The 71,140-nt window shown below is 40.3% G+C and overlaps 4 protein-coding genes and 2 long non-coding RNA genes across 8 annotated transcripts; 3 read left to right on the top strand and 3 right to left on the bottom strand.

The window, feature by feature from the left end:
- The first annotated feature begins 8,895 nt into the window (after positions 1-8,895).
- LOC143418477 (uncharacterized) lies at positions 8,896-9,766 on the top strand. The gene is made up of 3 exons (XR_013098469.1): positions 8,896-9,076; positions 9,233-9,496; positions 9,606-9,766. It is a non-coding gene; the product is annotated as an uncharacterized LOC143418477 (long non-coding RNA).
- A 14,833-nt stretch (positions 9,767-24,599) lies between these two features.
- LOC112430573 (uncharacterized) lies at positions 24,600-30,114 on the bottom strand. Of its 2 annotated transcripts, none has more exons than XM_076882999.1 (6): positions 29,815-30,114; positions 28,862-28,922; positions 28,702-28,750; positions 26,966-27,121; positions 26,670-26,762; positions 24,600-25,727 (listed from the first exon to the last, which is right to left on the bottom strand). In XM_076882999.1, exons 4-6 carry the CDS (start codon positions 27,035-27,037, stop codon positions 25,413-25,415), a joined length of 480 nt encoding a protein of 159 aa, XP_076739114.1. In that variant the 5' UTR covers positions 27,038-27,121; positions 28,702-28,750; positions 28,862-28,922; positions 29,815-30,114; the 3' UTR covers positions 24,600-25,412. The 2 variants fall into 2 exon arrangements, with proteins under 2 accessions (XP_076739114.1, XP_076739115.1); XM_076883000.1 differs by having other exon boundaries at positions 28,706-28,750.
- A 9,251-nt stretch (positions 30,115-39,365) lies between these two features.
- Positions 39,366-45,067, bottom strand: znhit1 (zinc finger, HIT-type containing 1). Its single transcript, XM_004575506.5, has 7 exons — positions 45,005-45,067; positions 44,601-44,663; positions 41,647-41,744; positions 41,039-41,114; positions 40,428-40,507; positions 40,172-40,341; positions 39,366-39,782 (listed from the first exon to the last, which is right to left on the bottom strand). Exons 2-7 carry the CDS (start codon positions 44,623-44,625, stop codon positions 39,761-39,763), a joined length of 471 nt encoding a protein of 156 aa, XP_004575563.1. The 5' UTR covers positions 44,626-44,663; positions 45,005-45,067; the 3' UTR covers positions 39,366-39,760.
- Positions 44,638-46,721, top strand: LOC143418337 (uncharacterized). The gene is made up of 3 exons (XR_013098293.1): positions 44,638-44,720; positions 44,823-44,933; positions 46,474-46,721. It is a non-coding gene; the product is annotated as an uncharacterized LOC143418337 (long non-coding RNA).
- Positions 46,722-50,320: 3,599 nt separating this feature from the next.
- Positions 50,321-57,910, top strand: tob2 (transducer of ERBB2, 2). Its single transcript, XM_004575504.5, has 2 exons — positions 50,321-50,538; positions 52,867-57,910. Exon 2 carries the CDS (start codon positions 53,069-53,071, stop codon positions 54,278-54,280), a length of 1,212 nt encoding a protein of 403 aa, XP_004575561.1. The 5' UTR covers positions 50,321-50,538; positions 52,867-53,068; the 3' UTR covers positions 54,281-57,910.
- An 849-nt stretch (positions 57,911-58,759) lies between these two features.
- Positions 58,760-70,403, bottom strand: tefb (TEF transcription factor, PAR bZIP family member b). Of its 2 annotated transcripts, none has more exons than XM_004575502.4 (4): positions 70,186-70,403; positions 64,545-65,114; positions 63,463-63,665; positions 58,760-63,113 (listed from the first exon to the last, which is right to left on the bottom strand). In XM_004575502.4, exons 1-4 carry the CDS (start codon positions 70,367-70,369, stop codon positions 62,898-62,900), a joined length of 1,173 nt encoding a protein of 390 aa, XP_004575559.1. In that variant the 5' UTR covers positions 70,370-70,403; the 3' UTR covers positions 58,760-62,897. The 2 variants fall into 2 exon arrangements, with proteins under 2 accessions (XP_004575559.1, XP_004575560.1); XM_004575503.6 differs by lacking the exon at positions 70,186-70,403 and adding an exon at positions 66,116-66,491.
- Between the last annotated feature and the right edge of the window lie 737 nt (positions 70,404-71,140).

Below are 71,140 nucleotides of genomic sequence, written 5' to 3'. Positions count from 1 at the left end.
AGTGTGCGCCTTTCTACTGAACATTCATGAGCAATTGTAGTCCATATCTTCTATATTTCCACCTTTTACACAAGCCAGCATTCTCTTTCTGGCTCGAGCCTTCAGTCTCTGGTGTAATGTGCGCTTAATTGAGCATCACCCCAAAGCATGCGCACCACAAAGCGCCACACTCAGGCCCACCAGTAGGTGGCGACAACACAACATGAATCCAGATTAAACACCAAATTTTGAACATTGCAATCACATAATAACTACATTTCAATGCGACGGCTACAGTGGAATTGACATTTAAAAGAAAATGTTCATTATTTCAGTCTCACATCAATTTCTATCTCCTTTACAGCCACCGTATGAAGACATACCTGGAGAAAAGTGGCCTTGAAGGTCAGTCAGTGACTTCTTTTACAGAGACTGCCTCTCTGGCTGATCAGTTCAAAGATGACTTGGTCCCAGATACAGGCTCAAATATTGAGAACAACCTGAGCAAGGTGAGCTCAAACACTTCATGAAGTAGCATGACAAGAAGATTAGGAATCAGAAGACTACTCAGTTTTGTTTGTATGTATCGTAAAGAAAGAACTGTTAAAATAACTGTATCAAAGATCTCATAGTCAAGCACACTCAGGGTGTGGCTGTTCAACACATTTATAGGTTTGTAGTTGATGATGCACATGTGCAGTTATAATAGATCTATGACGGCAAATAAAAACACTATCTTTAAAAAGCCCTACTTGTGCCTGACCTTCCTTTATTTTGCCTCTGTGATATAAAAGCTGAAGCCCCACATAAACAGACCGTACATACCCAACCTGGCCCATCCTGTGTCTGAGATCGGAGCCATAGCTACTGTACAAAATTCTTTACACAATAACACATCACCAAGATCATTCATGTGATACTCCCCAAACACCTGTGGAAAAAAGATTCTCCATACAGGGAGTGCAGAATTATTAGGCAAATGAGTATTTTGTCCACATCATCCTCTTCATGCATGTTGTCTTACTCCAAGCTGTATAGGCTCGAAAGCCTACTACCAATTAAGCATATTAGGTGATGTGCATCTCTGTAATGAGAAGGGGTGTGGTCTAATGACATCAACACCCTATATCAGGTGTGCATAATTATTAGGCAACGTCCTTTCCTTTGGCAAAATGGGTCAAAAGAAGGACATGACAGGCTCAGAAAAGTCAAAAATAGTGAGATATCTTGCAGAGGGATGCAGCAGTCTCAAAATTGCAAAGCTTTGAAGCGTGATCATCGAACAATCAAGCGTTTCATTCAAAATAGTCAACAGGGTCGCAAGAAGCGTGTGGAAAAACCAAGGCGCAAAATAACTGCCCATGAACTGAGAAAAGTCAAGCGTGCAGCTGCCAAGATGCCACTTGCCACCAGTTTGGCCATATTTCAGAGCTGCAACATCACTGGAGTGCCCAAAAGCACAAGGTGTGCAATACTCAGAGACATGGCCAAGGTAAGAAAGGCTGAAAGACGACCACCACTGAACAAGACACACAAGCTGAAACGTCAAGACTGGGCCAAGAAATATCTTGAGACTGATTTTTCTAAGGTTTTATGGACTGATGAAATGAGAGTGAGTCTTGATGGGCCGGATGGATGGGCCCGTGGCTGGATTGGTAAAGGGCAGAGAGCTCCAGTCCGACTCAGACGCCAGCAAGGTGGAGGTGGAGTACTGGTTTGGGCTGGTATCATCAAAGATGAGCTTGTGGGGCCTTTTCAGGTTGAGGATGGAGTCAAGCTCAACTCCCAGTCCTACTGCCAGTTTCTGGAAGACACCTTCTTCAAGCAGTGGTACAGGAAGAAGTCTGCATCCTTCAAGAAAAACATGATTTTCATGCAGGACAATGCTCCATCACACGCGTCCAAGTACTCCACAGCGTGGCTGACAAGAAAGGGTATAAAAGAAGAAAAACTAATGACATGGCCACCTTGTTCACCTGATCTGAACCCATTGAGAACCTGTGGTCCATCATCAAATGCGAGATTTACAAGGAGGGAAAACAGTACACCTCTCTGAACAGTGTCTGGGAGGCTGTGGTTGCTGCTGCACGCAATGTTGATGGTGAACAGATCAAAACACTGACAGAATCCATGGATGGCAGGCTTTTGAGTGTCCTTGCAAAGAAAGGTGGCTATACTGGTCGCTGATTTGTTTTTGTATGTCAGAAATGTATATAAGGTCTTTACAAGCTAACAGATAACAGTTAAGCTAACGGATAACAGACGTCTCTGAAAACATCGGAGCACTTTTGCAAATATGTGATAACTTGATAAAGCTTATGTTGCGGCTACTCCAACCAATGGCCGCGGCAGGCTAAACATGAGGACCCTGATGACGCGCAACAATAAACGCATACCATACACTTCTGTATCATTTGCTTCTTTATTTCCACATGCAACCGTCCAATATCGGCACATAGGATTAACTACTAAACAAACGCACAGATTGCACAAACAAATAACTGCAACTTATCAATAACTGCACTAACTATTATGTCAAATTACAACCTGGTCTATGGCATCAATTAGTACTCAAATATACAAACACCATTAGGGCTGCCACGATTAGTCGACTAGTCACGATTATGTCGACTATTAAAATCGTCGACGACTAATTTAATAGTCGACGCATCGTTTGAAGCTTTGTAAGATCACAAAGGACGCAGGAATGAGTAGTAGGATTTAAGGGTGTAATAACGGACTGAAACAGAAGATGGCAGCACTGCATGTACAAGGATGCCAGCTGCCGTTAAACCCCGAAGAAGAAGAAGCTGTGTCCCAGAATTCATAGCGCAGCCCAGCGCAGTTGTCAACAATGGCGGCAGCTAGTTAGTTTTAACTTTACTCTTATTATTCTTTCTGGGTCACAAAATAAACGTTTAACATATTTTCAGGCGAGAATGTAGCTGTGTAAACCTCAAATATATGCTCAGTTTATCAAGACACCACATATTTTCAAAAGCTCTCCGACGTTTTCGGAGACGTCTGTTACCCACTAGCTCGTTAGCTAGGCGGGGGCAAGGCTAACTAGAGCCGTGAGAACACCGGACTCCCGGCAAATCGTTTTCAAACCCACCACTGTCTTTCGCTACTCAGGTTAAACATATATATAAGTCACTTAGATAACTTAAAATGTTATTGTTTGGCTTTCTTTAGTATTTTATTTGTTCCTGAGTAAATCGGTTTGGCTAAGATTAAAGTTATAGTTTTTGCACAGCTAAATAAACTTCAAGCAGACAGCTGATCATCAGAAGTTTGAGACGCTGGATAATATACTCCGGTGTCCTGTTATATTTTAGAAAGCAAGGAGTTTATTAAACTTCACCGAAACAATCTGCAAATTTCATTAAAAATTAATAAACTACCATCTTGTCTTTATTTTTAGTTAGCACAAACACTTCAAGCTGTAAGCTAATGATAGTTATATAAGACCAGATGCTGCTGGTGCAATAAGCTGTATGCTGTACGTCCAATGGATGATGATCTGATTAGTCGACTAATCGCAAAAATAATCGGTGACTAGTCGACTATCAAAATAATCGTTTGTGGCAGCCCTAAACACCATCAAGTTACAGTCAAATATATCAAATCATTCAAGTTGCGCTCAAGTTGCGATCACGTTGTGTTCAATTTGCATTTATATTGCGATAATATTACGAACATGTTGCGGTCAACAGAAAGTTTTGCCTCGTGCTCACCCTACCTTCTGCTCATCACATCAGGTGCTGTGAACTAGTGAGTGCAACCACATTTATCTTATACCACACCCATGAGACACGCCCCACACCCATGCACCAATACAGTGAGTCCATTTAAACCAACCCACTTAGTCAGACGGAAACAACTCATATGGCTCCTACATACCGGCCCCTAATTATTTTAGAGCAATAATTACATCATACTTACCATGGTAGGAGACATATTGATAAACATGATCTATCCTTTATCACAACATTCAAAGATACAAATTCAAAATAAACAAATACACATTAATACAAATAGACATTTGGAAAAAGTCAATCTTCATGACTCTTCTGCTTCCTGTAGAAGACACACTTTAGTGATCGGCCTGTCCAAATAACCAGTCTTTGTTTTAACACGAACCCGACGTACAAGTCCTTTACTGTCAGAAATTGCTTCCACAATCCTTCCAGTCACCCAAGAGTTACGAGGCGCAGAATCATCGACAACAATAACCACATCCCCAGGAATGAAGTTCCGTCCGATTCTCTGCCACTTCTGACGCTCTTGAAACTGGGGCAGGTACTCCTTAACCCAGCGCTTCCAGAAGAGGTCAGACATGTACTGAACTTGCCTCCATCGACGTCGTCCATACACGTCCCCCTTCTGAAACACTCCTGGTGGTATCAATGGCTTGGTCTTAAGCAGCAACAGATGGTTAGGAGTCAAGGCCTCCAAATCATTAGGATCAGTAGAGGCTTTAGTTATTGGTCTACTGTTCACAATAGCCTCTGCCTCACAAAGAACTGTACAAAGGCCTTCTTCGTCCAAATCCTGCACTTTCAAGATGGAATTTAACACCTTCCTGACAGACCTTATGAGACGTTCCCAAACACCGCCATGATGGGAACCAGCAGGAGGATTAAAAATCCACTTTATGCCCTTTTGCAGCAGCATCTCATGAATCTGTGCCTGATTCCATCCTTCCACTGCCTCTCTCAACTCGCGTTCACCACCCACAAAGTTTGTACCATTATCCGATCGTATCTCCAATACCTGACCTCACCTTGATATAAATCGACGAAGCGCATTGATAAAAGAGTCTGTGCTCAAAGATGACAACACCTCTAAATGCACAGCTCTCACTGCCAGGCATGTAAAGATAATTCCATATCTCTTTACTTCACACCTTCCACGCTTAACTTGAAAGGGTCCGAAACAATCCACTCCAACCCGAGAAAATGGAGGTTCATCGGGTGAGATGCGATCTTGTGGAAGGTCTGCCATCATCTGACATCCTGATGCCGCATGAAGTCTGCGACACACTATGCATTTAGCCAAAATCCTCCTTATGGCAATGCTTGCACCTGGAACCCAATACCTTTGCCGCAATTCGGACAGCATGTGGTTACGTCCACCATGCCCTATTTTCTGATGTACATGTTGAAGTATTAGGTCAGAAATATGCAGATCCCTGGCTATAATTGCGGGATGCCTTGCATCTTCAGGCATAGCTGCTCTACTAAGCCTACCTCCCACTCTCAACACACCATTCTCAAGCTTAGGATTAAGCCGATAGAGCTCACTACTCACTACATATCAAACTGTAGCACGTCCTAGTGTTACAGTACTTGATGACGCTGCTATAATAATGCAGTAATAACAGAATGTGGCTAAACATTTACACTTCCTTTCAAAGATTTAAGTTCATTCTAGTTAATTCTCTGAATCGAGCACATCCTAATACAGTAGACAGCTCCAAAACAAAAGGGAGTACATTTTTGAGTCAGTCAGCCAGTTTTGAAAGAACAGTAAATCGAAATTGTAACTATGTAACAAGAAGTAGACAAATAGCCTTCTAACTAGTGGTGGTTTCTGCACATTTTTTGTATGCAACTCAATTAAAACTAAATAAATTATAAATATTGAATTATTCCGTTAATTTTAGCAGTAATAAGACTTACAGTAAAAGTAAACACCAATATATGTGATTTAAGTATAATAAAACTATTATAAGGTCACAAAAAAATAAATGAATAAATAAAATGATGTATAAATGGGTCAAATCTGTCACTGGATCACTGTACAGTGATATGCAAAGTTCTGGCAACATCAAATATCCTGTTTACCTATGTTCTATGTTTATTTATTTATTTATTTATTTATTTATTAGGAGGTTTTTTTGTTTTTTTGTTTGTTTTTTTTGTTTGTTTTTTTTGTTTTGTTTTAAAGATATCATGGCTCCTTAGATCTGTCTGGTCAATGTCTAATACCTGCTGCTAATTTTAAGTAAACAGGTCACCGTCTTTATACTACACATTTCACTAATTTCTAAAAGTTAAACAATCTTTTAAATTTTTCTAATGCAAGGGTTTCATTAAGTTACCCCTGTTTGATGTTATGATGACCAGTGTTGGTCAAGTTACTTGAAAAAAAATAATTAGTAACTAATTACTGATTACTTCTCCAAAAAAACATAATCCCGTTAATTTACTGACTGCTTATCTTCAAAAGTAGTTAGTTACTCAGTTACTTTTTTAAAACATGATACACAACCTGAATAGGCAATAAAGCAATAGACCTTTCAGCCCAATTCTACTTTTTCTGCATAATCCATCATACAAAATGTAATCAAATAAAAAAGTCAAAACTATGTCACAAATGTCAGCAGTGCAATGATTTGATTTGTGGCCTCTCAGCAACTAAAATAAAATAATATTTAAAAAATCCCTGTTTCAGACCCCCTGATGAGCTGGGGTTTGTGTTCTCATTTTCTTTCCTCCCACAATCTGAAATAAACTCAGATGTATAAACCAAAAAAATAAACCAAAAAAAAGTTCTTTTAGTGATGCAACAACAAAGCAGATACTGTATGCCATAAACAGTATAGAGTGAGAATGCATGTCAATGTTATTTAAAAAACACTATAAAAGGGTATGAATGTGTGTGTCAATGGGTGAATGAGGCATGTTTCATAAAGTGCTCTGAGTGTGCAAGTGGAGCAGAAAAGTGCTGTATAAAAAACAGACAATTTACATTTATGTATTATTATGTATTATATAATTGTCCCTTTTTGTTTTATTTAAAATCTTCTTTCAGATGTAACTGTTTTCTGTTTTGAAGACCGCAACAAAATGAATGTCAAAAACTGACCACAGGGCGATATATCAAACTAAAACGTCTTAAATCCATTTCTGAGGCTGGGACAGACTCATGAGCATGAGCCAACAAAAATGTCACCACAGACTAAGGCACTGCAAACTAACAGAGCATAACAGAGATTTTTATACAGACACCTTTTGGAAAGAAGTTATTACTGCAACAGATCTCTCTAGCGATTGACTTTGGAGCTGTACATAGCTGGTTCCACGGTAAAAGGGTGACACCTATTGGTGAAAGTGGGTAGTGCAGCGGGTTCAGTACAGTGAGTAGAAAGAGAGAATTTGCTACTCTCCGGGCCATTTATAAAATAAGCACAATTTATGAAATCCAGTAGTTTTCAAATACAATGAGCTGCTGTGATATGCTGTGGCAAATAAAACCACTTTTGCTCTGTTTTGACGTATTTTCGTATGATCATTACGCACCACTTTGATGGAGTAATTATGTGGATGCCTAAATATTAAAAAAGCCGCCATAAGTGAGGTTGAACTGAGGGAAAAACTCACTAAAAACAATTGTTACAGTGATTTTTAACAGTAGGTACAAAAATGCGTGATTTAACATGACAGGTTGCGTGGTTGCTATGCGTCTCCAGGTTCTATTTGCATTGCATCTTTTGGTATAGTTCAGACAGATTTCACTCGGCGTGTTGTGCAAAGCTACAAGGGATTTCTGCAAATTTCTGCAAAAGTAAGACAACTTTCTGCTCAAGACTTCTTGCAGCCTTACAAGTGTCCAACTCCCATGTCACGGAGGAAAGCGACCCAGCAACCATCATCCATCATGGAAAAATGTGAGATTTTATGACCATTTTCAATAAGTTTTGAATATTTACTCGACGGCCAGAAAGAGTTCACTTTGCAACAGGGCAACATGAAAATATAGACGACACAAATGTGGATAAAAAGCATTAAAAACTTAGGCCTGTGCACGTGGGAGTTATACTTGCATGTTAGACTGTTGCACTGTAGCTGTAAACGGGTAAACTGTGCATAAAGTCATTTAAACTAGTATGTTACCTATAATAACGTTTTCTTTTGCGTGTATTAAATGATCTTGTGGCAGACATGTCACCAAAGATTGCAGCTGGGATAAAAATGTTCAGTTTTTGCTAATAAGTAGAGTATCTTACATCTCGAATTAACTCAAGTGCATAATGATCACCAGGCCTGTTTCTAGCTTTTTTTGGGGGGGTGGGCTGTGCATGTTCCTGATTGGGGGCCTTTATTTTGTATTTAAAACTAAAATCAGGGAATAAAACAAGTAAACACTGAGACTTTATTCACTGTAGAAAAGCTAATCCCCAAAATGTTTATTTACAAATATGCAAGCCATGTTCTGCAGCATCATCTGAATTCTCAAATGTACACACTGTCACATGTTTACAGGAGCCACATGTAACTGTGATCATCTTTAAAATCCTCAAAGCTTCTGCTTTTGGGCTTTTTAAACTAAAGTTTTAATCTCCTTCTTCATTGTGGCTTATGCTACAATTATTCACCTGACAAGACAGTCACCTCTGGGTAGAGGTCCCTCATTACACCACAGCCTAATGATGATCTTGAACTCATTACCCCCCACACACAAGGCAGGGCTCTCCTATTATTGTAGCTTGCTTTTCTTTATATCCTACATGTCATTTTAAACCATATAAGTGCCACACGTGACCAAGCATGGCCAGTTACAAAGGTATTTTGTGCATCTGCATTGTTCAAAAACGGCAATAAGCAGCAATGATTATAACAGAAATTAGAGTTTAATACAACATGGACTTTGGTGTTTGTTTAGCTTATGCAAATTATTATTTGACATGTCATTTGGGGGTATGCAGCAGTGAAGCTCTAACACGACGAGCCCATAAGTTGACACGTCTTTTATTACACTGACCTTGATGCATTGTCCTGGTTTTAGTTCTTATGATTTTATGTGAACATGTTGGATATTTTTTGTCATTACAATCACTGTGGACAAGTTATTCAACCGTGCGAGTGGTTTAAGTAGTTTATGGACATATGAAAGGGTTTGTTATTTTTTAAATGTTTCATGAGCTACTAACTGATGTCTGCATTACTGTCATTTTTGTGTATACCTGCAGCTTACTGTGCCCGATCACCTCAAAGACCATAATTATTGTAAGAGAAACACTGCATGCCAGGCCCGTGATGCAAAGAAACCCAGAGCCAGCAGGAAACAACCGTGCTGCAGCAAGGACCAGGTTGGATGTGTAAAATTTCAGGAACAGAATCATTTGAGGGTTTTGGAGTTTGGACTTCATTGTGGTTCATCAAATTTAGATTTTTGTCTTGTTTGAAAAAAATGAGGTCGCTATTAACTACTGACATTCCCTTGTGTGCTTCTGACCTTTCCCCAGGTTGTTAATTCAACCCAGAGGCCCCGGCACCGTGACAGAACAGTCAGTCAGCCCCGGAAAAGGAAGCGAAGCCCAGCATCCAGTGCCTCCCTCTGCAATCTCACATGATGACCTGCCAGTGGCAAAAAAATTGCCCCCCAGACCCGAGCCATGCAGTACCGACCACCAGCCAACCAGCTCCAGTGACAGCCCTTTAAAAATCCACAACCTCTCAGTGGAAGATTATCAGCGAGTCTACCATGAGGTGGTAGATAGCATGCTGACGTACGTTTGTCTCCAAATGTCCTGTCACTTTTTTAAATCGCCAGCTCTAAAATGGTTACAGTATGGTTTTTGACCACATGCATCATTTTGATTGAATTTCTTCTTGCAGGTCCAAGAATGGCCGCAAACGTCCCTACAGTTTAGAGCTGGGGAGAAGCACTAAAAAAAAGCTGTGGGAGAGACTGAATCGTCCTATGGTGGAGACATCAACCAACGAAGACGGACTTGAAAAAATTGACATTGCGTATGGGCAAAAAGTCAAAATCCCACAATATGATTTTCTGTAAATAGTTCACATGTGACTTTGATGATTAAAATGTAATTTCTGCACAAGTTTGTGTTTCTGTGTATTATAGATATATTCCACTGTGTGTTTGGACAACTGTTTAAGGTCACTGAGAAAATTCATAAAACCTTCATAGGACTTTTATTTTGAAAAATCACTACTTATATTATTATTTATCTGACTCAAAAGGGCTCATTTGAAGTCCTTCTTGACCATGATATATATTCAGGCACTGTGAACAAAACATAACATCCAACTTTAATTCACTCGCGCCTTTGTCTTTTTAAAGACAACACATTACTTAACTTCCTTGAATAAAGTGCAGAATGCTAGAGATTTATGTCATTCTGTTTGCATACTAAATATTCAATAATCATTCATGTTCTCTAATGACCGGTGCCCAGTGTTGTGCCAAAAAGTGATCGTTTGCCAAAGTGATTTCTGGTATTTGCCAAAAAATAATTGACGGTAACAGATGTAAATGACTTGCTGTCATATAATCTGTCAAACGTTTCTCTCATGAATGAGATCAATTCATTTTGATCCAAAAAGAAACTTCCTTTCATCAGATGTGACTTTTATTCAGCTTTCATTTATTCAGGTAAAAAGTGTCGCGGACATTAAAAATGTCGTTTGAGTTTTGAAATTTACATTTATGTATGTGGAATTTCCCTAATAAGATGGAGCGGCCGAAGAGTGAACTGTCAAAAGTACTGAATATGACGTCACTTATTTATGTGCGAATGTGTAATAATTAAAGTCAGTCATATATCCACAAACACAACAAGCTGAAAGTCAGTGATATATGTATATGTATATATATATATATCGTAATAATCTGACAATACTATAATATTGGCCATATTATATTTACATTGCCACAGTGAGATGACTTTAGTCTCATGAACAACATTAACTAATTGTTATTTACTAACTAATCTTAAATGACTGTTCAGCACAGGAATGAAGCCCAACAATCATGTTTTACAGTCCCGTGGTCTCAGCCTCAGATACTCAACTAAAGTGATGTCATGACAAAAATGAATGACCAACAGAACATTTTTCTCCTTCATTTCTGTCAAACAAAGCTGTATGTTCGCTCGGGCCCCTTTGGAGGTGGGGTGCCCCCGGCCTCTCGGCCTGGGGCTCGGTCACTCAGGCACAGCTGGGGGCCGGCGGAGCTCATGGGCGCGTCACTGCAACTCCCCCTGACTTCTGCTCCGCGGCTGCTGGGCGAGCCCTCATCTGGGACTCTCCTCAGCTCTTACTGGAACAGTGGCGCGGCTGCCCCTCTGTTGGTCTTCCATGGTCTCTTGTGTTCTGGGGGCCTCTGGATGTCTGGAGTTTTGATCTCCTCCATACCCGCTTCACACCCTGGAGGACGGGGCTGTGGCCCCCCCACACTCCCTAGCAGATCATTACATGGAGAAACCTTTGGAATGCAAGCATGCTGATCCACACAGGTATGCACACATGGGTATTCACAGACGCGGACTAAAGCTTTCTTGGCTGCTGCCTCAAAGCACACTGTGCGCTGTCTATCTTGCGTGCTGCACAATATCGTTTATTATTTAGTAAATATTGATATCTATGACTAGCTAGTTTATTGTGATGGTGCTTTGTTTTCTCTATTATTATGTTGCTCTTTGTTGTTTGCTGTCTCCTCTGTTTGTTTTTTTTGTTTGTTTTTTTTTTTTCTCCATACAGGTGACCCAGGAGTTCTTTTTTTTTTTCTCTCTCTTCCCCCCCCTTCTCACCGTCTCTTCTCCCCTTTGGTTTTCTTTCTTTCTCTCCCCCTCTTTCTCTCATTCATTCCCCCTGTCCTATTTATTAAAAAAAAAAAAAAAAAAAAAAAAAAAAAAAAATGACAAAGGATGAACTGAAGCTCTGCCATCACGTAATGTCGCATACTGCTGTTTCTGATGTCATTTAGAAAAAAAAAAAAAAAAAACAAAAAAAAAAAAAACAAAGCTGTATGTAACGTGTCTCGCGGTTAGTATCATGGTTGCTAGGCAACCTGAACAGCGCGACGAAGCGTATACCGTCCCATTTCACAAGCCTCTCACTTCCGCACTTCTCGTACTTATAGTACGCACCGTACGTAGTACGTGTAGTGCGCGTACTTCAAGCGTGCAGTCTCTTAATTGGGACACAGCCACTGACTAGAGAAAAATCAACCGAGCGTGACTGAAGGTTACCGAAGAGAAAACAGATGATGGTTCCAATGCCGGAGAGATTGTCGAACGGAAAAGCCATAGAAGTTCCGTAGTGTGAAGGTATTTCGGCTATTTCAAGTCTGACAGAAACAGAGTAGCGCGCACTGTAAATTGTGCCGAAAGCAAGTCTGGAAATACAATAAAGCGGTGCATGCTCAATCTCTGACTGGAAGCCCTAATTCGTCATTCGCCTTTTGTCAGACTAAAGTAACTGTTAAAACTGTTTGAAAAGCTCAGCTATACAACAAGGAGAGATTGAGAATTTCCTTTTAGTTCTCAGTTTATTTGATATTGACAAAAGTTAGTCAATTTTGTCTGATCTTCTGTAAAACAAACTAAGATTTATTTTTAGAATTAATATTTTGTTTCTAAGTGGAATTGACAATTTAGTAGTCTGTTTCGTTTGTTCTATTTTGAAACTTAAACGCTTTAGCGGCTGCTTTTGTGTAGTTTGCAATATTTGCCTTTATTTATCTGAAAAAGTCTCATGTTCCTTAAGTACATCTACCCTGTTGAACTTATTATGGGAAATAAATATTTAAATCAAAACAAGCTGATTATTTCACATTTTACTTGTGAGCAACGGCACATTTAAATCTTACAAATATAGTTATTTGGCTTATATCGTGATAGATATCGTTATCGCCTGAAATGAAAAAAACATATCGTGATATGAAAAAATCTTATATCGCCCAGCTCTATGATAAATATAAATATATTATATAAAGACGGTGATGTTGATATCTTGGGGAAAAAAAAAAAAAAAGGTTAACCGTTTAAAAGGCAAAAGTCAAAAAGAAAAAGAAACATATGCCAGCCAGTTCAACCAAAGACTCCATTCAATGATTGATGAAGTTGAAAAGCTTAAAACAGAACTTGAATACTACAACAAAAACAACATACAATCAATAAGAAACGGATCACGCTTCTATGGACCAACGATGCAGCCAAATTGTTGACTTACTATTGAAACGCCACAAAGAGGAGAAAAATCAGATGCAGCAGTTTTATGATGAAAATACAAAAAAAACTCGAAAACAAAGCTTATGCTGCAGAAACAAAGTTAAAAACAGTCATAGGAATTTATGATAATTATATAGAAAAGCTAGAGAATGAAATAAAAATTGGTAAAAGTGTTACCATGAATGCAGTTAAAAAACGCAAGGAGGAACATTAATCCTCACAGCATTGGATTGAGGGCCTATTGACATATAATATATAGCTAAAGGACCAAAATAAATTTAAGGATAAAACTGTGAAAGAGTTAACAGATGAGAAATATCAAATGTGCAAAGTAATAGAAGATCAAAAGGCCCAGTATATGTGTTGTGTGACGGCTGTGTGCGGACAGGGATAGGACCCAAGATGCAGACTCCAGAGACAAACTTAAACCAAAACAGCTTTAATGCTGAACGCAAACATAACATAACTGGGAAAAACTCAAAATAAACTAACACCGGTGGACTGGCAAAACACACAGCAAAATAAACGGTAGATCGCAACATGGACACAGAGAAACACAGGGCTTAAATACAGAGGGAGCAATCAGGGAATGAGTAAGAGGAGGGAAAAACAGCTGGGGCAAATCAGGCCTAACGAGACCAGGGGAAGCAAAACCAGACACATTAACATCAGACATGGACTTCCAAAGTAAAACAGGAAACATAACACAGACTCACAGGCAAGCACTAAAACAAAGGGAACAGAGACGTGGGACCAGGGCAGACACCGACACTGACTGGACGTGGAAATACAGCAGACAGGGAAGACAGCAACAAAGGAACACAGACAGAAAACCAAAACACTAAAACTCTAACCAAACCCCACCCAGAGGACCTTAACTTAAGAAAAACCCGTAAAGCAAAGCTAGAATATAAAGAGATAACAAAATCAAATAACCAAAAACACAAAACACTGGGTCACCGACCCAGGAACCCTAACAATATGGAGATCAAACGCAAATGTCAGAGAAACATTAGGGCTCTGGCATTTGAAAGGAAAATAAAGGCTATGGTCGAAGATGAACTTGTTTCTTTGAAAAAGAAAAATGCAATAATAATAATAATAATAATGGATTGGATTTATATAGCGCTTTTCAAGGCACCCAAAGCGCTTTACAATGCCACTATTCATTCACTCTCACATTCACACACTGGTGGAGGCAGCTACGGTTGTAGCCACAGCTGCCCTGGGACAGACTGACAGAAGCGAGGCTGCCATATCGCGCAATGACCTAATAAAGGCCCTATGCACAGAAAAGGAAAAACACAGAAAGACAGCAGTGGACAGGCATAAGGTAAAAACGGCACACAATCAGGCACTGGCTGAAAAGGTGGGTCTCGAAGAGAAACTGTGCTCCACAATAAAGCAAAGAGAAAAATTTATACACAACGCTAATTGGCTGGAGAAGAAAGAGCACTACTTCCAAGAAGAACTGTACAGTGCATTTTGTCCTTTGGAAAGGCATTTCCAAATGCAGTTCACTTCCGGGAAAAGAAAAGGTGAAATTTACAGATATGTTCCTCAACTTGAAAAAGAAATGCGTAGACGGTGTGGAAGGCATCCCCTTTGTTGGAATAACAAAGGAGTTTCTTGAAAAACAGCTGAACTGTCTATGTACCAGATGCAAATATCTAGAGACAGCTTTACTAGATAAAAAAACAGGAGCTTGAATAGTTTCAAAAGAAGTACAATGGTATGGTATGGTAAAGTCTTTCACTTTATTCAAACAAAGACAGGAGCTCATTGGACCAGTGAACCAAATTATTGAAAAGGCTGGCAATGAAGTATAAGAGATAGGTCATCTAAAATCTAGAGTGAAAGATATTCAACTCAAGCTTAAATTAGAAAAACAGAAAAGACATAATTTCCTTTACATTGCTTCACCCATCAAAAGGTCACGGGAGCGAATATATCGCCTATTATCCTTTTTTGGACTGACGAATGTCGGCTGGAAATTTTTTACATATTGCCAAACATAAATATGGATAGAAAAAAAGTCCCTACCCCTAAGGGCTGCACCTTCCGAAAAAGTTTTGTCCTCTAATACAGCGGTCCCCAACCTTTTTCGCGCCACGGACCGGTTATGCCCGACAATATTTTCACGGACCGGCCTTTAAGGTGTCGCAGATAAATACAACAAAATAAAACTAGTACCGGTACCGAAAAAAAGAAGATTTATTCATAACACATGTGAAAAGACCAAGGAAAGCCGAGTAAACGATAAAAACGATAACAAAATAACACTGAAAACCGATAAAAACCCTGAAAACTATACATTTCACACCTGAGCCTAAACTCTCGCGGCCCGGTACCAAACGACTCACGGACCGCTACCGGTCCGAGGCCCGGGGGTTGGGGACCGCTGCTCTAATAGCTGCTCACTTTTCAATTTCAAACAATCAACAGAAAATGTCACTGAGCAATTTTTAAATGAATTTTAAAGTTGTGGGGTTAATTTTCTAAGTAACATGAGCTGAGAAGCAGCAGCAACGCTAGGCTAATGCTAGGCTAACAAGCTGGCTAGCTAGCAAGTTCAAAACCTGGTTTTAAACTGAAAGAAGGTACAAAAACAGTTTACTTCCAAGCCAGAGTATCACGCAAAAAATCACAGAAATTATCTCTTGAGCTCAAGCTGCTCCATCTGAACCCAGTAGTGATGGGTCGTTCGCGAACGAAATGGCTCTTAGAGCCGACTCTTTGACATGAACGACGCGAGCCGGTTCCTTATCGCGAGCCGTCACGTGGTTTTTTTTTCTTTCTTTCTTTCTCTCAGCCTCTCGCACTTTTTTTCCCCGCTTCACTCTGCACGCGAGCCTTGTGCTTTACGCTGGGTAGAGGGGGGAGGGGCGGTAGTTACACTCAGTAGCACAGGAACAGAGCCAGAGGGAGAGAGAGAGAAAGAGAGCCAGGGGCAACAACGTCACATTAGAAAGGTATCCGATTGTTCAGTCTGACGTCACTAGCCGTGTCTGGGTCTAAACTCCGCTGCAGGTCCATATATCAAACGATCACTATGGCATTACTGAGAGTTGAAAAACTCTTTCGTCTTTAATAAAATGATCAGCGTTCTGCTCTACCAGGTGTAACAATTGAGTTTAACATCCAGGCATCCATGAAAACGGAATTTATGACATTTAACAGAGTTAGAAGTTAGCAGGGAGTTAGCTCGCTAGCTTCTATCTAAATACAATATAGCATGTCCTGACTGCGGGGTTTTGGAAACAAATTAAAACGTACAGCTCTGCTATCACTTCCAGCATAAATGAAGACAGAAAACTAAACAGCAGTGACGTTTGTAGGGTTACTGAAGTTGGGCTAGCTGGTATATAATGATGTGCTACGTGACCGCTACCGACACAGCTATGTTAGCATAATATAAACAAGCTAACTTTTTTTTGCAAATCTCCTGCAAAATGCAGCACAGGAATGGGGGATTGCCGACAAAAATCTGGTGGTTGTCACCGACAATGCTTCTAATATGACAATTGCCACTCAGCTAGCGGGATACCTGCATGTGAAGTGTTTCGCCCATACGCTCAATCTGGCATCACAACGAGCCTTAAACCTGCCTGCAGTAGCCAGGGTCTTGGGAAGAGTGCGGCACATAACTGGGTTTTTCAATAGAAGCACAGTGGCAAACCACGCTCTGGAGCAAAAACAGAAAATGTTACAGCTCCCGACTCACAAGCTCAAGACCGATGTCTGCACGAGATGGAACAGTGCTTATGACATGCTCCAGCGTTTCCTTGAACAACAACCTGCGATTTGTGCAGCGCTGCTGTCTCCCGAAGTCAGAAAGAGTAGCACAGATATCTTTACTCTAAACGAGACGGATATTGGGAACACTGAAGAAATTGTCCGGGCCTTGAAGTCAATGCAAGTCGCGACTACTGTGATGTCTGAGGAAAAGAATCCTACTCTGTCTCTCGTAGCACCGCTGCTAGCACAGCTGTTGCACGACACCCAAGACAACATTGGTGACACAGCGCTGGTCAGAAACATCAAGCAAAGTATCAGTCAAGATCTTAAGAAGAGATATGCCAGCACAGTCGAGAGGAACACCCTCTACACAGCATCAGCTATAAACGCATAAAAGAGATAACGTTGGTGTTTCTGTCATGTAGTAACTGCTGGCTTTAACTGTACAAAGGTTGTTCGACACTATGAAACACATACAGACTTCATGATGTTCGGCTAATATTTTTATTGTGAATATTAATCATGCTGACCTCGCTCTGTACACCACGCAGCGAGGTCAGCATATCCACGATATCCACGATATCCTCAGCTCCATGAGTTAACACAAAGTTTCCCAGCTGACTATCTAACTTCCAACTATTCCAGAGACGTGAAAATATACAGCATAAAGAAAAGTGTAAGAGACTCAGCAGCAGTTTAGAATAACAGTTATACATTTAATAAATCACCAAATGAATCCAAGAAACGAGCAAACCTGTTCCGACAATTTGAGTTTGTATTCCCTCAGCTGCAGACTCGCTGCTGTTTAAATGTTTGAAAAGGAAGATTAGATATAAACAAACGTCAAACATAGACTCAGTCTGCCTTCACATTTGATATGAGGCCAGCACGTATAGTGGCTGTGTCCTGTTTTAAGATCATACATGTAAAATTGAAGTCTGCATGATGTGTTTCATAGTTTGTAACAAGCCTTTGACAGGTAAACATAACATGACCGAAAAAGCAAAAAAAAAAAAAAAAAAGAGAGAGAGAGAGTGTTGACATAAGAAGAGAAAATGCTCTCAATTATGGAGACAGGCAAATGGTTCATTTATGTTTGATGTGTGTTTATTCCTCCCTAAATATCGTCGGTGAAGTTTGTCATGCATGTCAGATTTTCCTGCGCATTTTTATACCTCTGCCAACAGAGAGAGAAAAAAAAATCACATTCTAACAGACAGCTGGTGCTTAGAATACAGTTGAATAACTATTAAAAAACAGATGATATTTAGATGATAGTTCAGTCTAACACATGTGCCAGTGAACCGTTAAACGTCTGTGAAACTATGCAGTTATGAAACGTAACTTTAACCTCAGCCAAACCGATTTGCTCAGTTGTAAATAAAACAGCGAAGTAAACGTGACCCGACAGACAGAACCTGAGTGAATGAAGTCCAGCGTTTAACCACTGAGAGCTAAAACTCAGCTGAGGTTTCAAAGCTGTGTGCCGGTGATTGGACATCAGTCGCTGATGAAGCTGGTTCGCCTATAAAGTGCTCTGTAAGGAAACAAGCTCCAGCAGCTCTGCGCTCGGGGAAAACACTATATTTACTTATCTTGTGCAGAAAAATGCGCTGACATTGCTTTATATCGAGCACCGGCTGCCCAGTTAAACTGTGACTATCACCAGGTAACGTAGGCGTGTTTCTTGAATTAGCAGCAGGTGTTAAACAGCTGACAGATGAGGAGGAGGATGCATGCAGGTAAACTGAGGATCTGTTGAGCTGATCGCTGGTTTCGTGAGAAAAATGTCAGCTCGTTCTTTATGTTACAGAAACACAGAGACACAAAACCAGGCGGAAAGAGACGATCGTTCGGTGAAAATGAGAATCTGCGAATGCAACATGTGGAACACGGAGAGTGGAATATGTAAACAAACCGGTTAACGTAACCCCCTGGGTGCACTCTGCATGCTAATTGTTAGCAGAGCTAGTGAAATCTCTGAAAACATCTGAGCACTTTTGCAAATATGTTCTATGTTGACAACCTGACCAGACATACGTCGCGACATTCGCGGCTAAAACACTGTTAAAAGTGTAGTTGGTGACAGAAAAACAGGGTATTTTAAAACTACACCACCACCATTGCTGCCTGTGATTTGATCTGCATTCTGGGATACCTGGCTGCCCCAAGTCTACACAAGCAATCGATTATCTAGGATCGACCTGTTTTGACTTACTTTGCACGGCAACCAATCAAATGTTAGAGAAGCTGCATGGGCAGCGTTAACCCCGCCCCCTGAGTTTGATGGGTGAGGCTGACAGATAAAATTATTTCATGATGAGAGCCAGGCACCAGGACTGCCAAAATGAAATAAATAAATATATCATTAAATAATTAATTAAATGTGTCAATAATTAATTAAAATGTGAAATACATAAATAATTAATTAAATGTGTCAATAATTAATTAATTAAATGTGTCAATAATTAATTAAAATGTGAAATACATAAATAATTAATTAAATGTGTCAATAATTAATTAATTACATGTGTCATAACTATTTATTTAATTAATTAATTCCAATTTTAATTAATTATTGACACATTTAATTAATTATTTAATGGTGTATTTAATTAATTCATTATGGCAGTCCTGGCACTCCATACACATGCTTTCAATTGTGTAATTTAAGTGATCTAGTAGCTCTGCTTTGGAAGTTCAGTTCATGCTAGAAATGTGTGTTGGAGTTTGTACGTGTTTTGTCTCTAGGGGCCACCGCATATATTTATATATAAACATATATAAATAAAACTTTTTTTAACATTAGTAATTCCTTTTGTGCATAATTTTATATTATTGTTAATAATAAATTAATTAAAGCAACAAAACAACCTGAAGAGCCGGTTCGGAGCCGAACCGAAAGAGCCGGATCTCTAAAAAGAGCCGGAAATCCCATCACTAGAACCCAGGTTTGCTCAAACTAATCCAATAAAAAAAATGTGGGTGCCATGAACATGCAGACTAATCTGTGCAAAGCGAGGAGGATAGCAGTGACATGGCATTTTCAAACCATATCTTTTAAAAGCCTGCACTGAGAAGCAAAATTTCTAGCTTACTTAGTTTTTCCAATTCAAGACAACTCAAATAAACTGGGTTGATCAGCTTTTTGAATAAAAACTACTGGTAACTTATTTAAACAAACTGAAAAAAATTGAGTTTAGTATATCCTTACATTTTTTAATTAAACACAATGTTAGATTTTACAGTGTACATGATAATGGAGTGCTGGTGGAATAAAAGAAGAAAATCTTTATGTTTCTTGGGGATTAAATTCCAAAATGTGAACAAATGCCTAAAAACGTTCCAGAAGCTCATCGTCCAAACTGCAGTGTAATTATAAAACAGAAAACCTCTATTAATTAACAGAAAATGCCCTATTTAATTATTTTGTGTGGACATATTCTCAACAAAAACATTTTTATATTTCATAACACTTTACAGATATTTTTTTAAACTTTATTAATCCAGAAGGAAACTTGTGTGGTCAGCATTTACTTTATAAAACTAAATACTAAATACAAAATGTATTGATAAATAATCATTACATTGAAATTTTCTTCAGGAAATGCATTGTCTAGTTCTATAAAATCGTGGGGTTTTTTTAGGTTTAAGGCTGGCAGTTTGCTAGCACACACAACACTGAATAATAATTAAATACGTGTTTTTAAATAACACAAAATTCAAGTCCTTCTTCATGTTTCAGAAAAAATAATAATAATTTATTTAGATTAAATAAAATTAATTTTTTTTTCTAGCTTCTTTTCTCCACTATAACTGTGTTTACAAGATGTTCCAGTGTTTATGTGGCTTAAACAACAAATACAAAAGTAAATGCAGCCAAAAGGACACAGCTAGGGCATATAGTCAGCATCACACAATGACACGCAGCACACAAAAGAGCTGGAAGATATACAGAAGACACCACTAGACTTATTTATACACCTACAATTTCTGCAGTTTGTCCCTTTGCAACAAAATACAAAAGTAAACAAAAAGCTATTTATTTATTTTCACTTGCTAGATATGGGACTGACTTGAATGAGGAAAAGAAAAGGGAGAAAGGAAGAGGGGGGTGAAACAGTGGAGAAGAGGGACGGGGATAAAGGGCAAAAAAAACCTCCTCGCGTTCTTTCACTGCATTGGCAGTCACACCTGTACTAATTTTTACTCTTCTCTCAAGCTTTTCTATTTGGTTATCATACATTTCTATGACCTTTTCTAACTTTGTTTTTTCAGCATTAGCTTTGTCTTCGAGTTTTTTAGTATTTTCGTCGTAAAATTGCTGCATCTTATTTTTTTTCCCTCTTTGTGGCGTTTCAATAACAATTCAACAACTTGGCTGTTGTGAAATTCCTGACGTGCAACCTTTTCTTTTTCTGTTTCCAGCGGTCCTTGCAGGACTTCGACTTCTTCCTCATGTTTTTCTTTAAGTTCAGCCAGAGTTTTCTCCGTCTCTTTTAGCTTTGAATGTTTTAACTTAAATGCATTAACAACTTGTGTAATAATTCTAACAAAAGGTTTCTACTTTTATCTGTTTGTAACCCTGGGCTACACAACATCCATAAACAACATGTATCCATTCAATATCAATCCAACCAACAAACCTGCATTAACCCAACCATCCATAAAGCCAGCAACCATCCCGCCAACATGCATCAACCCAAAACTCCAACCAGACAGCATGCATCATAGTAAGACTAGGTGGACTGCTGTGGATTCATTTGGATCTTACTCTGCACAGCTGCAGAACACTGTTGATGTAGCTCTCGTCCTTTTCCACCTTATTCCTGAAAAGGCTTGTTTGTTCCTTGTCAGCAGGGTCGATGTCAGCCGGCGATTTAGATCATGACAATTTCCGTTTGATCTCCATATTCTGGGCCTTTTGGTCGTCTATTACTTTGCCCATTTGATCTTTCTCATCTGTTAATTCTTTCACAGTTTTATCCTTAAATTTATTTTGATCCTTTAGCTATGTATTATATGTCAATAGGCCCTCAATCCAATACTGCAAGGATTGATGTTGTTCCTCGCGTTGATTTTTTTTTTTTTTTTTTTGCCTGTCCCGTTTGGTTCTTTTGCCGTCAGAATTATTGTCTAAAGGCGAGAAAAGATGCCCAACAGATTTACTTTACCAAATTGACCATCCCAGCCTTGCCGTAATGGTCTATTTGATTCATATTTTATTGTTTATTTTATTTATTTATTTTTTATTTTCACTTGCTAGATACGGGACGGACTTAAATGAGGAAAAGAAAAGGGAGAAAGGAAGAGGGGGGTGAAAGACGGGGGTGAAACATGATGCACAACTAATCAACGTCATTGACAGGCTATGACAGCGTCCTTATGTGCCAACACCGGTATTTTAGCTAGCAAAGCGGCATAGCTCACTAACTATTCACTTTAGCTAAAGTTATTAAGTTAGCTAAAGAGTTGGGATGCTGTGTAAGACATAAATAAAACTAAAATGGTTTGGGCACCGTTTTGCATGTTTCCCTACTGTAGGGGTCTCTGCAAGCATACAGAGGGGGTACTCTGAGAGGGTACAAGATGACAACTTTGGAATTCTACTAGAAACAGTCGATCATATTTGTTTGTCAAAGCTGAATTCAGGGCAAACTACGCTAAATTAGCGTTTTTAGCTAACAGCTACAATAAGCATAAAAGTTACTGTACGGCTATCTTTTGTTAACATGACGCTTGTTCTTATACATGTAATACATTTATTACCAACCTGAGAGTTTATCCGCTGGTCATTCGACATGACGAATGACTTCTGAAGTCTTAATTCAGCTCAAGACGCTGTAGATTCCCGTCGGTAACACTTTCGGTCCGCTAGTAAAACGTAGTTCTATTAATCTGCGCTTGAACCGGAACCGGATGTAAGTTCCAAAAAACTGAATTTTGGAACTGAAATTGAATTGTAGAACTGAAACTGAATGGTGAGAAATGAAACTGAAATTATTCGAGAGCTGAATTTTTAAAGGATAAAATGCAGTTTCAAAGCAAATCAATTCATTTTCAAAATATAAAATTCAATTTCAATTTAGTGATGATCATTTTCAAACCATAAATTCAATTTCAAATTAGACTAATTCAAATTCAGTTTTCAAAAGCATTTATTCAAGTTACAATTCAGATTAAATCTGAGCAATTCAAATTCAAATTGAACTTATTCAAATTCAGTTTCTGATGGCACAGATTTCTGCCCATAAATGTCGACTAATCAAAAAATGATATGGCAACATGGCATTTAGTTGTTTAGGAAGTTAGTTAATGAGTCAGTTAAAAAGAGGGGAAAAAACAAAACAAATTTTCGGTCTTTTTATGTTCTCATTTGTGCATTTTCTCTGCTTTACTGCATATAGCTCCATACAAACAATAAAAATGTGTGATAGTCTCAATAAATTGTCCTCCGTCCTGCATTTTTTATTTTTTTTTTAAACGCTTATTATGTCCACTTTGATCTTAAACGTAACAAATATGTGATTTAACCCTCCTCTGTTAGTGAACGGGACTTGAAAATGGCAGGGCTTGTGGTGTCTTACATAAACTCAAGCTTTCTGGCTTTAGATGATAAATTGGTACTCCATGCTCTTGTCTAATTATGATCACTTCTTGATCCAAAAAAATCAACATGGTGGTGTCCATCACCAATGGCATGTCCAGCGGGGTGGCCTGTGCCCCCCCAGGCCACCCCAAAGGTAAAACAATAAAATGCAATCAAATATCAAATGTACGATTTTCACGGTGAAGCTCAGATATCCGAGTGTAAGTGAATGCAGCATCGGCTTCTGCACTATGTGCATGACGTTAGCAAAGGTAGGAGAGCCAAGCACGAAAGATGGCACCGCATGAGGCAATTTTTCGGTGAAAGAAAATGAGGACAGAATAAATGTCCCGGTAAGTAATATTAAGTTTGTTGAGTTTAGTAAACTTCGGTGAAATTAGAATACCAAGGAAAAAATAACACTTAAAGAATTATTGCAGCCGTTGAATATTTCAGACAGTATGCTACTGAGGGCAGCTAACATAAGAGTTATGAGTTATAAGATATAATCTAAGTCGTAACATTGCTGTATGGAGCTGCAGATTTGGTTGCAGGTTAACATACCTGAACTGGCCATCGGGCATACCGGGCATATGCCCGGTGACTTATTTTTTTTTTTTTTTTTGTAAGGGCATGAACAATGAGAGGTGGTGGATTGGCCAGATGCAGGTCGATGTGTAAAAATAACTCAGTTGTTTGGTGGTGGCTATGGCGGGGCTTCCACAGAGGCCAGCAGGTGGATGAGGGAAGGGGAGGCAGGAGAGCCCCGAGGCAGCCGCCGGTCCGAGTGTCAGGTGAACTGAACTTCAGGTAAGAAGTTATGACCTGCAGTCTATCTGGGTCAGATATAAACCAAATTTAAGTGCAGTTTATTTTCGTTGTGCTGACTTTTTACAGTCAGTTACAATAACTCGTACACTCAAAAAAATCTGTTGTTGGATGAACACAATTTAATCATGGCACCCTTTTTGCACACAATTTAACCAAGTACAATAAACCCTTTTCGATCATGTCAAACCAACACATTTAGCATTTGGTGGTTTAATGTAATCAGATTACGTTGGATCAACATACTATACTTACATTGATTTGAAGTGATTTATTTAAGTATGTAGAGTGAAATTTGTTTTAATTCATTCTACACAATTTAAAAAGTTTAGGAAAACAGAATTAAATCTTGTTGTTTCAACAACTACTTTGTTAATCAAGGCAATGATTTCACTCATTTCAACCAAATTATTTCAATTAGATTTGTTTACATTTGTTACACATTTAGAAACCCACTACTTTACAAAAAAAGTCACAATCAGATTATGATAACATTATCTTTATTAACTGGATTTAGTGGACAATATAAAAGCTTACCATTTTTGTACACCTGCAAGCATTATGCCACTTCAAAAGGTAAAATGTTAGAATACTTATTTACATAGGTAATATGTTGAAACCAAAGCTTCCACAACTAAAAACAGATGCAAAATTTGCTCAATATATCGACTGCATTTTAAAAAATTAAACTAAAAGATAAAAATACATCTCCCACTTGGCAAGTTAAAACATGTGACAAAATCGAATTGTGTGAATTTGGAAAAATAAAATAAAATAATTAGAAATATTTTGGGGGCAATACAACAACAACAAAAAATTCCATAGGTGATGAAAATCTATATTTGTTTGGTGTATCTCATTGAAATAATTATTAGTTTGACCAATTTTTATATTTCTGTATTTATTTTTTTAATTTTGGTTGCAGTCCTCCACAGCTAGCAATATAGTTTTGCTGTGTTTTAAAACATGCTAGCAAGCAAAATGGAAACAATAATACAGTGAACTTAACAGGTGGCAGTGGTCTTAAACTTTACAGGACCTTGATACATAAACACAACATAGTACTTCTGTCAGTACTTCTGATCCATTTTGAGCCATCTATATAAGGACAAACAAAAATCATCTGCAGTGCTGTATAAAAGGTGAATTGCCCAACAGAGAGAATCCAAAAACTTAAAAAAAATGTTTTAAATGAAAGAAAAAAAATATAAACAACTCAAATATTAACATTATATATTGGAAATCACCATTGCACCAATGAACCATTCAAGACCTATCAGTCATTTTCAAGTGCTCTCACCCCATAAGCTTGTTTTTCAGAAACTGTACCTTTGAAGACAGCTTTTGTCCATCAAGATTTAAAAGTATCTTCTGGAGGACTTCAAAGGTGCATTTAAGTTCTGGTGGGTAGCTCAGGTTCAAACGGTATATGAGTCCAAACAACAGAGCACATGCTTGTGCAATGTTACCCAAATCAGTGTTAGCCTCCACACCCTCAATCACGACACCAACGTCCTCTGGGTCATCTTCAGGTTCAGCACCCTCCTTCTGGATGACGTACACCCCCATCACAGTTTGCTCCATGCAGCTTTTTGCCTCGCTGTCCGTATCCTACATGAAAAAGTATAAGACAACAAAGTAAAATTTAAGAGATTGTTTAAACAACTGTTTCTATGCTGTTCATAAAATCCAAGTAGTCAAAGTAATAAACAGAAAATTACACCACTAAAGTAGTTGTTAGTAATTACTCCAATACATAAATTATAAAATACACCTCTCATGTCAAAAGAGGTGGCATAATTGACCTCTCACCGGCCCCTCCCCCGAAAGGGCCATTGTCCAATTACACATTATAGCAACCGTTACTGTGTCTGACAAACATTAACCTCAAGCAAGATGGAGAAGCGGTGTGCCCACCGATACGCCGAGAGATTGTGTCTGGAGGAGTTGTGTTCTTTCCATTCACAAAGTCAAAAACAACGTGAATGGATTAAACAGTGTGTATGGCCCCATTCCCAGGTAAATGTACCGAACATTATGAAGCATGTCTGCTCGCACATTCGGGTACCCATTGGTGCGCAGAGGAAACCATTTGTTTGTCGGACGTAGCAAGAGTAACTTAGGGGGACAGGACTCGAGAAAAGGCTAACTCAGCTGCTAAAATAAAACAGGTATAGAAGTGTTAGTACTAAACAGCTCAAAGTTCATAGACATTTCTATTTACAAATACTGATGACCATAACAATGAAAAAACAACAGGACTTGTTTTAATCCAAGTACAGATTCAAAAGCAATATAGTCTTGATGCATGTTAAATGCATTGTATGTTTGTGTATCAAGTTTAAGTAGGCATAAATTTCTTTCCTTCCAATACCAAATTCCAGAAATTCTTTATTGCAACGCTTAATACTGTTTGGTATTCAAGACATCCTTTCCCCAATACCAGGTGTCTTGTTGCTAATCTCAAAATTTTAATTTTAATGATTTGCATTTGAGGCAACGTCACAATTTGTATGAGAATGTTACAGACAACATGCTGTCACAATGGCTCACCAAGTACTCCTTTATTAACTTCTCATAGTCTTCGTTTAGGTGGATGCACAAAGACTTCAAGATGCATGCTCGTCTGGTATGGATGTTGTCATGCTGGAGAGGAGGAGGAGATAATATGAGCCAAAACCAGTCTGTTTTTCTTAAAGCTAGGGTAATCAGTTAACTTGCATAATTATTCTTTAGGTTAGAACCTGGCATGTACCACTTGTTAAGCCGAAACAAAATTGACAACTTCATCTCCAAATAAAAGTTATTTTTGCTGCCTATGACAAAGTCTACTCAATCCTAATACAAACCTTGGAGATGGCAAGCATGAGACCTCTTATTTTCTTTCCACGTGTCCCTCCTTTGGTCAGAAAGATTTCCATTAAGCGTGGCGCGTATTGGTCAAGCTCGGCAAAGAAAGTAGATAGCAGAGGCTTTGTGGTGATTCGCAGAAACTCCTTGTCAATCTGCAATAGAGAACAAATACATTGATTAAAAACGCAACTGTATATTTCACTCACTTCACATCTAAGCTGACTAAAGCTGCTTTTAGAAGACCATGCAGACATCAGTGCTGTCTGTGTAGGACATGAATCAGTCTGTGTCAGATACTGAATTTGAAATTTCCACTAAAGTCACAAGTAAGAGGCAAGTGGAACCAAGATCTAGGCCATTTGCTTTTTGAAGTTTGCAAAGACTGCTAAATTGCACCAGTGGTAGTTCACTCTTTGCAACACAGTATGCTGTTCTAAACAGATTTTTCAGGTTTATTTTTAGTATATTATTTGCAATTGGTGTTTGTTCTGGGAAAGATATTGCAGACTGAGCAATAATCCATTTCTAATGGGGGCCTTTCTTAAAATGACTGGTCCCAGTAACAAAGGTGCTTGTCAACTCAGAAATCAAGGGAAAACCAACAACACACCCGGCAGAACATTATGTTATTTACACGGGTGCACATAAGTGGTCCGCATGTGCGCATTCGCTGTCAAAATAAAAGACGCGCAACAGATAAGAAGTTGCAACGCACGTTTGCATCCATATAAAAGGCACTGTTTTTGTCCGCTAGAGTGGGATTTTCACGGCACATTCTGCACCACACCTGTGTGTTCATCATTTGTTTGAAGCCAGCTCACCTCCTGCAATCACTTTTGCGAGAATACGCGCTTCTTTTGTGGTTCGGACTCCTTCTGACATTTCTTTGGAGGTGGAGGAAAACCAAAGTAATTGCTTAAAGGAGCTTCTTCGACATCTTTAAGAGTTCTAAACAAATGTCTGTCCTCCTCCAGAAAATCTTATGTATGCAAACACGCGTTGCAACTTCTTATCTTGTGCGCGTTTTTTATTTTGACAGCAAATACGCACTTGCGGACCACTTATGTGCAGCCCCGGTTATATAGCTCGTCATGTTGCAGCCACAGAAATTCTTTTGTCCATGAAACCATAAAGCTGCACTTTCTTTTTGCCTTATAGTCTGATTTGTCATAACTTTTCCGTTTTGTGGTAAGCTTTTCTTTGGCTGTCACTTCTTCACCCTGACCTGTCTTATTTGGTTAAGCAGAACTACAATTAATATCCTGCTGCTTTTACACACGCACTCACATAACACTCAGCGATTGTCTGCGCGATCAACCTCTCACATGTTTAAGCTGCGGGAGATTTCACTTGTCATGTTTGCATAGTAAGCTAACGATTGATAAGACGATGTCAGAGGAATTGGTGCACAAATTATCATCACTCACAGATCAGTGCTGTCGCTCTCTATACACAGGTCGCGCGATTGCAAAGTGAAAGCAAAAAACAAGCGCAAATTCAAACGCGATTTCAATATGTCACATATTGACAGTGGCTCACCGATGCCAATGACATAATTACCCAGCTACATTTCCGAAAGAATGCAGAAGCATTGACATATATTTTTCCTTCTTATGACAGCCCGACGGGCAGGGCAGAGATAGATTTTGGTAGCCCGACTGGAAAAATCGCTAGCCCTGGGACGTCGGGCTAGCCATTTTGCGAGCCCTGTACAGTGTTTCAATAATTGTACCTACTACTCTCCCTGATGGAACAACGCTTGCACTGCCACATACAAGTCACTGAAAGAAAAAAAGAAAAGCAGTTTTAAGGATAGTTTTATTGGCACCTTTTTTTCACTTTGATTAAATCATAAAACTATCATAAAAAATATATGATGGTAAAAGGCTTACCATGTATTAAAGAGGAGGCACAAACAATCAGAAAAAGGGGTCAGCTTTCTTTGTGGTGTTACTATGGTAAAGAAAACAGAAAAAATTATTTTATAAAAATTCCACAGTGGATTTTTTTTTACTTTGTTGCAAATGTATAAAAAAAATACAAATACATATAAATACCTCTTGCAATATAAAATTCACAGATAAATATCCAATCTGTTGCCAAATGTAATAGCAGTGTTTCACACTATGCAATAAAGATGCTGGTAGTTGCGGTAAAGGTCCCACAGGCAATTTTCATAACTATCCGCCATTGCCTTTTCCTCTGACCTCGTGTTTATGCTCTTTTTCCCATGCACTAGCATCAAGTCAATTCGAAGGATGCAGCCCCTGAATTTGGACACAGCTAATATTTAGCAAATCGCGCATGCTAGTTTAACTTGCATTACTGTGAGAGGCCGAATGCTTAAAATAAAAGGAGAGAGAAAGAAAGAAAAAATGCAAATGATAATAAAAAAAGTGAACAAAGACCATGTCTTGCAATAACCGTCATTTAAAACCAAAGTGAATGCTAACAGAGCTAGGTAGAAGTTCAATGAGACAACCATACTAGCTTTAGCTAACTTCATTTACTTTGAAAGTGAATTACAAACGTGTTAAATATTGAATTAAACATATCAATAACCGCTAAAAACACTATAAGACTAACTGCAAAAACGGGTAAAAAAAAAGAAAGAAAAACAATGAAGTGGAAATGCTAATAATAGTATAAATATACCCAGAGCGGATTATAAATCAGGTATTAGACGGTACCGATTGGCACCGTCTAATACCAGATTTTCACTGTATTTGCTCCACTCCCGCTGTCTAATGACAACTTACACATTTGGAATTAAAAACATTGTTAAACAATTAATGGACAAAACAACTTCGTTTGACTAAGATATTTTGAGTTATTTATTACTTACCTGTATTGTGGAAGATTCCGCAGAGGGAAATGGCAGTCCACTGAACACATATAACTTCTCCGCGTTCCCGCCTCTTCACTTTTGGGAAGTTTGAGCATGCGCACTAGGCATCGGTTTTAGAGTTGTTGATTTAAAATAATTACATTTAATTGAACTGAAGAATGCAAATCTAGTTCATTAAACTTTTTGTTATTTTATGTTAAACCAACAACTGATAATGATTTAAAAACCTAAACTCAATATGTTCATGTTAAATAGACAAATGTCTATTGAATTAATCAAACAACTGCCTTAGTTGACTTTTTTGAGTGTACTGCTACTAGCTAGCATGACAGAGTTTATATACAGTTGGGTGGGTGCTATGATGTTACTGATAGTGAACTTTATTTTATTCATAAGGTTAGTTAGTATAGTTGCCAACGGCTCCTTAAAAAAATGGAATGGTCCCTCATTGATAGAAAATATTACACGTTTTGTATTGAGCTGAGAAGAGACGCAGTTTCTCCCGTACTTTCGCTATAATGAAAAAAAGACACAAAGCTGGAGTCATTCTGTTATTACGCTGCACAGCTGCCTCCTCTCATTCTCCCCCCTCCCTCTCCTGTTGCTACTTCAATCATTAAACTGATCAATGATCAGCTGATCAGCTTTTCTCTCTTGTTTGTTTATCGCCCACTTTGTGCCAGAAACAGGAAACCAGCAGATGTCGCGTTAAACAACAGCAGCACGTTTAAGCTTGATCAGCTGTTGTTAGAATTTATTTAATATTAATTTCTAGTATCAGCTGATGTTTGCTGGAGCCACAGCTGTAAAAGCTGCTGGTCATGATATCAGTTTGGATATGTGGTGAGAGGGAAACATGAAGATGAAACCAGGAGATGTCCTTACTGAATCATCAGAGTTGAACAGGTGATGGAGAAACAGGTTTACCTTTTAGGTGACATGAATGAGTTGAAGGGAAGTTATGAACTGTTTCTGAGAGACAAATAACACCAGGATCCTTTTCTAAGCAGCTGACAGCTGGTAACTGTGCAGGGACGGGTCTAGGAAAGTGTTGCCAGGGGGCCAGGTAGGGCATTAACAGGGAAAGGGGGGCACAAAGAAATACTTTTCTTTCTTATTCTCATTTAAAATATCTAGCTTTTATTAAATAATTATCTAAATCTTACAATCAAAGTTTTTATCTGACGTAAAAATGTATAGAAATCATACATATACCAACAAGACTGTACATCACTGTCACAACAGCGTTTGTTTTCATTCAAAGTCTTTATGGCTTTAATACCTGGTGGGCCGGTCTGTAGTAAAAATGCCAGATTTTCTGTCCCGGTCCAGCCCTGCAGGTTAATACTTGCAGTGTCACCATGCCAGCTGACTGTATTTCATCATCAGCCAGTGTTGTTCTTTATCAATATTACCAAAGTTTACCATAAGGCAGCATAGAAAGTATTTACTTGCTTTCAGGTTTTATTCAAATGTTAGTCTTTTCAGTTGTTTCCCCACTTTTTTCCTGTTTCAAAATCAAACACCAGTTTGTGAGAAGATTATCTTCTTTTTTTAACAGGCACATAAAGTTTTGCATTGGAACTGGCTAATTTGTCAATTGTTTGTTACAAATGTTCATATTTTAATATTCAAAAATGTTTTTGCCCAAAACATATGTGCACTATATGTCAGTAAAAATACTATGCAAATATTGCTGTCCTTGAATGCTGAGTAAACACTGACAAAGCACTGATTGTATCTCTTGTACTTTATCAACGCAGTATCTAAAAACTTTGCACCGTAGTGGTTAAAATCTCATTCTAATAAGAGTTAAAAGCACGTTCGGTTATTAGGTTTACAGGGTTATTGAAATATGGTTAACGGTTGGTAGAATTTTTTTTAAACATTATCTGCCAATTACATCTGCCACCCTTCTCCAAATCTGTGCCCCTACCTGGCCCCCCCAACAAAAATTTCCTAGACACGCCACTGTCCATCACACTACACACAACACAGAGTGCAATAACCAGGGGGTGAGGTCACGGTGGCTGTGTCCAATTTGATATCACATGTCAGCGTGTTTGCTTCAGTTCATCAAGCTCCTGAAGCCAAAGCTGGCCAGCCTGAGGCGAAAGAAGAAACAACACCCCCAGCCGATGCACCAGTCAAGGAAGAGCCACCCGCTGCCACTGCGGCTGCTGTCTCGGCACCCTTGGAGCCTGAGCCCACGCCATCCTCATTTCCTGATGACACTTAGCTGAAGAACCACGAGCCTCATCTGGGACCCAAGCCTCGCACCCACAACAGGGTCCTCAACCCTCCCGGAGGAAAGTCTAGTGTGGTATTCTACTGGTCAGCTGAGCATGCCACCTCTCCCAGTTTGTGTCCATAAAGCTCCCCTACACTGCTCTTTTGATGGTCATGTGATCTGTACACCTAAATGCAGCCCAGTTATTGTTGTTGTTCACACCTGACGCCTGGGCTCATAAGTTGTCCTCAACATCTTGCATTTCCATCCCCCGTTTCTGACTCCCTGCCGTCTGTCTTCTCCTTGAAATTCTTCTATAATGAAACCTGCAATCACCAATGAGTCAGCTGAATGGTTGGCTATAGAATAGAAGAATAGAATAATCCTTTAATTGTCCCACAAGGGGAAATTTGGTTGTAACAGCAGCCAGAAAGACACATATACAACAAACAGGACACAGAACAGAAACACACAATTTTTCTTACATATTTACATCAAGGACAATGGTTACTATAAACAGAGTACTAGAGTACTGTAAAGTTATTAAATTAACTACAGATAAGAGGTAAACCAGGTTGTAGTGCGAATCGGTTGATTAAATTATTGCAGTTACAGCGTAGATGTAAACATCTATGATTGTTGGGAGCAGATTGTACATTCTGACAGCTGCAGGGAGGAAGGACCTGCGGAAACGCTCCTTCATGCATGTAGGATGCAGCAGTCAGTCACTGAAGGAGCTCTTTAACTGTAACACTGTTCAGTCTCAACTTTGCAGTTACTGTTTTCATCATTTATGTTACAAGCATTTGTTTGGAGGCACAGTCGTCTGCTTTTTGTGTGTGTGAGAACATTTCTGCATCTCAAGAACGGTTTAGTTTGGACTACTTGCACAATTTTCCGCTTTAAACTGACCTGCAATTTGGTTTGAGTAAAAACTTCACAGCCAACATTTGCTCAAATTTCTGGGAGCTTTCTCGGGTGAACACAGCCTCTCGTCAGTTTAATATATGAAGTGTCAGATCTTTTTGCATGTCCACTTAATTTCAGAATTTAAGAAACAATCCATGTGACTGAGGCCTGGTATCAGCTTGGCATCCTTTCATCTCTCTAGCCTTTTAGTTAATTATGCCTTACTAAAAATGTGTACAACAGAGAGCACAATCTGTGATTAGGTATTGAAACAGCTGTTTACTCCCCAGATGTTTGTGTCCTCAAAGAAATTCCATTTTGATTTATGTGAATGTATTGTGCAGGTACTTTCTCTGCTTCGCCCTCATTGCTTGCTTTGTCTGAGAACATAATCTGCCTTCTTTTAGCTTGGGGTAGGCCTCAGTTTATGTTTTAAATTGAAACGCTTGAAGACAAAGTGAACTCTGGACAAGCGTGCGGCCTACCTGAAGCCCAGGTGGGCTTGTTGATAATCACATTTTCACACTCATCTCGGGGCACATCCCTGGTGTTCTGGTGCCAGCCTGTCTCCTGGGTTTTTCGGTGTGTGTTGTTTTCCCCACATACAAAAATGGAGCGCTTCTGCCTGGAGGGAGTTTTTTATTTTTGCTTTGCACCACACAGAATCTTAGATTAGATAGAACTTCTGCTCTGTAGCACAGCTCTGCAGAGGAACTTGGGTGGGTTCCTCCGGGAAAATCGGTAAAGGCATGATGTCAGAAGTGGGATTCTAACCTACACCTCCAGGGGTGACTGCGACCTGAACGCAGCGCCTTAGACCGCTCGGCCATCTTGACAACTGTATCATGTGACATCCATGTAGAAGTTTTAAACATTTCTATTTTAGGCAACGGTACAGACAACAGCACATAAAACACTGTGTGTGTGTGTGTGTGTGTGTGTGTGTGTGTGTGTGTGTGTGTGTGTGTGTGTGTGTAAAAACTGAGATGTTCAGAGGTCTTGCTTTATGGTATTGAGCAGCCCACACAAAACAGGGTTTTTATGTTTTAATGTAGGTGCTGATGTAAACCACAATGTTCAGCAAACATCTATCAGGTTATTGGACTTGTTAAAAAAACATGAGGAGCAAAAACTCCATGACTGCTCTTCTTCTCCTATGTGGGATATATTAAAAATGGACAAGCCGTTTGACCATATGATCACTTAATTAAGCTGCTGGATTTGCTAAAAGTTTAAATATTTATACTGCTTTGGTTAATGGGTTTTGCACATTACTCTTAACTTATTGTGTGACTATTAGTGAGGGTCATGATAATCAATTCAATTGAGTAATGGGCTAACTAAGTATTTCCAGACTAAGAGAAAAAGTTCGCGAACATATCCGTAGGTTTAGGTTTAGGTGTAGGCATTTCTGAGAAAACTGAAGAGCAGAAGTGACATTCTTACTTCAATTTGTCAAAGTTCATGTGAGTTTCAGTCTGTTCAGCCTGTTTTTGTGTAGCACCAAGCAGTAGACCTAAACCTGGATGTGCTTCTGAGTTCTGCCTCTAATGAAAACGGATGAGCGTAAAATGCAGCCATTGTTTGTAGTTTGCTGCCACCTACTGAGTGAAAAAAGAACTGAAGTTGTAAAAAGCAAACAGATGTTAATGCAAATGCTCTAGATTGACTTATCATCAGCTAGTGTTGAACATGTCTATAAAAACAGAAGGTTTTGCAGGTCTAAAGCTTTAAGATGTTTGTTAACACAACTCAAAGAAGAAAAACATCAGCCATTGTTCACCCCATGGTTGGTAGCTACACAAGCCAACTGTCAATCAGGGTGGTGGAGGAGTGATGATTTGGGTTTGTTTTACATCCACAGGACCTCTGCTCCTTTCAGTCATTGGGTTCACCATGAATTTCTCTTTATACCAAAGTGTTCTAGAGTCAATGCAATGACCCAGACAAAGTTCAGACTTCAACCTGATGGAAAGCCTTTAGTGCAGCCTTAAGAGAGCTGTGCATAAACAAATACTCCCAAACTTCAATAAACTGAGGCAACATTGTAAAGAAGAGTCGGTCGAAATTCCTCCTCCACAGTGATGCGAGACAGCAATAAAATCAAACAGAAAACCATTGCTTCAAGTTATTGCTGCTAAAGGTGCTGAAAGTTTCTCTGTGCTGCTGTTTTTCAGGAGTCACTTGGGAAACATCTTCAGGACCAAACATCTTGACTTTCAGCCCTTATTGACCATGCTATCTATGACAGAGATGCAAAATCTATAATTTCCCTTTTAACAGGAAGAAACCTGTGGCAGAAGCAGGATAAGGGAGAGGTAGCTTAAAAATAAACAACAACAACAACAGAAAGTTCTGTGAAATTATCAACAGAAAGGATGTTTGAACAAAAAAGTTCCAAACTGCTTTTAAAATAATTCACAGACTCCACTAAATGTTAGTGGTGTGTCGTACTGCAAATTTTGATATCCATCCAACACCAAGTATATACATTTACTACTGGTACTACCAATACTGATACATTCACATTACAAATGCAGTAAAAATCAATGTGTCATGATTTAGGAGATGCATCATTATCAGTCTGCAAAACTCTGAACATATTTTAATGACGGCTGATGTTTACTCTCCACTTGAGTTAACGCAGCAAAACACACTTTTCACCTTTTTGTGTATTTTTAAACTAAGTTGGATTTTTTGTTTCTTTTTTGACACATGGAATGTAAATGTGCATTTCTTTAATGCATGAAGCCTCAGGGTTTGTGTTTGTGTGAACAGTGCGATTTATAGTCGCCTGCACCAACATCGTGCCAAATGCATTTGCCTTCTGCCTGTTAGATTTTAACTCACAAAAATGTACTTGTGGGAAACTGGCACAAGTACAGGGGAGAAATTAGAGCACTGTGTGTGCTGCCCACATTGAGGGGAAGAACCACAAGCAACATAACTTGCCAGTTTTGGAAATATTGTTTTTAATTTATTGCACTGATGTCAGGCAGCACGGTGGTTAGCACTGTTGCCGCACAGAAAGAAGGTCCTGAGTTCAATTCCACCATCAGGCCAGGCTCTTTCTGTGTGGAGCTTGCATGGGGGGATAGGTTATTGAAAAATTTAAATTGCCCATGATTGTGAGTGCATGGTTGTCAATCTCTATGTGTCAGACTGGCAACCTGTCTAGGGTGTACCCCGCCTCTCGCCCTATCCTGTTTTGAGAATATGAGGCATAGTTTCAAGAAATGTGTTTAAGCAATCGCGAAAAACTGTAAAACACTAAAATCTCATTTGTGTTATGATGAAAGTCTCTAATCAAACAGAATTCAAATATCAGAAACATTTCATATGTGGAGTTAAAAATTAATCATTGTTTCAACAATATATTTGTTTTCATAAACAGACAAGAAGACAACAACAATCTGCTCCTCCCATTCAACACATGTCAGTCCATATCCCAGCAAACTAAATCATCTCCATTTACACACATCAAATAGAAACATGAACCACTTGTAATGATTAGAAACTTGATGAATTTCAAATCTGGTTTGGGGAGTCATTCAGTGAGAAACAGTGAAATGATTTTCAATGTGAAAAGGTGGAGAGCAGGAACAGTGAGAACTAAAAAAGAAACAAAGGGCTGACAGGAAACAACATGAGAAATATAATCATCCTCAACTCATCTGCTCCACTGACACCTTCAACGGCAACACCTTCACATCATCCCCAGTTTGAATAAATGGAAACATCCTGTGAGCGAAAGTGAGTGAAGGTGTGTATGTGTGTGTTAGTATTGGGCCCAGAGAACGACAGCTTTCCTCTGTTCCAGTCCAGATTCACTCTGATCCTCTGGAGCTTCTTCTGAACCGAGAGAGCAGTGAATCCAGCTGATGGTGAGCGTGTTGAGTATTTACCTAAACAGACCACTACTCCCCAAAATCCAGACTCTGTGTTTCCCTTCCTCTTGATAGACTCTTCTACCACACCAAGCATCCAGCTTGTACTGTCTCCAACCTCGACATCCCAGCTGTGAGTCCCTGAGTTAAAGCCCTCAGAGCTCATGACAGAATAGAACCAATCAAACCTCTCTGGATTATCAGGAAGCCGCTGCCTCGCTCCTTCTCTCACTGTTCAGATCTTCAGACAGGATAAGGTCTGGATGAGCAGTGTTTGGGTCCAGAATGAGAGGAGTGTAGGAGACCATGTCCTTCATGTTGTTCCAGATGTTGAAGGTCAGGTTGCCCAGGTGTTTGGCTCAGTCTATCAGAGCTCCTGAGGGCAGCTGTGGATCATCCAGCAGGGGGCAGCGCTGGACTTTTTCCACTGCAGCCTTGTAGTTGTGCAGGAATGAGCCACCTTCAGCTCTCAGCTCCTCTTCTGTGGCTCTGTGTCTGAACGAGCTGCTATCGCTCTGCCCAGAACCTCCATCATCTCCTTCATCATCCCACTCTTCTGCTCCTCTTCCTCCCTCAGTGCGGCCAGCCTGCTAGAAACTGGTGAAGCTTCTTAAACTGCTCCTTAATCTGCTTCTCTGTGTGCCGGGCCTGGACCTTAATGTGTTCTGCTGTTTGATCAAACTTCACTTGAACTTCTACACAAACCTTTAACTTCTTCTTTAAGGCCTCCAGAGTTTCCTTAAATTCCTTCTTGTGTTGTTGTGCAGCTTCATCGATGGGTCTGAATCTGTGCTTGGTGTGTTTTTCTGAGTCTCTGCAGACGAGACACGCTGGCTGCTGATGGTCGAGACAGAACAGTTTGAGTTTCTCAGACTGCAGACAGCAGAGAGCCTCTGAAGCGCTCTGATCTTTCTCCTGTAAGAACAACTCACACAGGTTTTCTTAAAGCCAGGTTTAAAGGTGGTTCATACACTGATATTTCCTTACAAACTGGACAGTCGTGTTGTTCTCTCTCTCCACCATCTCTTTAGACAGTCTTTACAGAAGCTGTGGCTACATGACAGAAGAACAGGATCTCTGAAGACCTCCTGACAGGCCGGACAGCAGAGATCCTCCTCTGATCTGGAAGCCATTGAGTCTGTAGTGAAGCTGAAAACAGCAGACAGGAAGTACAGTCAGTCCTGGCTCCCCTCCCTCCTCTGCTACCTTCACTGAGTCGTGTTTTTGCTCAAACTCACATTCAGTGTGTGGAGCCTCAGCAGCTTGAAGCAGCAGTGTTGGAGTTTTCCACTTTTCTCTCCTGTAGCTGACTCACAGGAAGAAGCTAGTTTGTTCTGAACTCAGTCTGATCGTCTGTGCGTCTGTCTTTAATAAAGAAGTGGAACAGCCTCATTCCTCGTTCTTCTCAGAAGTGTGACATGAGGGGGTGGAGCTTCATTCAACTTCCACTTATTTCACTCAGGTGCGCCCACATCCTCATTTTAGTTTTGACAGTATTTTTGTGATTTGGGGAAAGCCTCGGAGAGGACTGGCGGCGGCTCCTGGGCCTGGCAGATCCCCATTTATTTATTTATTTCCGAGAGGTGAAGAAGTGAAAAGACTGAAGGGGGGACAGGAAAACCACAACGAACAGCTTGTAGAGCTGAGGGATCATATACATAGATAAGAACTGAAAAGGGCATGTTTGGAGGCGTGCGCCTGCTCCTGAAATTAAGATATTTTATCCCAAAAATGTGTGAGTGTGACAGCAGAGTGCAGGTGTTTATTGCAGGTCAAAAGACCTTTTTTGAAGCTCAGAAAATAAAGTGTTGCAGGTGTTTGGCAGCTTTTGTTTCAGACTTATATAAAAGTGAAATGGATTGTAAACGTGTGTTTTTTGGCTCCTCTCACTGAACAACCAGCAGTTACTGCAGGGGTGGGCAACTCCAGGCCTCAAGGACCGGTGTCCTGCAGGTTCTAGACATCACCCTGGGTAAACACACCTGAATCATATGACTAGTTCACTACCAGGCCTCTGGAGAACTTCAGGACATGTTGAAGAGGTAATTTAGCCATTTGAATCAGCTGTGTTGGATCAAGGATCTAAAACCTGCAGGACACCGGTCCTTGAGGCCTCAAGTTGCCCACCCCTGAGTTACTGTAACTCTTCCATCAGGCCAACGCCAGCATCAAATTCTGTCTGACACAAACAACAGCTTAGAATCTAAGCTTTGACTTAAAGTCAAAGATTAAATTATATCTAAGCCTTAGATGGAATTTAATCTTTGACTTTAAGTCTGCCTCTTTATTCTCTGAAGCAAAGTTTAATCAATTTGAGTTTGTAAGAAATGTTGTTTAAAATTTTCTGCTGGAATTTTTTTCAGGCAGATGTTTGATGGTCAGGTGGGAGGCGTTTAATGAAATAATGTGGAATGACCTGTACTTAGAAAAATCTCTAGTGATGTGAGCGGCTCATAGAGACAGAAACATGACTGCAGATGGATGCTGTAGATCGAGTAGGAGTCCTGGATTAGGAGACTGTGTGAAATCAGATCTGATTTATTGAAATATGAAGAAAACATTAAAGTTACACAGATATTTACAATTAATCTGATTCTGCCCACTCAGATGATGATGATGATGATGCAACAAACGCGTGCATGTATCTTCATTTGCACCAGAGCTAAGTTATGACAGGTAAACAAAGAACTGACAGAGTAAAGAAAAATATACAGAAATACTGAAGCAGCCAAATCTCCCGAGTGAATCTGCAATGCTGCGACATCACAAGAAGCCTCCTGTCCACCTGCACATGTCAGTCTCTGTCCAGCTGCTCTCACAGCAGCCAGCAGAGGCACAAAGGGTTCAGACTCTCTTTATGATGCAGTTTCATGCATCCCATATGCAACCCTCACCTCCATCACCAGGGCAGTGGCAGTTAGAGCGTCCACTTTAAACACCTGCAGAGACACACAGGAGAAAAAAGATGTTGTTAAGCATGAACTCTGGTCAGGAGATTTTCCAGTTTCTTCAGATGGTGACATCACAGCGCGTCAAAGAGTGTTTAAAGTCTGTTTCAATGAGCCTGATCCTGCAGATAATCTCCGTATCTTAGAGATGAGTGTCCTCATTCTGCTTTTAGTGGTTCCAGTTCTTACAGCAACCCTCCAAAACTGAACCAAGACCATCAAAATCAAATCCATCCAGTCACAAGAGGCGGCCCTTTTTTGGAGAAGTAACTCGCTGACATGAGGTAAACTTCTGACCTGGTACATCGTCATGGTAACTGATGCTGAGCATCTATCTAACCTGAGCAACCAGATCTCCAAAAAACATGTGGTGTGTTTACCTCGTCTCTCTGTGTGTGCACAGACACTTGGTGCTGCAGTAGCGCCCCCCGCAGGTGGTGCAGGTGTAGTGCGACGGGAACCCACAGACGCAGCAGAAGTGGCGTGCAGGTAGCGAGGAGGGCGGGGCCGCCGCTGACAGGTAGTTAGGCTCTGGCTTCTCTGAGAGATTCTATCAATCAAAAGAGAGGAGACAGTGGGTCAGCTAACGACCACCTTTCAGCCAATCAGAGAGAGGAGAGAGGGCGTCTGACTCACCTCCTCCTCCAGCAGCGTGGTGAAGTTCTTCCTGAAACGCTGCTTGAAGTGGTCGCCCCTCGTCTTTCTCTTCTTCTTCTCTGGACGCACAGACAGAGAAGAAGGAGGACAGAGAATGTTTAGAGGATTTTTTGGAAGATTTTTTAATCACAAACACGTTTCCTAATATGGACTTTTCAGTTTTTAAATTGGTCGGTGTGGTGACAATGGAAAAATATTTGCAGGTTTTTAAACAGGATTTGATCTGGTTGTAATTTTCCACTTCTAATCACTACTGTTGGGCCAGCTGTGGCTCAGGAGGGAGAGTGGCTCATCAGAAGGTCAGTGGTTTAGACCTCAGCTTCTCCAGTTTGGATACCAAAGTATCATCAGGAAGGATGATGAACCTCGAATTGTCCAATATGCCTTAATTTGTGAATACAAGAAATCTCAGAGCTGTGTGAACCATGTGAAAAGTGCTTTGAATACTTAATTAGAGTAGAAAAGTATTTTATAAGTACCAGCCTATATACAGCTACTCAAGTTTCAAGGAATAAAGATTTCAGCTGCTACCGTGTAAAAAGTGTCAAAAGTGTAGGGTTCATGTGCACATTGGACGGTGAAAAACTCACCTGGTTCTTCAGACTCACTGAATGCAGGTAGGCGGGCAGTAGGACCTGGGGGAGGAAGGGAGGACAGAGGGTCGTCCTGGAAACACAAAACAAGATGTCATTGCTAAGCAATAATACAGACTGTTTATTAACAGCCCGTCAGACATACATGAGCCAATCAGCATCACTAACAGGTGGACATGTTTAAAATCATTGTATTTCATTATAGCAACACCATGTTTACCTATGTTCATTCACCACTTCTAGTTTCTCTAAGGCCACATCGAGCAGCTGGAGATGGTGAAAGAGGGTTAGAGGGTTGTGACCTCTGACCCTGACAGAAGCAGAACATCAGTGATCAAGCAGCTCATGCGCCTTACAGGTTACTATAATGTGTGACATACACAGAGAGAGCTCTGAGCTTTCTTCTGATTAGTCGCCCGAACTGCACAATTCAATGTTAGAGGATTTCTAAAGAAGTCCTGCTTAAAATCTCCACCTGTGCTTGTTTCTATGTGAATGCGAGGTGGATGAAGTGATCCCCGTGTACAGAGTGGAGCTCTGTGTGGATGTTAGAGGGAAGTGAGAGCAGAAAAGCTGTCAGTCAACTTTAAATTACAGACACGGACCTGGAAGTTGTCTTTTTCCAGAGCCTCCAGCTGACGGGTCAGCCTCCTCTGTCTGGTGGCTTCATCCAAAACTCTGCGCTGACCAGCCTCCACCCGAGCTGTTGGATCCAAACACACAGTTTCCATCAGTTGGTATCAGTGATAAAAGACCCATCGACTCAGCTCATTTCTATAAAGTTCTGTGTAGTTTTTCCAGCATGTAAACCAAAGGGAAATCATCAGGACTGCTAATTGTGATACAGCACACAGTCACCTCACAGAGGTTCATTCTGAGCAGGAAAAAACAGCTAAAAGCTCAAAGGCTCAGCAGTTTAAGGGATTTCAAACCTGCCACAGTAGCAGCTTAAGGGTCTGCAAAAGTTTTAAACACAGAGTGTGACCATGCTGAAAAGCTCCAGTGATGGTGATGTTTTCCCTGTCGGCTTCACCTTCTCTTCACGTTCAGTGGGACTCCTGGGAGGAAGCTTTGATGCACTTACAGCAACATAATGTTCAGAATCTCTCTCCAGGGCTCTCAAAATTTCAAAATCCCTGGTAGCCCTTCAGGCAGGGACTCTTCAGTTTTTGGTAGCCCAAAATAAATGTAAGTAGTTCGAATAAAAAAAGAGAGCAATTTTTTGATTGATGTTTTGTTTCCTTTACAATATTATACATTAAAGTATAATATTGTAAAGGAAACAAAACATTAATCAAAAAATTGTTGAAAAACAAATTACAACATTGTATAAAAATTACAATCATCAACTCAAATACTTGGTTCTAATTGAACAGAAATTTCTATGAACTTGTAAGAACTGTGTAGGACATGAATCCGTCTGTGTCAGATCCTGAATTTAAAATTTCCACTGAAGTCACGGGTAAGAGACAAGTGGAACCAAGATCGAGGCCATTTGCTTTTTGAAGTTTGCAAAGACTGCTAAATTTTGCCAGTGGTAGTTCACTCTTTGCAACATAGTACGCTGTTCTAAACAGATTTTTCAGGTTTATTTTTAGTATGTTATTTGCAATTGGTGTTTGTTCTGGGAAAGATATTGCAGACTGAGCAATAATGCATTTCTTGCATTTCTCATGGGTTCTAATGGGGGCCTTTCTTAAAATGACTGGTCCCAGTAACAAAGGCGCTTATCGACTCAGAAATCGAGAGAAAACCAACAACACACCCGGCAGAACATTATGTTATTTACACGGGTGCACATAAATGGTCCGCATGTGCGCATTCGCTGTCAAAATAAAAGACGCGCACCAGATAAGAAGTTGCAACGCGCGTTTGCGTCCATATAAAAAGCACTGTTTTTGTCCGCTAGAGTGGGATTTTCAGCCAGCTCACCTCCTGCAACCACTTTTCCGAGAATACGCGCTTCTTTTGTGGTTCGGACTCCTTCTGACATTTGTTTGGAGGTGGAGGAACACCAAAGTAATTGCTTAAAGGAGCTTCTTCGACATCTTTAAGAGTTTTAAACAAATGTCTGTCCTCCAGAAAATCTTATGTATGCAAACACGCGTTGCAACTTCATATCTTGTGTTTGTTTTTTTTGGTTTTTTTGACAGCGAATGCGCACCTGCGGACCACTTATGTGCAGCCCCGGTTATATAGCTCGTCATATTGCAGCCACAGAAATTCTTTTGTCCATGAAACCATAAAGCTGCACTTTCTTTTTGCCTTATAGTCTGATTTGTACGGTGGCTGGTGGTAAGCTTTTCTTTGGCTGTCACTTCTTCACCCTGACCTGTCTTATTTGGCTCAGCAGAACTAAAATATATATCCTGCTGCTTTTACACACACACACACACACACACACACACACACACACACACACACACACACACACACACACACACACACACACAGGTCAGCGATTCTCTGTGCGATCAACCTCTCATATGTTTAAGCTTGCTGAGGGAGACTTCACTTGTCATGTTTGCATAGTAAGCTAACGATTGATAAGACAATGTCAGAGGAATTGGTGCACAAATTATCATCACTCACCAATCAGTGCTGTCGCTCTCTATACACAGTTCGCGCGATTGCAAAGTGAAAGCAAAAAAACAAGCGCAAATTCAAACGCGATTTCAATACGTCACATATTGACAGTGGCTCACCGATGCCAATGACATAATTACCCAGCTACATTTCCGAAAGAATGCAAAAGCATTGACATATATTTTCCCTTCCTACGATAGCCCGACGGGCAGGGCAGAGATAGATTTTGGTAGCCCGACTGGAAAAATCGCTAGCCCCGGGACGTCGGGCTAGCGATTTTGCAAGCCCTGCTCTCTGCTCCACTCCGTGTGTGAGGAGATGCACTCACAGTGAGACTGAGAGCAGGGAAAGGAGAAACTATCAGCAGAAAAGCCTGCTATCAATTTAGGACTGGAAAAAGCTGGCTGGTGTGTCCCTGAATTACCCTTTACTAGTAGTTTTAGTGTTTCCTTCCAATCAAACCATACCGCACTGTGAAAACGTTAAATTTATCTCATTCTGTTCTCGTATTATTGTCTGGAAGCTCATCAAACAAAATCTGAACCAGTTAAGTACTTAACTTAAATTCGGCTCACAGCTGGAGCCCAAAAAACATCTTTTACTTCAGTGAAACACCCAAAATCCTTCAGGTGGTCCTGGTTAAATAAACCGTAAAGTAACATCACCTACGGTCGATCCTCTCCTATAAGTTGGGTTTTTTTTTTTTTAAATAACTGGACTATTCCTTTTTAACATGTATATGTTAGAATAAAACCCTGCAGCTCTATAAAAACAGTAATAATAACATTAACAGTAAACAACACGAACCGCTCAGCAAACCGGAGTTGAGTTTAAAACCAACGTTTCCCCTGTGAGCTCCAAGTTAAAGAAGATAGAACAACAGAGGGGCTCTCTGTTAAAGTGTTTTTACACCGTCTGACTGCATGACAGTGTTTTATATTCAAAAGAAGAGTTCAAACCGACCAACACTCACCGGAACCTTTCTTCTCCAGCACCATCTTTGTTCACGTCCTCTGTACGGCGGCCGTGTAAGTCCCTGTCAGAGCAAACGAAGCGCGTTTGTCATCTTGACCGCTGATAGGACAATTAAAGGGTGACAACTTTTGATGATTTTGATGGCTGATCTTCATTCTACTTCATTCTAATTCTACTTTTTTCTGAAGTGAGTGTTTTATGTTTGTTATTTTAAATAAAGTTTGAGCGTTTTCTTCAGTCTGTTGTACCAAAATATGCTAAGAATTGCGCTGGGAGACACTCAACAGAAGTGGAGGATCTACCGTTTTTGTGAGGAAAGAAAAGACGAGAGGTAAGTGTGTAAGCCTAACTATTAGCCTAAAAATCTGTCATCAGTTTTATATGAATCATGATAAAACACACCTAGCATGTTTTGGGTTCCTGCAACTGGTCCGTCAGGTTATTGTCTCCCCAGAAACACTTCCCTTGTGCCTTTGGAAATCTGTTTTTTCCTATTTCTGTTTTGTTTTTTCCTATTTCCGTTGTGTTTTGTGTTCTTTTGCAGTGTTTTTCTTATTGCGGATGTTTTCTTAAGTTGCAGTCTGTTTGGCCTCTCAGGGCCACCATAGTAGAATTGCCACCTGGAGATGATATATTGTACTCAGTTATAGTGGTTTCATTGGACAATGATGTGGTGAATGATGGAGCTGCCAGGCTGGAGGGAAAGAGAAGAGTCAGATGTAATGAAAGAGGTCATGCTGAAGTCACTGCGCAGCCATTATGTAAAGTTCTGTGAATTAGTAAAACTCACATTTAATTTCATAAAAACATCACAAACCTTGAATTGCCTGATTGTACATCATCATCACTGTGGAAGCTTCAAGAGGTTTCACAATAATTTAAGTGAGAAAAACAGAGTCCAGAAAAGTATGTGCAGCAAACAAAAACAGTCTCTGATAAGTTTAAATGTATTTTAGCTTATTGTTATAACTTATTTATCTTGTGTTTTATATTTGGGAGGGGCATCTAAAGTAAAGGTAAGATATTTTACCTGGGAAACCTGTTTTGATCTTTTAAATGTAACTTATTCGCTTCTAATGAGGACCGAGCCCTGGAGGAAAAGACACAGACACTGTTTTCTTAATGCTGAGAGTCCAGCTAAGCTTTGCTCTGTAAATGATGCAGCAGTTAAGAGATATCAGTAGTTTTACCTGAGACTTACATCACTTATGTCTGCATGCATTGAAAACCTGATCTGATTCATATAGAAACTAAAGAGAAGTAAGCCTCGTCCCTCCGTTGCACAGGCACTCCCGACATTCTCGGGCCTGGAGCATAATTTCCTGTGACAACCTCCCCAACATGTGCAGCTTTGCTCTCAGGTCTGGAACGTAAAAGACGATTTTTTTCTGGTCATTAAACGTCACTTTATACGTCACACGGCTCAAAACGGTTTATCCTTTCTCCCTCGTACTGAGGGGACTGAGGAGACTCGTCCAGCCTGACTGCCTTGACATCCAGGTGTCTTCCCTGCTTGCCCTGATATGAAGAAACCCGAGAAGCCTTGCAGGTCAAATCTTATTAATCATATCTATTATGGCCACTCCTCTCTAAATCGTGGTAGTTGTTGATCTGAGATGGTTAGAGCTAAAGGCTAGAGCAACCTATTAGAGCTGTTTGGGCTAATATAGATTTATACCCAGCTTTATATGTTTATTGTTTTACAAGGGTTTAAAAGGGAATGTCCACAGTTTGGATTTGATTACAACTGCTTGGCAGGAGCCAAGCAAAATAAAATAAATAAAAAGAATAATAAAGAATAATCAAATCACCTCAATTCAACTTATTTAATTAACCCACTGAGGTAATTCTGACTTTGTTCTTGTCTTTAGGGGGGGAGAGGCTGGTGGTGAGAAGATGTGTTCCACCTCAGTGCTCTGTGTTCATGGAATTAATCAGGAAAGCAGGATTCCTTGATTGATCCCACTTCTCTCAAAGCTATAATCAGCTGAGAAAACCTTGGAAGTCTTGAGAATCTTCTTGAGAATAATGGAAGTCGAAATCCTTCTCAGAATTATAATCCAACACAGTAATTATGATGATAATGATGATGATGGTGAACAGAAATAAAACCAAATCAAAGTCCAATCTGTAATTCCAATCTCTCCTTCATGCCTATGGTGGAATTTCCAAAGGCGAGAAGTAAAAAATTCAGAGATCAGTGTCTAGTGTCCTGTGTGTGCTCTCATTAACACACACACACACACACACACACACACACACACACACACACACACACACACACACACACACACACCCCTGATCAAAAACATAACCTAACTGTAACCCTGACACTAAAACCACATTTTGAGTCTCAAACATGTCTTCAAACTCACGGGGACCAGAATTTTGTCCCCATAAAAAACTGTTGGTCCACATCAGTATAGTAACATTCCCACTTTTGGTTCCCAGAAAGATATCTAAACATGGTACACGCACACTCACACACTCATGAAAGTCAGACTCTGTACAGGCTCTCAGTGACTCCTGTTATTAGAATCACTGTTATTCTACTTTGTGAGACAGTTAAATAAAGGTGTTTATTTTTCTGTGATAGATTCATGTTTAATTTAGTTCATTTATTTGTTGGAAAGAGTTAAAATGTATTAGACAAGATAATAAAAAGGGCAGCACTGATTGAAAACCTGTCTAAAATATGTGATTACAAAATAAGTGTTTGTTAAAAGTTATAAGGTGCAAAGTGCTGTGAAGTTTGGTTGAGGTAGAATTTGTGATGGTCACATGACCAGAGCTTAGCTAAGAGCACAACCATTGCATTGTGGGTCAGCACTAGCATGGATACAGAGGTGCAGATGTATTGCATTTTTTTCCTGCAGGGGCGATCGTGGCTCAAAAGTTGGCTGTTCGTCTTGTCATCAGAAGGTTGCCGATTCGAGCCCCGGACAGTCTCGGTCGTTGTGTCTTTGGGCAAGACACTTCACCTGTTGCCTACTGGTGGTGGTCAGAGGGCCCGGTGGCGCCAGTGTCCGGCAGCCTCTGTCAGTGCGCCCCAGGGCAGCTGTGGCTATAATGTAGCTTGCCATCACGTGTGTGTGAATGAATGTAGTGTAAAGCTCTTTGGGGTCCTTGGGGACTAAGTAAAGCGCTATACAAATACAGGCCATTTACCATTTTATCATTCCTGTTCTGCTAGTTCAAGACTGTTTATGGACCCTAATATGAGATTTTCACTGCTATGCAATTGATACCCACTTTTATTGGTTAAACTGCAGGGATGTCTTAGATACACAATGAACTCTAAATCTCTTTATCTCTGTTGTGAACTTCACATGAAGTTTGTGTTAACAGAATCAAACTGATGCAGATCTCCTTTGAAAATACACACTCACTAGACAAAATAAAAACAGACTGCTCAAAGTAAAAACAGAGCTCCCCCCCCATGTGCTCTTTTAACAGCTGGTAATACAAAACACAGTGACAACGATACCCTCACTACAAAAGCACAAGATATAAAAAATGGGGAAAAAATTGCATTCTGGGGGTTGTTACAGTGAAATAAAAACAAAAAACAAAACACAGACATCTGAAAATGTTGAATTTTAGTAAAAACACTGCTTTGTAGCTTGATACTGTCATTACAGACAAAGTGAATATTCAAAGCCTTTGGGCGTTCATTTGAAATGCAGTAAGTGTCCTTATCAGCTGGAAGTATTAAAGCCATAAGATGACTTTTGAGAGCAGCTAAAAAACATTAAACAACAGCAATGTTGAGCCTGTTCCAAAATTTAAATGTACATGCGTTGAAGGTGGGAGATTTGTTGAATTATTAAACACATTTTTCTTCAATCAGAGGCTTAAATATCAGCCTAGGGTGGCTCTATTTACCATTGTTGAGTCAGTTATCTTTTTGTGCTACTTTTTTTGAAGGATTGTGAAAGTGGGGATACATGCTCCTGGCTGAGCATTTCTGCTTACATCTTAGAATCTCAGTTTTAAATGAAAGAGTGAATGTGAAGTTCTAAATGAAAGAGTGTGTGAGGGTGTTAGTTGTGTTGTCCGAAAACAAGCTTATCTACAATGTGTCAGTAAAGAGTGACTTGCACTTCTGGTCCGTTGAGCAATGGTTTAAAAAATTTTACTGCAAACTATAAAAGGAACCTGGATTTAAATAGAACATAGTAGTGTCGGATGTAAGTGAAGGCAATACAAGTATAAGGTGTCTATGGAATACATCTTCAAGGTTCACACTGACCAAGTGGAGAGCTACAGGCATTTCTCTCAGTCAGCTGATTGTGTTTAGGGAAAAAAAGTAGCTAAGTACACTGTTATTGCTCCACGTTGTTAGTGAGGTAACTCTGGATGTCGGTGGGTTTTGTTAAGGTTGGTGTAAACAAAAGCAGAAAAACAGTAAAAGATGCAGACAGTAAAAATCTGGTTTATTTCATGATTACAATGAAACATTTTCACAGTTGTTTCATTGTAATCATTTTTAAGTAGCATACACGATAAATGGATACTACAACATAACACACGGCAGTGAGAAGAAAAACTCACCATCTTACCAGTTTTTATATTCTTATAAACTTAAAATAAACTAGTGATATTAGAGTTTAGTGTTTTAAGTCATCTGTTAAAAAACATGAGTTGACAGTTTTTTCTACCAGCATCATTACTCAAGTTAAATGTACTGCTGATGCTTATACCATTGCGAAATTTGCTAAATAAATATGCTTAAGAGTCTTGTGTTGTTTGACATCCAGCTAAAAGGTTTAAAATAAATAAATAAATGAATGAATTAAAAAAAAATAATATATATATATATATATATATATATATATATATATATACACACACACACACACAGTGGGGAACTAAAATGCTCAATAGCATTATTTTACATTTAAATTCAATACATTTAAATGTAAAATAATTTTAAAGAAATGTTTGAACTAATAATATTGATTTGTTTATTTGTTTTTTGTTTGTTTGTTCATTTTTAATTTTTGCTCTTTTCAGCTTTGTTTTCGGTTTATGGGTTTTTTTTGTCATTTATATGAAAAAATATTACATATACATAACTGTATAATTGTTTAAATGAAATTTAAAAGAAAAAGAGAAAGAGAAAAACAACAAACGCGCAATATTTTTACTGCTATCTTAACCACGTAATTCTGCAACATGAACACCATTTCCCACAAGCCCTTGATGAAAGTCTGGTCGCTTTAGCGGCTGTAGTCCAATAAGGTGAGGGTCCTCCCCTATCTCCGCCAATTAGGACTCTGTTGCTGTCACTGCTTATATTTTTAGTAAATTGTTCAGCACCATATGAAACTACAAATATCCCTCCACCATAGAAACTAGTTCGCGCTGGGTCATTTATAATGTTCTAATAGCTGGAAAAGCGCACTCCCCGACTATACAGTGGGGTGTTTGGCTTTTTGGCTATTCGAGAAAACTGATTAATCAACACCATGCTATTTGAGCAGAAATTAAGGAGTCACTTTTATTTTTATCAGCTTAAATTTGGATAAACTAAACCTATGAAATACAGATAATAATATAGTGGCGACAGGAGCACATTATGCTTCGACAGGAGCGTCAGAACCGCTATGTTGAAAAGATAATAATGGGAAGAAAGTAGTCCCTGTCGTCACGGGGGTGTGGGCGAGTCACACTGTATAAATACGCTGGGTTGTCAAACAGCAAAGTTTACTGGACCCTCCATGCAAACTGTCAGCTGAAGACAAAGTGGGGAAACCTTGGAGAGGCTTTCAATTATTTGGGCAGCTGTGGGGGAGAAAAAAAATATATATTTATGATGGTGAAAAAAATGTAAACTATTTCGCATCTGAACCAGTGAGTCGACACATGAAATCGGAGTCCTCGTAAGGGAATTTAAAAAAAACAAAGACAAGCTAGTACATCAGTGAAGCTAGGTGAGTAATTAACCGTCAGCCGGTGCGCGGGATTGGTTGCTTTTATGTTCAATAAAAAAGGACTGGATGTTACAGTCCCTGATAATGCAAGGACTTTAAAAAATGTAAACAAATATATAAAATTTGTTGACAGCGGGATGTTGCTGTTATTGTTCTTCTAGAAGCTTTAGCTGTCCGTTAGAGAAGGTGCACAGGGTTGAGCCCCTGGAAAGACACAGCTTTTGTTTTGCCCGAGCCCGTTATAGATTAGCTAAAGCGAGCCTCCCGGAGTGTGTTCAGCTCACGTTTATTTTCCTTCTGCTGTGCTTGCGGGGGTGTTTATGCCGAGAGAGAGAGAGAGAGAGGGGGCTGCCGCCTTCGTTCCTCAGATACTTGGTCGATAGGCTGCTCATCACTTAATTAGCTTTATAATTTAATTTACAGCGACAATTTGCCAGGGAAGGCTTCTCCACTTGCACATCAGCTAAACCAATGTCTTCTCTGGTCCACTGCCTTTTGACTCGCAAATGTCACTAATCCTTTCTCCAGGTAGACCTTAATGCGTTCTTGCAAACATTGAAGACATTTGTCCATGTTTGTCTCTTTTTTAAGGAGGCACATGTGCACAAAATTCCAAACGTAAGGAAAATTAAAGTAGCAGACAGTTTAATTTCTGTTGGTAAGTGAGGGACACGAGTACAAATTCCTGCAACATTCATATCCTTATTCTAGGCAATCATGCAGGCCTCCCTCTGCTGCCCTTATACACGGTTTTTTGTTTTTGTTATTTTCATAGCAAATTGTGTAGCTGTGCCGCTTGTCTGGTATATAGTGGATGTTTAGCAGTACTGTGTCAGCGCTGTACTAATGCCTGCATGTAAACAAAAAATACCACCCCAGATTCTGCTGATGACCTGACGAGAAGGAAAACAAGACTAGAATCAAGTCTGCCAGTGAAAATGCAAATGTTTCAGTTATGCAAGGTGGTGGGGCTTGTGTCTGTGGAAAGATTGGAGTCTTGTTTGTATTCCTCAGATTTCACTCTGAAAGCCACACATCTGTGGACAACAGCTGAGCTGTTTCTCTAATGTCATTGTTTGACATTGGATCTTGTGTATCTTGCTGCTTGCTTCCCTTTTTTTTTTTTTTTTTAAATGAGAGGTGGGAAATGCAGTAGGTGGCTTAGAGGTTTGTGCACTCAAGGTTTTTGGAGACACTGATGATGGCTGTTTCAGGTAAAAGACCGGTGCAGTCCTTTCTTTGTCAGTGTAACTCGTTATTAAGGTGAGGAATTTGCACCTCAGATGATGCAAAAACAGGGCCCCTACTTATAGCCTCATCCTAACAGCCCCCATCTTATCCTTCAATGTCACCCTTTTTTATGCAAGGGGAAAAATGCAAGACCTGTGGTTTTGTGTCACCCCTGCAGCCCTGCGTGCAGGCTGTGCAGCTTTATCTGTAGCAACATTAGAATTACCTTTAATCTGAGGCATTTTTCTAATCTTAGCTTCCGAATCCCCATCTGGCAGGGAAGTGAATGTGAGTGAATTGTTTGTGTGCATGTAGGAAGGAGGAGGGGAGGAGAGGTGAAGGGAGGGAGGGAGATGGGGTGGTGTTGAACACATTCAGTGCATTCTGGGAAACTGTGTTCTGTGGAGTCGGCTAACTGTCCTTCCATTTTACACATCTTCTCCGGTACATCCTTTTGTATTATGATATGCATATAATGTTGCTCTCAGTGGGAATGTGCATGGTGACGAGTGGACTCTTGTACGATTGTGTATTAAAGCAAGAAGCACTTCGTGCAATTGCATTCAGATTATGCAGGATTTACGAAGTGCACAGCATCTGTTACATCCATCCTGAGGCTGATAAACAGGAAATATAAAAGGGTAAATTTTAGGGATGCAGGAGTTATACTTCATATCACTACTGTAATTAAAAAAAATAAAAAATACCAGTAGGCATTTGAATAGATATCCCGATGCTTGCACTGGTTGGCAGGTGCATGTATTATGCATTTTTCAGTGTTGTTGGAAGCTTATGACTCCATTAGGATTTTGGCTTTTTTTTTCTTCTTTTTTTTGTATCGAAAGTAGTGGCAGGAATTTCTTCTCTTGTGATGCATTATGTGTGGGTAATTGTCTTGTATGTAAGACTTGAGTTTTGTTTTTTGTTTTTTTTTAAAGCTCACTATAAAATAATACTCTGATTACAATCCCCCTGTAGCCCCGTCTTTCTGTGTTCCAAAAATACCACATTAACTGTCTGTTGTGAGAGATCAGCTGAAAAAACAAATTCCTCATTTTCACACAAAGTTATATTGCTCTTCTCTTCTTGTCTTCATAGTTGAGGACCTGCCAACACAAAACAGCCTGTAACCTGCAGCCTCTGCCTTCAAGGTGCCTTTACCATGGTGACACTAAAAGAATCAAACACTGCACAATAAGCCAGAGGGGGACAAAAAGATTTGTTGCCACTGCATTGCCTCACTTTCATCTCATCCCCTTTGAACACTTTGTTCCCACACTGGCACTAACCCGGTGCAGACATGCATCTGGAAGTGAAGGTCGCGCTCAACTTCATCGTGTCCTACCTGTACAACAAGCTGCCTCGTCGACGAGCCGACCTGTTTGGCGAGGAGCTGGAGAAGATACTAGTTTCTCGTTTTGAGGGTCACTGGTACCCCGAGGCCCCACTGAGGGGCTCTGCTTTCCGCTGCATTCACCTGGGTGCACCGAGGGACCCTGTGGTGGAGTTGGCTGCCAAAAGAAGTGGGCTGGACACGGAGGAGGTGCGGGCAAATGTTCCTGCAGAGTTGAGCGTGTGGATTGACCCTTATGAGGTGTCCTACCAGATTGGAGAGAAGGGTGCGGTGAAAGTGCTCTATCTGGAGTCCCCCCCTGGCCTCGGTTGTGACAGCGAGCCGGCCGAAGGGGTCATCAGAGAGGCTAAATTAGATGCAGAGGTGGAGGATGCCAAGAGCTTGGGCTTTAATCCAGATGCTCAAGTGTTTGTACCAGTTGGAAGTCAGGCATCTCCTTCCTTAATGCCATCCCTCTCCAGTTCTCCCACACCCCTATCTGCCCAGTCCTGCCCTGGAATCTTCAGCTACCCCAGCTCCAGCACACCCACCGATCCCAGCATCCATTCCTCCAACACATCTACTCCTTCTCCTCCGAGCGGCGGTCTGCCCTACCTCTCCACTCAGCAGCCACCTGCTGCTCTTCCTGCTGCCCGTCCACAGCCAATCACCTTCACCACTGCCAGCTTCGCCGCCACCAAATTCGGCTCCACCAAAATGAAGAAGTGCAGTGGGGCCGGGTCAGGGTCTGCAGGCTCTGGTGTCATCGTACCACCATCTCAGAGGATACTCTCCCGCTCTCCTACCACCATCTCAGCACCAGAGCTGCTTAAGCACAAGCCCCTCTCTCTCTCCTTGCACTCCCTCGGGGGTCCCATCCACAGCCAGCTCTCCCCCAACGCCAAAGAGTTTGTCTACCCTGGATCTCCAGGCCCTCTTTACTTTGATGCAGACACCCAGCCCATGCAGCCTCTTACCAGCCCTTTCCAGCCCTCGCACACTATCAACACCCACCCACCATTTGATCCGTTCTCCAGCCCTCCTGCCCAGAGCGTGGGCATCATTGGCAGCAGTGGAGGGATCTCTTACATGGAGAAGCCACCATTTGTTGAGGGTTTAGGAAGCTACAACCTGCAATATCCCAGCCAGTCTTTCCAGCCTGTCGTGCTGGCCAACTAAGCCTTCATTTGTAATAAGAATTGTTGCAGGAGCAGTTGGGTGTACGGCAAAGACCCTCCTGATATTTTCAGTTTTTCTAACAAATTGTTCTAATACTAATGTGTGTTAAGAATTAGTTTTACTACAAAGATTTACAATGTCCACTAAATATTTAGTGTGATTTGTTTGGTATCTCTAGAACCCGCCCCAAACCCCACCCTGCTCCTACTTCCTGTGTCCATTGCTGTTACCCGTTATTTGTATTTGTGTTGGCTTGGAATGGGTGCTTCTGTTTTTTTGTTTTTTTTTGTTGTTGTTTTTTTTTTTGTTGTTGTTTTTTTTGTCCACCTTTTTGCCGTCTCCAATTTCATGTTTATGATTTTGCAATGAATGCTAATGTGAGGTTTTTTTTTTCCTTTTTTCTTCTTGTTTTTTGGGACTTGTAGTCTAGTGGACTCTAGTATAGCTCCATTTTGCACTGCACTGTCATGCTGTGAAAAAGGACTTTGCCAAGTCCTGCAGGGAACGACGGCTGTGGAAAACTCAGCACTTTGCTCTGCAATCTGCTCTGCCCTACTTGCCACAAATACGGGGTGGGGTTGGTGGAGGGGCTCTGCTCTCTGTGCATGTAGTTCGCTTCTGTTTGGTCGTGGTTCAGAGTGATTGAGAGACTCGTTGCTTGCACAGTGAAGCCCTGTTACCTTTGAAACAACCTGACGCACGGGCATATTTCAAGTCTTGTTGGTGGACGCATGTTGAAAGCAGGTTATCATCAGCTGGAATGGGCACGTGACCGGGGTTTCAATGAAGCAAGGGCAGCTAAGGGGAGAATCGAGGCGCTAAGAGTAATGTAGTTGAATGTATTGTACCTGTCAAGGGAAATTGCAGCTGTGAAGGTCAGCAAAATGGATTTGGGGGTGGGGGGGGTACCTTTTTTTATGAATGTGAAAACAAATGAATCTTTTGAATTTTAAGGCGATAACCATCTGCTGATTAGGCCAGTTGTGCACATAAAGATGCAAATTATGGTTTCACACATATTCACACATATTCAAACATACACCAGTCAGCAGCATATGAAGGTGAACAGGCAGGAAGGATGAGAGGTGGGGGTGGGGGGGTGGGAATGCAGCAGTAGCTCAGCATTAGGGATTGTGATAAATGGCTTAGCATGACTTTGACTATGAAGGAGAGGCTTTCCTCTGCATGGACAGGAGGGAGGGAGGGAGGCGGTAAGAGAGAGAAGCAGCTAGAGGGTTCTGTTGCCCCCTGTGCCATTCAGGGTGTACTGGCTTAGAAAGCAACGCTTTAACACCCAGAGCACGTTTCTGATGGGCTTAAATGGTATTGAAGCCAAAGGCTCACTATTCTCTCAGTCCTCTTAAAATTCTCCAGCGATCTCTGCTCCTCCGGCTGTTGCAAAGGAAAAACCAGAATTGTACAGTTCAGGTTGCTCTCTTTATTTTCTTTTTTTTTTTTTTTTTTTTTTTTTTTTTTTTTAAATTTATTTCCCAGCTGCAGTGATGCAAACAGAGATGCAATGAGGAGTGTTCTTCTGTGGCATCTGTCGTGTCACTGGATAGCTTGTCAGAGATCTGATGTTTGTATTGGTGCAGTTTAACAGCGGGGCCTGATGTCATTGTTGGTTCGTCCCTGAAAGAGAAGGGTAACCTCCACATGTCCACGTCCAGCGGTCCAGCACTTTATTACCAGGCTCCCGATGCCGAACCGTTCCTTTGCCCTCCGTTTGGCTGTTGCACATTTTATTCAGATGTCATGAAATGCTTTGGAAACTCCAATGAGCTACATTTGCATCACAAACGGGAAAGAGATGCAGTCAGTCTCACTCTTGGTTGGCTGGTTGTTTAGTTTTTTGTTATTTTGTTAATGTTTTTCAGACTATAGATATTTTTGTACTAGAAGGACCCTTGTCTTGTCCTCATGTTGGTTTTGCAATGTGGCATTACTGTCATATGCAGCAAGCTTTAGTTGTTTTTGTTTCAGAGGGAATGAGTGGGTGAAGTGTACACCTCTGTAAATGTTACAGTTGTGAGGGAAAAGGCTTTTTTTTTTTCTTTTTTTCTTTTTGATCTTGAATCTATTTCCACCATTTTTTTTTTTTTTTTTTTTTATATTAGTTTTTGAAAATGATCACTAAAACATTTGTATAAGACATGCAGAGTCCAGGAATATGTGTATAAAAAGTTCTTATGTTGAGATTCTTTGTTTAGTTTCTTACATGCTGAAGTTATTTTTTCAGAAAAATAACATGAATATATGCAAATTGAGACGTAAATAAAGATGTACAGAATAAAGTATTGAATGTTTATTGTACCTTGTACACCATATGTCTAATAAGACGGGTAAATGTAATCATTCTTCAGTTTGCAGTTGGAGTTAGAAATGTTTACAGTGGGTTTGTGTAGGAAAAGATGGCTGATCACCACTTTCTGTGCTCCGAGGGCAGTCTGACAGCACTCCTCCCCATAGGCATTACATTTAAACCAAAACAATGTATTTTCTTTTTTTTTTTCTTTTTTTATTTAAAAAAATTAATTAGTCCTATTTTCACGTAGCACACACTCTGTATATTATAAACTCCCCAACACTTTTAATTTATCTGCATTTCAATTCCCAGATCTGCTAATATTAAAAAGAACAAAATGTTCCTTCTATCTTTATCGTTTCTTTTTTTTCTTTTTTTCTTTTTTTTTTTTTTTTTTTTGTCTTGACTGAGCCACCCTTGCTCCATCAGCCGGATCCTTATGGTACTGATACTATAGCCATAATCCCTGACTGTCTTTACTTACACACCCTTCTCCAATTCAATGAAATGCCATAAGTTTTTAAACAACCCTGAAGGATTCAAGGGGTTTCTACCTCTCTCCAATATCTCTCTTCAATAAGAAGGCAACCGGTTTGGGAAAAGACGAGGGAAATGAATGTTGCTCTGAACTGTTGTCAACCCTGGTTTAGATTGTGTTAGGTTTATTTAATGGTGAAAACATTTGGAGGGATTCTTTGAGTCATGCATGACCAGAAACATTTCTCTGTACCCCTCACATCCTGATTAAAACCAAAATTGAAACAAAAAATAAGCATAGAGGCGATGGTGGTATTACATTTCCTAATAACACAAGCTGGAGAGTCAGCTCTTAGATATTTGAAAGAAGTAAATAAAGGGGGGAAGCACCATAAACCTGAATGCGGGCTGTTCTAAAATCAGGGTTGAGCAGGAATGACGATGGAGACAAGAATTTTGTATTCTGATGTCGTTTTGCTTATATTGATGTTTGCGTTTTACTTTGCACTTTGGGATATTTCATTGGCATAAAATAAATTTATTTTCTATGTAAAAAAAGAAAAAAGTGAATAAACATTAACCTTTAAGAGTAAAATGGATCTAATAAAATGTTCAGATGATGTATAAATAGTGTTTTCTTTCCTGCCTGTATTTTATTATTATTCTTCCTATTTTGTATCTGATCTGTACACCCTGTAGATGTATAATGAATATTTCACTACTGAGATGCAATGACCTGTTTTCTGTGCTGCCCCCTCGGGAATGGGGAGTTACTACTGCAGTTTCTTATTGTATGAGATCCTTTTTTAAGTTTGTAATAAAAACAGATTGGCAAAAAATTATAAGCATGGAAAAATTAAGCTGATTGTGTCGTCCTCATTTGTGCGTGACAGTGCGGGGGTGAGTCCTCCTCCTTTGTGGTCTCTGTGCGGGTTCAGACCCCTGGTTCGTGCGTGAGAGTCCTGGAGCAGCTCATTGCTCTGATTGCGGTAAACAGATTCGAGTGATGTTTGATCAATAATTCAAAGCAAGGATGGAATTCTCAAATGGTGAGCAGCCAGCTTGCTCACCAGCCCACCTCAGCTGGACCCATCCCAGCAGATATTACTTTGCATTTCATCACCTAGCACTCCGTCTGCCTGTCCTGCCCCGTGCTGGTGTCTGTGTACAGCCAGCTGGAAGGTTGGCTTGCTCATGTCGCGGTGTGACAACATGCATAGCTCTGCATCCTCAGCACCGCATCCCTCATTCTCTTTTCATCATCTAGCTATCTTCCCTCCCCCACTCTCCATCTTTACCACTACCTGATCCTTTCCACTGCTTGTCCCCACCTCCTGCTTCCTCGCCGTCTTTGCTCCATCTTCCACACACACACCCATCCCTCTGGTCTTTAGAGGCTGCTTATGTGTTACGCAATTCTGCTCCCCTGTCTGTCGATGTGATCATTACGCAACATCTCCTACTCTGCTGGAATACTGATGAGCAGCAGGAGAGAGGTAATGGAGGGACAATAAAAAGGGGGGGGGGAAGATGTGCACTCAGGGGGCTTGTGTTTGTGTGTGCGCGCGTGCAAGTGCATCAAGGATGAGGACAATGCCTTCATTTATCCACCAGCTCCTTGTGTTACCCGACATTTGTCACACAGCCGCCGCAGCTGGTCAGCAAATCAGGCAAGGTCAAAAAGACAAGGCCACGTGTCGGTAAAACTCCAAATTTATTTCATATGCATAATACAAGATACAATTAGGACACGATACTGCAGTTGCATGTATCCAATACATGATAGGGACAATACAAAAACGAGAAAAAAACCCACATTTATATAAAAATCAGAACAGAAAGCCAAAAACACCACAAGTCTTTAAAAATGTTTCCAGAAAGAGATTTAAAATGGTTTTCCGGGAGCTACTTCAAATAAGTAAACAAGGACACGGTGTTGTCAATGCGAAGCATCTCAAACCAGTGTCAAGAGTTTCAAGCAATAACCTTAAAACTGAGGTTTAGATTGGAGATCTAGTCGTGCTGCTCTGAGCACACCTACAAACACCTGTGCGCACACACACTTGTGCCAGATGTTCTCTGTCAATTATTTGTGCATTTCCAGGATTCTAGTTTTCCTTAAATATTACCCAAAAGTAGCACAAAGGGTTTCACAAGTGCAGGAGCCATCTTTTGTCAGTAGGTGGCAGAAGACGCACCTACATCCAAAAGTCATAACTGCAGGTCTGCATGCAGAGAATTGGGGAAAAACTCCAACCTCTTTAAAAGGAAAAATGATTTCATAAGGAGCTTCACATCAAACAGAAACTGCTACATACTTTATGCATCACTATACAAAATATGATCTTTATTTTATTGGCTTCTAAAAACCTCTCGTGGCCAGTACCAGTTTTTTCTTTTTAAATGTCCAAGTTTGCATTCATCAGCTAGACTGATGTCTAAAGCTCAGTGCAGTCGATGTGACAGAAAAAAAAACCCCCAAGAACCAGCTGTTACAATACACTATCAGGAAACTCAAATGATCATATTAGCAATCAAGAAGACAAGAAAAAAAAAAAAAAAAAAAACACACACACACACACACAAAAACAAACAAACAAACAAAAAAAGCACCAGCTGATTCCTGTGTATCCAGATACAGATCAATCTATAGCAAATTTAAAAAAAAAAAAAAAAAAGATAATAATCCACAGTGATTAAAAGATGCTGCTTTCAGCTGTTTTCACCACAAGGTCAAGCGCTGGCTGCACAAGGAAAGGCGGTGCTGTCATAAACAAAAGGACATCGCAGCAAAGATGCTCTGCTTTTTTGTTTTTTTTCCACTGTTCTGCACAATACACCATCAGCCCACGTCATCCCCCCAAAAACCAAAGAGCTCTAGTTTTCAGTAATGGTTCACAGACATAAGTACACTTGGTATAAAACTTGTTTTTTTTAAAAAACAAACAAGGAACAGAGAGAGAGAGAGACAGACAGGTTCACTGGGTTTCATGCATTAAGATCTCGGACTACAGAGAATTAAGAACTGGAAGCACGAATGATTTTGGGGCATTTCTATTTAGTACATCATAGTAAGTATACATACAACATCACTACTGAAATCAAACTAGCATTACATAACAGAGTATTATTGCCACATTTATTTTCTTTCCAGGATTATGAGCACAAGCTGGCTGATAAAAATCAAAAAGAAAATTATAAGTTTGAGATACAGAGTCCCATAACAGTCTGCAACATATTTACTAATTAAGATTCACACTCAGAAGCTTTGGCGGAAAGAACTCAGTTTATAAAGTCGGATTTAAGGTTTTGCCAAATGGAACTAAGCTGCTTTGTACGTGTTCTTTGCTTCAACCAACACTTTGTAGCCATGCTCCATGTTTTACCTTTCACAGTAGCAAGTGTTGGACGAGGTAAAGGAAAGTGCACCCTGTCCTTTGTGTGTTCACAACACAATACCCCCACCCCACAAAAAATAAAGCCCACATTACTATATAAACCTGTTTTTAAAACAAACATCCAAAAGCACAGTTCACCCTTTGAATTCCCTGCTTTGTCATTGGTTTCATTATATAGGTATTATTATTATTATCCTAAGGAGAAATAAAATTATCTGACACATTGTTTGTACATCACAATCAACAAATGCATCATTACCCAAGAATAAATACAGCACTCATTCAACTATTTGGCAAATATAAGGAATATTGTAGGGTTAATAAAGACACAGAGTCCCCGTCTTAGCAAAATAAAGACCAGGAGACATATTTACAAGGTTCAGAAACAGCCGACTTTGAGCCTGCTTAAGATAAAAAAACAAAAAGCAACCAATCAATCCAGTCCTCTCGACACCATTAGGCAGGCAGTGACTCTAGCACACTAACTGCAGTGTGCAGTAAATAAACATCCCAACAGCACTGTGAAAAACCCTTAAACCCACCCCTCATTTCTTTATATTTTGCTTTCAAGGAGCCACATTTTGTTATTGTTTAAAGTAGTCTTGAGCAATAGTTCTCCAGGATTTCTAAAAAGCTCTTTCAAAGTTGATTTTATTTTTTGTTTGTATTTTTGTTACTAGCAGTTGTCACAAAACACATACTTGTTTTAATTTTTTGTTGAATCTACGCAAAAGATCAAAAGTAACAGTTTGATGGGCATTAAACAGTTTTCAGATCTTGTTACTATTGATGAAATTATGAAGGCAGAAAAGTACTGTTAGATTTTGAGCCATCATACAATACTATGTGGAAAGTGTCGTAATTGGAAACAGCTTTATTTTTCAGAATGGCAATCATCTCAAACAACACAGTGAAAGCATACCTGAATAGAAAAACATCAGTCATGGATTGGCCTCCCCAGAGCTCAGACCTCAGCATTATTGAAGCAGTGTAGGATCATGTTGACAGAGAACATAACAGAAAGGCAGAAACATCCAAAGAAGAGCTTTAAATGTCCTGGAGAACTATTCCTGAAGACGACTTAAAGAAATGAGAAGAAAGCTGCCTAAGAGAGATCAGGCTGTGTTGAAGAATAAGGTGATCCTTCCAAATATCAACTTTCAAGCTGGTTAGAATAATACAAACTCTGTGTTTGTCTTAGACACTGTATTTCCATGTATGTCAATAAAATCCTGCATCTATATCCCACTTTATCAGCAAAATTTTAGGGAATGAAGGGTGGCACAAGACATGTGCGTAGTACTGTACATGTGAACATACCCCTCTACAATCAAAGGCCTTGGAGATCAAATGCACAGCATGCCTTTAACAGTAACCCACAGATAGAAACTACTACTCTTTCCCCATATATAAAACAATCTGCTCCTTCACTGAATCTTTGAGTCTCTGGAAGCTGATCTTAGTAGAAAAAAAGATGTTAAAAATCACAGAAGCTTTAAACTTTAGACCTACTTTGCATTTTCTTTAGTATGCTACCATTAAAACAGCTCCCACTGTGATCATCGTTAATAAGGTTGACAGCTGCTACCAGCTTAATCTCCGCACACCGTGTGTGTGTTTTCTTTTCTGTTTTTTAATGAAAAAGTGCAAAATGGATTATACACTATAAAAATGGTGCAGAGAGATGATTATATATACATAACAGTTGTTTTTAAACAGTGTGCAGAGGCGTGCTTGTGTGACGGAAGAACTCTGACTGGACCACACCTTTCCTGAGGTCTCCCTCCTCTTACCCTCTCCAGACTGGGAGTACCACCTTAAACCTGACTCCGGCTCATTTTTCATCTGTTCCTCTCCTACACTGCGCAACTTCACTAAATATTCTTCTTCTTCTGAGCCTCCTAATTAAGTGCAACACAAGGGAAACAGGAGGAGTGCACCTTTCTAAATATGCAGCTTCTGACTGACGCTACTCGTGCTTTGGTCCATTAAGGTGTGCTGTGCTCTGACGGAAACTGCTGTATCGAATTTGAAAGCGTGCGATTCTTTCTAACCGACCCGCTCTTTTCATGTCGCTTGACTCTCTTTGAACTTTTCTCGAGACGACCATATTTTCCATGTGTGTTTGACCATGGGAGAATCCAGAACGGTCCACTTCCTCTCCGAGTGTAGGAGCCAGGCGCTCTCCACAGGCCTTCCTGTGACCACCGCTCCCATCATGCCTCACTGCCTGCCAGTGTGCATCCAAAACTCCAGCGTTGTGTTAGAAACTGGAGCCGAACACAGTGACTGGAGGTCAGCAAAGACAACAGTGCAAATTTAGATTCCCTAGGTGTTTATATCTGTGTTGAAATTTGCGGGGAAGGGAGTTCTGCTTTTGTCTCGTCATGGGTTTTATTGTGAGTTTTCTTTTTTCTGTTATTTATTTATTTATTTTTTACAGTGGGCCGTACTTGGCTTCGTATCGAGCCAGGACGTTCTTACAGCGACCGCAGTCTTTCCGCATCTCAGCCACTTGCTGCCTCAGAGCAGCATTTTCACGCTCCAGGAAGGATGCACGCACGGTGATCTGGTTCTCCTTAAGGCGGCGTGCATCGCGGGAACGCTTCGCTGCCAGATTGTTCTTCTTTCTTCTCGACCAGTACTTCTCATCCTAGAGGAATGAAAAGGGACAGAAAGAAGAGTTAAACCTGCCCACATAAAAGAAGGGATTGGATTGAGGAGATCATCAGCTCAATTCTAATGTTTTATTGGGCTAACGTAATCACATAGAAATACAAACTAACTGATGGAGTTGGAGCTTAAACATTCTGCAAACCCAATTTTGATAAATGCATTTTTCTGACAACTGAACAAGATGAAAAGAGTGGAAATTTTCTAAATATATGTCAGACTTAAACTGTATGACATATATTAACTAGTTTTTACAACAGTGTTTTTTCAGACTGGAGTGAACTGATCTCAACTGCAGTTTGGGAAGAAGAAAATTTGATTCCACTGACCTTCTGCTCATCGGGAACAAAAACCTTCTTGGCCTTCTTGATCATCGGCTGCGGCTTCAGCTCCTCCTGGGAGAACCTGTGCTTGCGTGGGTTGAACAGCTCACCCCCGGGCACGCTGGACAGGACCAGGTCTGTGGGATCTGGCTGGAAATTAATGTCCACCTCAATGGCGTCTGGGTCGATTGGGGAGGGCGTGTTACGTTCTGCAGAGTCCAGCAGGGGAAAAAGTAAGCTTGGACACAAGACAGGTAAACGGCAATGAACCAGGTGGCCAGACTTCACACCACTACTGTGAAACCTGTTAGGGAGCTATGTAGGCTTCATTGCTCTCAGCCGCTTATCCCACAAAGATATTTTATCATCGCAAACACTCATTAAAAAAAAACAAACAAACTGAGGGTTATACAAAAGAAGCACAAGTCTTTGTGGGAATAATAACCATACCTACATAAAAACAATTATAAAACGTAGTAAAACAAATAAGTTCACTACATGCCACACTGGAAAAAAAGGCTTTAAAAGTTTCTGTGCAGCTCAAATGAAAGGTGTCTAAGTTGGACACCTCCCAAAAATACATTTACGTAAAAAATATTTCCATCACTGCTTCTGTGTCAGTTTGTTAACATGTGACTAAACTGCCTGCAGTGAAATTATTTGACTATATTAGCATTGAAGACCTAGATGAAAATTATATGCAAAAATCTGCCTTTCACGACATCACTTTAGCAGAGTAATAATGCACAGAAATAGCTGGGCAAGCACCAAAATCTGTATAAGGTATGTCCTACTGCCAAATGCTCTGGCATACCGCATTTTATAAAGTTGACGATATTCCTTATTTAATCCAGCCTATCCCAGTTGTCATGAGGTGAGAGGCAGGCTACACCTGGGACTGGTCACCAGTCTGTCACAGAGCTTGTTTGGCCAGATTTGGTAACATTTATTAATCGTTATGACTCAGGTAGCCATGCCAGCATTGATATTCTTAGACCAAACTAAATAAAACTAGAGCTGCATAACTGAGAGGAAACAACAGTTTTCATCAGGTGTTAATGTTTAACACATGCAGTAAATCTGCTCACCCGCTTTCTTTACTTCTGCTTTTGGCGTTGCCTCCTCAGGCAAAGATTCCTCTTTTTGCTCTTCCTCTTTTTCTCCTTCTTCTTCTTCTTCTTCTTGTTCTTCTTCTAGCTTAGCCGGTTGTAACGTGGTGACTGTCACAGGCTCCTCTGGATCTGGGGTAGCCATGGAGGCAGAGGGGGGAGATGATGAGTCTGCAGCAACAGGAGTAGCGGGAGTAGTTGTTTCAGTAGTAGTAGGAGTAGGAGTGGTGGTGGTAGCTCCTGCAATAGCCTTGGGAATGGCTTTGCCTTTGTCTTCAACTGTCAGCGTCTTCTGCAGCTCCTCCTCCTCCAGGGTCACAGGGATACCGTTCTCCAGGAGGAACTCATCCAAGTCCATGTATTCCAAGTGGAATGTCTCCCCATCATACGGAATGGTCTTCTCCCAAATGGCTGGGGTCAGGGAGGCTGATACCCCTCCACTGCCCCCACTTCCACCACCACCTCCTCTGGAGCCTCCACCAGCATTGTTTGCCACAGCCCCTCCTCCATCCACATCTTCAGATGAGCACAACTTCTCCTTCTCTATTTCTACATTAAAGACATAAAGCATAAAAGGAAAAAGTGAAATTAATGGCTGCTTGCTGAAAATGAACAGTTCCCTTGTCCAAATATTATTCAGTAGTAGAGGTGGGTGTATCAATCTGAAGGACAACAGTATCAACAAGACAGAGGATCGAAACAAAGTATCAATCCTAAGTTCAGTATATAACCCACTGACTTTATTATTTTTTGGAAACAAAAAAAAATTAAGCAAAATATATATGTAACATTCAAGGTCTAAAAAACAGTTTTAACAAACATGAAAAGTTGAAAGGCATGTATTAATTACAAAAAAATCCCAGTCATTACAATGTGTTGCAAATTGGTGATGACCTCATAAGTAATGACACACTACTCTCTGCTACACAAGTTGCCTTTGTAAGTATCGCTATTGGCGATACTGGCCCTGTATTTACTTGGGTGTTGAATGGATACCAAAAATTGCAGCATGGTACAACATTATTCAGGAGACACGGTAAGAAAGTGAAATTATGAATGAGAAGAGGCTGGGTGGAAAGGGGTGGTGGTGATGTGACACCTGACAAACAAGTGGGTAAACAAAGGCGGGCTACATCCAAGAAGCCCTACAAGCGGTCTGACAGACTGAGGCAGAGAGAGGGAGTAGATGTTAAAATGAAAGAAGATAGTCAGAAAACACCATCACCATCAGCCAGCAACCAAAGAAAAGTAGCTCGGGCTGTTTAATGAAACCGCAGGGAGTCCGCTCTGTCCTGACTGTTTCCAGCCTGGTTTAGCTCCTTGATTGTCAGCGCAGAAGAGCAGGAACTTTTTGTTCTTCATCGTTTGCTCCACGCAACAGAGGGCATGTGAGCCAAAACCACGACCACACGTTTTAGGCGAAACACCAGACGCTGATTACTACCCAGCTTTAAAACCTATATACTCGTGGTTCATTTACAAGCTGAAAAACTGGGCAGCATTTTAATTTAAATTTATTATTATTATTTATAATAATTAATAATGCTTACCGTCTTCTCCTTCCTCCAGGATGTTCGGAGGAGGTATGTCCATAATTTTCTTTAAAACAAAAGGAAAAGACTTCTGGGGTGACGCTGTAGCGGTATTACCGCTGGGCTCGAGCTCCGTTGCCATCGCGGCTTCGCCAGGCATTGTTCCGTGCCGAGCTCCGAGTACACCGAGGCGACGCTGCTTTTTTTTTTTTTTACCGAGAGCTGCGTCCGAAAAACAGGAACACAAGAACCGCGTTTAGCCGCTGGACTCGACACTATCGCTGATTTTGAGCCTTTTAAGCCGAAAATGCAGATTTCTAGAGTCAAAAACAACACCACACCGAGCCTCTTCTTCTCCTTACCCACGGAGCACGCTCGTTGGATATTCAGAAGTTCCGTGCCACGCCTCTTTCACGCAATAGTAGCAGCTGATTGGCTGTCAGTACTTCATATATGAATATATTACTGCAGCTTCATTTTGACTCTAATCTGTGGTAGCTCTACGTTTGGTCATTGGCCACAAACACACAAGGAAATCATGGCTTTACATAGAAGGAAAAAAAAAAAACAGACCCTATAAGCGCAACGTGAATGCAACACTCGGCCTCGTGCAGTCATCATATTAACATCTTTATTAGAAGGCGTTAGAGGCACGAGGTACTCACACTTTCACGGCAAGAACTGCGTGTCACGCGCGCACGCATAGCGCAAATACCCACACCCACATAAACACGTTGTGAGCTCGTGCAGTCGCTTGTTTTCTGAGCGTGATACTCGTGGCCAAACACGTGCGCCCCGCCCGCACCCGACTCACGTGAAAGCACACTCTGTCGATGGGCGTGGTTTAAAGATTCTCTGCACGTGCAAGCCAATGCGAGCTGGTTGAAGCGGGCACGCGCACGACAGTGTTTTTATTTTATATTGATTTAATAGTGCACGCGAGGTATAATCTATAACGTCTATCACATATTTCCCTAGATACGCTTTAACTCTACGCGCACCAGCTTCCAGGTCCTCTCTGCACCGAATAATAATAATTAATCTAAAAAAAAATAAACCCTCACTGCCACAAAAAAAAGAGACGTGCGTGCTTCCGCGCGACGGAGCGCGCACGACCTTGTCTCGAATATTGTTTTGTTTCAGGAACACGATGTTCAGCCGCAGTGAAATTCATTTTTTTCCTTTTTTCCCCCCTCCAAGTTCAGCACAAGTGCCATGAGCTTCTACAGACTGAACACTGAAACCGCACACCAAAAGACTGGTGTCCTAATACTCTGTCCACGTACAAGTTTAGACAGGGACACATGAGACCAGGGTTTTTATTAAGGTTTCTGTGGCCACGAATACTAGTGAGCGCATGTGCAACATTTTGTATCGCATTACAAGGATGATAAAGGTCAAACTGAAACAACAATAAGAAGAAGAAGAAGACGAAGGGGGAGTAGGAAGCATGTTTCAATATTGGAAATGAACTGTTAAATCATTTGTTATGCTTTCGGTTCACACAATACAAAGTTTTCATTCTAGGTCCTGCAGCTCACTGGAAAAAATACAAAACAAGAACCGGTCTTGGCTGGAGTCTGCTGTGTCTACAGAGCAAACCAGAGCACAATAAACACTTATCAGTGCCCTCTGCTGTCTATTTAAACTGATTAAATTTACACTCTTGAAACAGCTGAGACAGGAGTCTGCTGTTGTTCAACACATGTGAACAGAGGGAACTTTGTATGCACACTGAGATGAGGAAGAAATAACTGAATTAAAACTTGATGGTGATGCTTTCTGCATGCTTTACAGGGGAAATTACAGAACTATTAAGGCCTCAACCACAGTAAACACAATAACAATAACACAATAATCTGCCACTGAAGTGTCCTGCGAAGACACTGCATATCACAGGGCCAGCATATTATGTACTAGTGAGTCAGCATTGGTTGTCAACAAGATAATAAAATGCAATATTTATATTTGAGTTTCTAACACTATAATTACTTTGCATGTCTGTGGGATTTTTTCTGGTGTCACAAACATGTGTAAACATGTAAATCTAAAGCCAAACATTGTATGCCAGGGTATCAGGGATGCAAAGGGTAGTGCTATTACAACTTTGTACAATTTCTTCATCTGTATACCAGCATCATGTAGGTAAATGTGCATAGAAAGTATGGATGGAAGTATACTTTATTAGCTTAAGATAATAATATAATAATCAGAATATAATAATATGTAGTTAGCATTGTGAAAGACCATGAGAGCAAAACAAGTTTCTATAATACTGCATTTTTTTAACCTCTATCTACTCTACTGAAAAGCATCCTTGGCTTTCTTGAAAGACCCTATACAAATCTATGTTGTTATTATTATTTCAGGTTTGCTAAGCTAACTCTCAGGCTACTGCAAAACCTGGTTTTGTTTTGTTTTTTACATAAATAATTTTGGATTTTTGTTATTTTTACATGACTAGAAACCTACTTACAAACTACTAAACATACTACAAACTTTACTGGCACATGATTTGCTTCTACTAGCCGACTCATTTTGCTTTATTTGAGTTTTATTGCTTTTACTGCAGAGTTCCTTTCAGTTGTAACCACATTTACTTAAAGTGCCCCCCGAAGGTCAACTCTAGGGCATCATAGATTTTACATGCTGCCAATGTATATCATACACTTATGACACACAGCTAAATATTCGCTGTAAATCTGCTAATACAGCACATGTCTGATTTCAGGGGCTGAATGACACAGACTGGTCTTTATGAAGGAAATCAAACTCCAGGGTGGTTTTATTTCCTATGCATCATTAGCCACAGCTTTACTGCAAGTTGTTTGACCCAAATCTGACACTGTGCCTTTGAGCTAGCTGTCTGGTTGTCTATAGAGATGAACAAACTCTCTGATTAGTCATGAGAAGATGGGGACTGCATACTAAGATTTATTTATCTATTTATTTTTTTAACAGGTCAAGGTATATTCGAAACCTCACTGTGACCAACTTTGGTGATACTGGAGCAATTAGGTGTTCGTACCCACATAAGTGCCATCAAACGCTTAAGGAGACATCAGAGCACAGGTGAAGTAACACAACCCCAACACATTTAGTTCAGTTTCAGCTGGCAGTCTTTCTTGCATGCCCTGCATGTCACTCCCTCTCACATTTCCTATGTCATTGCACTAGCAACTTCTAATGAAAAATAAACCAAAGAATTTATTTATTTTTAACAGAAAGTAAGCTAAAAAGTGTGCATAACATAAGCAGAGTGCATAAAGAAGCTAATGAAATGATGAAACTCTGAGTGAGGACTGTTTCAGTGTTGTTGCATCAGTTTCAGGCTACACGGAGAAACAGCATAGACAGTCTGCTGACACAATACACCTCACAGCCTTTCATCACCTGTGCACACTTCAAGAGATTAGAGTGATATTCTGATTACCACATACTACTGCACTCAGTAAAATAATGAACTGAACAGGAGACATTTAATTATGTTTACGGGTGGTTTTACTTCTACAGTTTCCCATACAGAAGGGTTTAAAGTGTCTGCTAGTAAAATAACTTTACACTAGAGCTGGATTAAGTACTTAGTTCAATGCTGAGATGTAATGAAAGCACTAGTCAGTTTTAATAGGCAAAATAACAGAAGTCACTTCATTAGCTTTATGTATAAAACCACTTCATGTGTATCACTGAAAGCAAGATAAATAAGATGAAGATACCATGAAGAATTGCAGGGCTGCTGCATTACTTGTATCTCAGACTCTAATAAAATGGCAACATAGCAATTGTCACAGGACAATATTAAATCATAAACCTTAAAAATAATGTAACTAATTAATTATACTCATTTTACAACCAGTGCCATAGTTTAATCCTTAATATTCATAGGCCTCTATGTCAAATTTTTATGTGGGAAAGTCACATAAAGTAATGAAATATAGTAAAAACGTACTTAGCGTTTCCATGAATGTAACTACACACCACCATATGCTACTTAAATAAGTCTGCCAACTACAGACTGCACGCTAGCAAAAGCAGCTCTCATAAAAAGATGCAAAAACAGTTATAACGTTATTTTAAAACATGCTTACCACTGTCATCAAAGGCCGGGAAGGGACAGTCGGCCAAGTACCTGAGCAGGTCCGGCACGTCGCTCCTGTCCTCGAAAAACATTTGGTTAGCCGCCGTCATGTTGGACAACTTGTGAAACTGCCCGCTCTGCTCGAAAACACAACTCTTATTTACTCCGACGAAACGACTACGTGCGCTTTGCATCAACTTTTCAACGTCACGGGGACGGATGCATGTGTCCGAACACAATCAGAGTTATAATTACCAATGCGAGCCACGCCCCCTCAGCATGTTGACGCGGTGACAATTGAGCGCGCGCACGCCAATCATACCGCAGCGCCTATCAAAAAGCAGGGGGCGGGCTCTGGAGAATCACAACCAAAACAACAACCTTTAACGGCGCGGCTCCGGCTTTCCCCCCCACGCACGGCAGCACGTGCAGTGACACTGTGGGATCTGGAGCGCCACGTGCCACCTAGTGGCTTGATTAAAAATTGCACTACACAGTGACCACCATTCAAGCCAAGGTGTGTCAAACTATTATGCTGAAACTTGTTAACCACACTCAATGCCATTATAGTGTTATAATACTATTATAAAGTAATGCTTTATAGTATTAGAGCCTATATCTGTGAAGGTTCTCAGTCATCCAGGTCATTGTAGTCCAAGGATCTGGGCAAAAAAGTGTTTGGATTACTTTGAGTTTGAGTTTTAAGAAACTCATCAGTCCAGACGCTTTTTCCAATTAGAGTATATACTTCCACACATACAAATACACTACTTTCACCCTTTAATTCAAGGGCTTTAGCAAAAGTTTTGGATTAACTGTTTAGGAATTACAGGAATTTACACATGTTAGTCCTCCCCTCAATTTTCAGAGGCTCCAGAATTATCGAGCTTCTACAGGGAGTGCAGAATTATTAGGCAAATGAGTATTTTGTCCACATCATCCTCTTCATGCATGTTGTCTTACTC

Source organism: Maylandia zebra, linkage group LG4 (assembly GCF_041146795.1).
Source record: "Maylandia zebra isolate NMK-2024a linkage group LG4, Mzebra_GT3a, whole genome shotgun sequence".
Lineage (NCBI taxonomy): Eukaryota > Metazoa > Chordata > Actinopteri > Cichliformes > Cichlidae > Maylandia > Maylandia zebra.
Note: the sequence above shows the minus strand (reverse complement) of the source record. Positions and strands in the feature narration are given on the sequence as shown.

What these genes read in the sequence shown, in the direction of transcription:
- LOC112430573 (XM_076882999.1), bottom strand. Translation starts at nt 27,037, where the DNA reads ATGGAAATCTTTCTGACCAAAGGAGGGACACGTGGAAAGAAAATAAGA. An exon ending in TCATGCTTGCCATCTCCAAG is followed by an intron (nt 26,763 to 26,965) that starts GTTTGTATTAGG and finishes CCTCCTCTCCAG; the next exon opens with CATGACAACATCCATACCAG. An exon ending in AGTTAATAAAGGAGTACTTG is followed by an intron (nt 25,728 to 26,669) that starts GTGAGCCATTGT and finishes TTTTTCATGTAG; the next exon opens with GATACGGACAGCGAGGCAAA.
- znhit1 (XM_004575506.5), bottom strand. Translation starts at nt 44,625, where the DNA reads ATGGTGCTGGAGAAGAAAGGTTCCG. An exon ending in CCACGCTGCTGGAGGAGGAG is followed by an intron (nt 40,342 to 40,427) that starts GTGAGTCAGACG and finishes TTTGATTGATAG; the next exon opens with AATCTCTCAGAGAAGCCAGA. An exon ending in TGCACACACAGAGAGACGAG is followed by an intron (nt 39,783 to 40,171) that starts GTAAACACACCA and finishes GTGTCTCTGCAG; the next exon opens with GTGTTTAAAGTGGACGCTCT.
- tefb (XM_004575502.4), bottom strand. Translation starts at nt 70,369, where the DNA reads ATGCAAAGCGCACGTAGTCGTTTCGTCGGAGTAAATAAGAGTTGTGTT. An exon ending in CCCGGCCTTTGATGACAGTG is followed by an intron (nt 65,115 to 70,185) that starts GTAAGCATGTTT and finishes TCTTTAATGTAG; the next exon opens with AAATAGAGAAGGAGAAGTTG. An exon ending in TTGTTCCCGATGAGCAGAAG is followed by an intron (nt 63,114 to 63,462) that starts GTCAGTGGAATC and finishes TCATTCCTCTAG; the next exon opens with GATGAGAAGTACTGGTCGAG.
- tob2 (XM_004575504.5), top strand. Translation starts at nt 53,069, where the DNA reads ATGCATCTGGAAGTGAAGGTCGCGCTCAACTTCATCGTGTCCTACCTG.